Raw genomic sequence first — 72089 nt, 5'->3', positions numbered from 1 at the left:
ACAATACAATTTTGAAAAGAAAAAAAATTCAAAAATAAAATCTTGACAAGATTTTCTACAGAAATAAAATTTTGACAAAATTTTGTATAGAAATAAAAGCTTGACAAAATTTTTTATAGAAATAAAATTTTGAAAAAATTTTTCTTAGGAAATTATAGAAATAAAAATTTGAAAAAAATCTTTATATAAATAAAATTTTTGAAAAAAATTCTCTATAGAAAAAAATGTTTACAAAATTTTCTAAAGAAATATATTTTTTACAAAATTTCTTATAGAAATAAAATTTTTCTATAGATATACAAATTTGACAAAAATTTCTATAGAAATAAAATTTTGACAAAATTTTCTATAGAAATAAAAAAAAAAATTCTATAGAAAAATATGTGTATAGAAATAAAATTTTGACAAAATTTTCTGTAGCATTGAAATCTTGACAACATTTCTTTAAAGAAATAAAATTTTGACAAAATGTTCTATAGAAATACAATTTTGACAAAATGTGTATTGAAATAGATATTTGACAAATTTTTCTGTAGAAATTAAATTTTGACAAAATTCTCTATAGAAATACAATGTTGGCAAATATTTCTTAAGAAATAAAATTTTTACAAAAATTTCTATAGAAATAAAATTTTGACCAAAATTTCTATAGAAATAAAATATTGACAAAATTTTCTAATAAAATAAAATTTTGACAAAATTTTCTATAGAAATAAAATGAGATTTTCTATAGAAAAAAATATGTCTAGAAATAAAATTTTGACAAAATTTTCAGTAGAATTAAAATCTTGACAACATTTCTTTACAGAAATACAATTTTGACAAAATTTTAAATAGAAATAAAATATTGAAAAAATTCTCTATAGATATAACATGTTGACAAAATTTTTTAAAGGAATGAAATTTTGACAAAATTTTCTACAGAAATAAAATTTTGACAAAATTTTCTATAGAAATAAAATTTTGACCAAATTTTCTTAGATATAAAATTTTAACAAAAATTTCTTTAGAAATAAAATTTTGACAAAATTTTCTACAGAAATAAAATTTTTACAAAATTTTCTATAGAAATAAAATTTTGACAAAATTTTCTTAATTATAAAATTTTAACAAAAATTTCTTTGGAAATAAAACTGTGACAAAATTTTCTATAGAAATAAAATTTTGACAAAATTTTCTATAGAAATAAAATGTTGACAAAATTTTCTATAGAAATAAAATGTTGACAAAATTTTCTATAGAAATAAAATTTTCTAGAGAAATAAAATTTTGAAAACACATTCTATAGAAATAAATTTTTAACAAAATTTTCTATAGAAATAAAATTTTAACAAAATTTTCTATAGAAATAAAATTTTGACAAAAATTTCTATAGAAATACAATTTTTTCGTTTTGTTTGTTATTGTTGGCTTCTCTTCAATCGTTATTGTTGTTTTTTTTGTTTTTTGATCTCAGCCAAATAAATTTGACAAGCATACTTTTCCTCTGTTGGTTAAGCTACACTTGTAGTTTAGTCAATGCATGGCTTTAAGCTGAGATCAAAAAAAAAAAAAAAACAACAATAACGATTGAAGAGAAGCCAACAATAACAAACAAAACGAATGAAGATAGAGGAAGCACGCTCAAAAACAAACCCAGCCAAATACATACAAATCGATGATTTGAGTTTGGCAAAGGAAAAGAGATATGCTGGCAAATTTGTTTAGGCAGTAGCCGACTATCAAACCCTTTTTCGGGAGGTTCAAGTGTAGTTCACGTTGGGTTGAGTGAATTACCCGAATTTATTCTGATAATTGGTTGATAGTTTTGCTGCAAGTAGAGGATGCTGATGAGGAATGTGGTAATTCCGAAACAGCTGTACATCCAACCATCTTGCAGTCTATAGGGCTTTTGCCCAAATAAATTTGACAAGCATACTTTTCCTCTGTTGGTTAAGCTACACTTGTAGTTTAGTCAATGCAAATACAATTTTGACAAAATTTTCTATTGAAATAAAATTTTGACAAAATTTTTTATTGAAATAAAATTTTGACAAAATTTTCTATAGAACTAAAATTAAATTTTCTATAGAAAAAAATGTGTATAGAAATAAAATTTTGACAAAATTTTCAGTAGAATTAAAATCTTGACAACATTTCTTTATAGAAATAATATTTTGACAAAATTTTCCATAGAAATAAAATTTTGAAAAAATTCTCCATAGAAATAAAATGTTGACCAATTTTTTTAAAGAAATAAAATTTTGATAAAAAATTTCTACAGAAATAAAATTTTGAAAAAATTTTCTATAGAAATAAAATATTGACAAAATGTTCTATAGAAATAAAATTGTGACAAAATTTTCTATGGAAATAAAATTTTGACAAAATATTCTATAGAAATAAAATGTTGACAAAATTTTCTTAGATATAAAATTTTAACAAAAATTTCTTTAGAAATAAAATTGTGACAAAATTTTCTGTAGAAATAAAATGTTGACAAAATTTTCTATAGAAATAAAATGTTGACAAAATTTTCTATAAAAATAAAATTTTTAGAAAATTTTCTAGAGAAATAAAATTTTGAAAACATATTCTATACAAATACATTTTTCACAAAATTTTCTATATACAAAATTTTCTATAGAAATAAAATTTTGACAAAAATTTCTACAGAAATAAAATTTTAACAACAATTTCTTTAAAAATAAAAATTTGACAAAATTTTCTATTGAAATAAAATTTTGACAAAATTTTCTATAGAAATAAAACGACATTTTCTATAGAAAAAAATGTGTATAGAAATAAAATTTTGACAAAATTTTCAGTAGAATTAAAATCTTGACAACATTTCTTTATAGAAATAATATTTTGACAAAATTTTCCATAGAAATAAAATTTTGAAAAAATTCTCCATAGAAATAAAATGTTGACCAATTTTTTTAAAGAAATAAAATTTTGATAAAAAATTTCTACAGAAATAAAATTTTGAAAAAATTTTCTATAGAAATAAAATATTGACAAAATGTTCTATAGAAATAAAATTGTGACAAAATTTTCTATGGAAATAAAATTTTGACAAAATATTCTATAGAAATAAAATGTTGACAAAATTTTCTTAGATATAAAATTTTAACAAAAATTTCTTTAGAAATAAAATTGTGACAAAATTTTCTGTAGAAATAAAATGTTGACAAAATTTTCTATAGAAATAAAATGTTGACAAAATTTTCTATAGAAATAAAATTTTTAGAAAATTTTCTAGAGAAATAAAATTTTGAAAACATATTCTATACAAATACATTTTTCACAAAATTTTCTATATACAAAATTTTCTATAGAAATAAAATTTTGACAAAAATTTCTACAGAAATAAAATTTTAACAACAATTTCTTTAAAAATAAAAATTTGACAAAATTTTCTATAGAAATAAAATATTGAGAACATTTTCTACACAAATAAAATGTTTATAAAATTTTCTATAGAAATAAAATTTTGACAAACTGTGTATTGAAATAGAAATTTGACAAATTTTTCTGTAGAAATTAAATATTGACAAAATTTTCTATAGAAATAAAATTTTAACAAAATTTTCTATAGAAATAAAATTTTGACAAAAATTTCTACAGCAATAAAATTTTAACAACAATTTCTTTAAAAATAAAATTTTGACAAAATTTTCTATAGAAATAAAATATTGACAACATTTTCTACACAAATAAAATTTTTACAAAATTTTCTATAGAAATAAAATTTGGACAAACTGTGTATTGAAATAGAAATTTGACAAATTTTTCTGTAGAAATTAAATATTGACAAAATTTTCTATAGAAATAAAATTTTAACAAAATTTTCTATAGAAATAAAATTTTGACAAAAATTTTTACAGAAATACAATTTTGACAAAATATTTTACAGAAATAAAATTTTGAAAAAAATCTCTATAGAAATAAAATGTTGACAAAATTTTCTAATGAAATAAAGTTGTGACAAAATTTTTTATAGAAATACAATTGTAACAAAAATTTCTTAAGAAATTAAATTTGGGCAAAATTTTGTATAGAAATAAAATTTTGACAAAATGTTCTATAGATATAACATTTTGACAAAATTTTCTTTAGAAATAAAATTTTTCAAAATTCTGTTTCGCAATAAAATGTTTACAAAATTTCCGTTAGCAATAAAATTTTAATACAAATTTCTTTAAAATTAAAAATTTAACAAAATTTTAAATTTGAAAAAAATTTTATCAAAATTGTGGAATATGGAATTTAAACATTTTCTCTGCGTGTACGCAATGGACAATTCTTTTTGATTTTCCTCTGAATTTCATATGACCCATAGTTAGCAGTTACAATTTGTGTTACACTTTCGCTGCTTATGGCAAGGCAACAACGCCTTTATTGGCTACAAACAATTTCAAAAGCGAATTCCAGACAAGCTAACCGAACAAACAATGCGAAACATAGTGAACGCATAGTTTTAATCCTTTTCTGGTTGTTATGCCTGCTTATAGGAGGTGCATGCATGCGTAATGTATTTGTGAGATTGCAACTGGAAATGCCCGTTGTGGAGCTTTCATAGATCTATGATGGCGGTTGGCGGTTATTCGATGATGTCTAAGAGGATTTTCGATTGTCGTACAAAATTTTTGTTACAATTCTCTTTGGTTGCTGTTAATTAATCGCAGTGCAACCTATGGATAAATACGAAACGCATGATGACAAAGGGAAGAATGGAGGGTGAGATTTGGTGCAACGGAAAAGTGTACCAGAAATGATGCATTATTTGTAATAGCAACCCTAGGTTGGAGATTTCCAGTATAAAAACAACATAACATCCATTGACAGTTATCACATCGCATTGTGACCATCGTACCATCGGAGATTAATCGAGACACCAAAAGACAAAAAGGATATACATTTAATTAATTCCAATTCGCAAAAACAAATCAAATAATTTAAAATGTTTAAATTGGTAAGTCCTTTACATGAGGGATCATCATAAATTAAAAAAAAAAATACAAAGAAAAAATAAAAGTGAGAGATTAAGTGATATATTGGTGCTAGTGAAATTATTATGAATTACAAATTGGAATAAAGATCGTAATTTCCATTGGGATTGCTAAAAAAACACCCTGGCAAAAGAAACATCGTAAATTACTGGGCTGCATGGAAATTATTTGGAAAATATAAAATTCTCATTAAAATTAAGCCAACGGAAACCTTTCACAGACATAACGATAAATGTTCATTAAGACAATGAAAATATTCGTTAATAAGACGAAACATTTCATCAATTAACAGAAAATTCATTCTAAAATTTTCATTATATTAACTAATTTGTTTCATTGGTGAAGTCTTTTTGTACCCTCCACCATAGGACGGGGGTATTTTAACTTTATCATCCCATTTGTAACACATCGAGATATTGGTCTAAGACCCCATAAAGTATATATATACATATAAATATATTCTGGGTCATGGTGAAATTCTGAGTCCGTCAATCTGTTCGGTTGTCCGTCCGTCTGTGGAAATCACGCTAACTTCCGAAAACACCCAGCCATCGACTTGAAACTTGGCACAAGTAGTTATATTTGATGTAGGTCAGATGGTATTGCAAATGGGCTATAACGTACCACGTTTACCTATAGCCCCCAAAATAAACCGACCCCCAGATTTGGTTTGCGAAGGCTCTAGGAGGAGCAAATTTCACCGGATTAGGTTAAAATTTTGTACCTTATATTAGTAAATGGTCTATAACAACTATGAAAAATTGGTCCATATCGGTCTATATATAAGCCCCATATAAATCGATCCCGAGATTTGGCTTTCGGAGCATGTTAAAGGAGCAAATTTCATCTGGTCTCTACCAACCATGCAAAAATTGGTCCACATCGGTCTATAATTATACCCTGCGCCACACTGTGGAACAGGGTATTATAAGTTAGTGCATATGTTTGCAACACCCAGAAGGAGACCAGATAGACACATGGTGTCTTTGGCAAAAATGCTCAGGGTGGGCTCCTGAGTCGATATAGCCATGTCCGTCTGTCCGTGAACACATTTTTGTAATCAAAGTCTAGGTCGCAGTTTTAGTCCAATCGACTTCACATTTGGCACAAGTATGTGTTTTGGCTCAGAATAGATCCCTATTGATTTTGGAAGAAATCGGTTCAGATTTAGATATAGCTCCCATATATATATTTCGCCCGATATGCACTTATATGGACCCAGCAGCCAGAGTTTTACTCTAATTTGCTTAAAATTTTGCACAAGAAAAACAATTAGTACTATAGCCAAGTGTGCCAAATTTCATTGAAATCGGTTCAGATTTGGATATAGCTCCCATATATATCTTTCGCCCGATATACACTAATACGGTCCCAGAAGCCAGAGTTTTACCCCAATTTGGTTGAAATTTTGCACAGGGAGTAGAATTAGTAGTGTAGTCAAGTGTGCCAAATTTTATTGAAATCGGTTCAGATTTAGATATAGCTCCCATATATATCGTTCGCCCGATTTACACTCATATGACCACAGTGGCCAATCTTTTACTCCGATTTTATTGAAATTTTGAACAGGGAGTAGAATTAGCATTGTAGCTATGCGTGCCAAATTTGGTTGAACTCGGTTCAGATTTAGATATAGCTCCCATATATATGTTTTTCTGATTTCGACAAAAATGGTCAAAATACCAACATTTTCCTTGTAAAATCGCCGAAAAGTTGCAAAACTGACTCTAATTTTCCTAAAATTCTAATACATATATATCGAGCGATAAATCATAAATAAACTTTTGCGAAATTTCCTTAAAATTGCTTCAGATTTAAATGTTTCCCACATTTATACCCTGCGCCACACTGTGGAACAGGGTATTATAAGTTAGTGCATATGTTTGTAACACCCAGAAGGAGACGAGATAGACACATGGTGTCTTTGGCAATAATGCTCAGGGTGGGTCCCTGAGTCGATATAAGCATGTCCGTCTGTCTGTGAACACATTTTTGTGATCAAAGTCAAGGTCGCAATTTAAGTCCAATCGCCTTCAAATTTAGCACATGTTCCTTATTTGGTTCAGAATAGAACCCTATTGATTTTGGAAGAAATCGGTTCAGATTTAGATATAGCTCCCATATATATCTTTTGCCCGATATGCACTTATATGGACCCAGCAGCCAGAGTTTTATACCGATTTGCTTGAAATTTTGTACAAACATAACACTTAGTCATATAGTCAAGTGTGCAAAATCTGATTGAAATCGGTTAAGATTTAGATATAGCTCCCATATATATCTTCCGCCCGATATGGACTAATATGGTCCTAGAAGCCAGAGTTTTGGCCCAATTTGGTTGAAATTTTGCACAGGGAGTAGATTTAGCATTGTAGCTATGCGTGCCAAATTTGATTGAAATCGGTTCAGATTTAGATATAGCTCCCATATATAGCTTTCGCCCGATTTACACTCATATGACCACAGAGCCCAATTTTTTGCTCCGATTTAGTTGAAATTTTGCACAGGGAGTAGAAATAGCATTGTAGCTATGCGTTCAAAATTTGGTTTAAATCGGTTCAGATTTAGATATAGCTCCCATATATATGTTTTTCTGATTTCGACAAAAATGGTCAAAATACCAACATTTTCCTTGTAAAATCGCCGAAAAGTTGTAAAACTGACTCTAATTTTCCTAAAATTCTAATACATATATATCGAGCGATAAATCATAAATAAACTTTTGCGAAGTTTCCTTAAACTTGCTTCAGATTTAAACGTTTCCCATATGTATACCCTGCTCCACACTGTGGAACAGGGTATTATAAGTTAGTGCATATGTTTGCAACACCCAGAAGGAGACGAGATAGACACATGGTGTCTTTGGCAAAAATGCTCAGGGTGGGCTCTTGAGTCGATATAGCGATGTCCGTCTGTCCGTCTGTCCGTCCGTCCGTCTGTCCGTGAACACATTTTTGTAATCAAAGTCTAGATCGCAGTTGTAGTCCAATCGACTTCAAATTTAGCACAAGTATGTGTTTTGCTCAGAATAGATCCCTATTGATTTTGGAAGAAATCGGTTCAGATTTAGATATAGCTCCCATATATATATTTCGCCCGATATGGACTTATATGGCCCCAGAAGCCAGAGTTTTAACCAAATTTGCTTTAAATTTTGCACAAGAAGAACAATTGGTACTATAGTCAAGTGTGCCAAATTTTATTGAAATCGGTTCAGATTTAGATATAGCTTCCATATATATCTTTCGCCCGATATGGACTAATACGGTCCCAGAAGCCAGAGTTTTACCCCAATTTGGTTGAAATTTTGCACAGGGAGTAGAATTAGCATTTTAGCTATGCGTGCCAAATTTGGTTGAAATCGGTTCAGATTTAGATATAGCTTTCGCCCGATATGCACTTATATGGACCCAGAAGCCAGAGTTTTATCCCGAGTAGCTTGAAATTTTGCACAAGGAGTACAATTGGTAGTACAGTCATGTGTGCCAAATGTTATTGAAATCGGTTCAGATTTAGATATAGCTCCAATATATAGCTTTCGGCCGATTTACACTCATATGATCACAGAGGCCAATTTTTTGCTCCGATTTAGTTGAAATTTTGCACAGAGAGTAAAATTAGCATTGTAGCTATGCGTGCCAAATTTTATTGAAATCGGTTTAGATTTAGATATAGCTTCCATATATATCTTTCGCCCGATATGGACTAATACGGTCCTAGAAGCCAGAGTTTTACCCCAATTTGGTTGAAATTTTGCACAGGGAGTAGAATTAGCATTGTAGCTATGCGTTCCAAATTTGGTTGAAATCGGTTCAGATTTAGATATAGCTCCCATATATAGCTTTCGCCCGATTTACACTCATATGACCACAGAGGCCAATTTTTTGCTCCGATTTAGTTGAAATTTTGCACAGGGAGTAGAATTAGCATTGTAGCTATGCGTGCTTAATTTGGTTGAAATCAGTTCAGATTTAGATATAGCTCCAGTATATATGTTATTCTGATTTCGAAAAAAATGGTCAAAATACCAACATTTTCCTTGTAAAATCGCCACTGCTTAGTCGAAAAGTTGTAAAAAGGACTCTAATTTTCCTAAACTTCCCATACATATATATCGAGCGATAAATCATAAATAAACTTTTGCGAAGTTTCCTTAAACTTGCTTCAGATTTAAACGTTTCCCATATTTTTTACTAACATTGTGTTCCACCCTAGTGCATTAGCCGACTTAAATTTTGAGTCTATAGATTTTGTAGAAGTCTATCAAATTCTTCCAGATCGAGTGATATTTAAATGTATGTATTTGGGATAAACCTTTATATAGTCCCCAACACATTTGACGGATGTGATATGGTATCGAACATGTGGATTTACAAAGTGGAGCAGGGTATAATATAGTCGGCACCGCCCGACTTTAGACTTTCCTTACTTGTTTTTTACTGAAATTGTGTTCCATCGTAGTGTATTAGCCGACTTAAATTTTGAGTCTATAGATTTTGTAGAAGTCTATCAAATTCTGTCCAGATCGAGTGATATTTAAATGTATGTATTTGGGACAAACCTTTACATATAGCCCCCAACACATTTGACGGATGTGATATGGTATCGAAAATATAGATCTACAAAGTGGTGCAGGGTATAATATAGTTGGCCCCGCCCGATTTAGAATTTTCTCACTTGTTTCGAAGGAATCGGCGAACTTGTGCATTTAAGGGTTAAGTTCATTAACAAAGCATCTCCTTTTTGTACTCGAGTCTGTAAAGAGTTCCTCATTACTTAGTATAGTCTAATTTAAAGAAAGTGGGAAAACATTAAGAAACATCCTAAAGAGATTAACAACCACTGCTGAAAAATATTTTTTTTATTGATCGAAACTGGAAATGATCTCAAACAATCCCACATTGAGTCCGTCCTTGGAAGGTTTTTTTTTCTCGAACTCTTTTTGGTGGCAATAAGTATTTCAACAGATATTAACAAAAACTTAATTTTCTGTTTTCAGTTCGTCCTTGCACTGGCCCTTCTCTGCAGCTGTCAGTCTTCATTGGCGGGCTTTCTAGGCGGCTATGGTGGTTATGGCGGCTACGGCGGTCACGGACTTGGATATGGAGGTTATGGAGGTGGTCATGGTATTAGCTATGCTGTTGCTGCTGCCCCAGCTGTAGTGGCAGCTCCTGTGATCGAGAAGGTTGTGGCAGCTCCAGTTATTAAGACAGTTGCTGCAGCACCCATTATTAAGACTGTGGCAGCCGCCCCTGTAATTAAAGCTGTTGCAGCTCCTGTAATCGTTGGAGGATATGGCGGAGGCTATGGCTTAGGCCATGGCTATGGTGGTCATGGTTTTGGTGGTGGCTATGCCATTTCTTATGGTCATGGTTATGGCTTAGGTCATGGCTATGGAGGTTATGGCCATGGTTGGTAATTTCACTAGAAGGACATCTTTGAAAGTTCTTGAAGAGTTCTTTGTTTTGTGGTTTGATATCATGCATATACATCGTCGTCGTTGTGGTTCGTTGACACTACCAAATAATCACACGCACACACACAGTCATATTCATTTGTATTTGTTAAGTTGAGTAATGGAGCTGTAAGCTCATCTTCCCATTTTTTCACCACACTAATCAAATTGCAACTCTGTAAATACCATCATGCTTTATTATGTTTTGTCTTTTTAACAAAATTGCACCTCAGCCCAACTACCTTTATTGCCTAAAAATCTAAAACAGTGACCTATTAAAGAGTTCATTTTTTAGTCATTATTATTATTATTATTATTAATATTATCGTTATCGTAACTACTATAACCAAGTGCAAATTTTGTAAATTATTAATGATTTTTATTTTGTCAATGTAAATAAAGCGATTTGCACTAGAAAAATGTGCTCCAAAGAAGGTGATGATGTTTTGTTTTTATAAATTAAGGCAACCATCAGCGTTGCTACAATGAGTTTGTATTTTGGAACAACATTTTTTCAAAATTCGTACCAGCGGACCATTTTTCCAAATTAAATTCATATAATTTAAAAGTTAAACTTTTTCCAAAATTTTACTTCAATAGAAAATTTTGTCATATTTTTATTTCTATTCAAAATTTATATTTCTATTTATTTCTATAGAAAATTTTGTCAAAATTTTATAACTACAGAAAATTTTGTCAAAATTTTATAACTACAGAAAATTTTGTCAAAATTTTATAACTACAGAAAATTTTGTCAAAATTTTATAACTACAGAAAATTTTGTCAAAATTTTATTTTTATAAAAAGTTTTGTCAACTTTTTGTTAAAATTTTATTTCCATAGAAAATTTTGTCAAAATTTTATTTCCATAGAAAATTTTGTCAAAATTTTATTTATATCGAAAATTTTGTCAAAATTTTACTTCTATAGAAATGTTTTGTAAAAATTTTATTTCTGTAGAAAATTTTGTCAAAATTTTATTTCTGTAGAAAATTTTGTCAAAATTTTATTTCTATACAAAGATATCGCAAAATTTTATTTCTATATAAAATTTTTACAAAACCTATTGTATCTATACAATTTTTTTTAAAGTTTATTTCTGTACAAAATTTTTTTTCTATAGAAAATATTGTTAATTTTTTATAGAAATACTGTCAACATTTTATTTTTACAGAAAATTTTGTCAAAATTTTATTTTAGAAAATTTTGAAAAAATTGCCGATGTGACGAAAATGGACCAAATTAACCAAATTCCATTTGGTCCAATCATAGGACCAAATTTAAAAATTAATAATGTTTTGGACCAATTTTGGTCCGATCGGACCAAAATGGCAACCCTGACAACCATACAAATGATCTCTGAATGAAATCTATGGGCTATTATGGGAAAAACCAAATTTTAACGGCAAATATTATTTTCAGACGAGATGGCAACACCAACTTTGTTTTTTACAGGATTTTATGAAAAAATAAGTGGCAGAGCTACTCTTGATTTTTCCCGAGTAATGTGAAGTAGTACTTGATGGCAAGCAAGGATCACAAAAATATTTGTACGGTCTCCTATTGAGAAAATAGACGGCCATAAATTCGTATAGCCCCATATAAATAAAGGCAGAATCTTAAATAATCACTCTCATTAATAAAATCTCAACACAAAACAGCTTCCAAAAAGTAGTTTGGAGTTGTGATCCCGAAGTAGTGCAAATTTCGATCATCTCCAATGAATTTTACATGATGGAAGCACTTCGTTTTTGGATCCTTCGACTTTAGAAATTGTCCCTTGGAATAAAGAAATTAAAAAACAAGTATAAACGGCCGTAAGTTCGGCCAGGCCGAATCTTATGTACCCTCCACCATGGATTGCGTAGAAACTTCTACGAAAGACTGTCATCCACAATCGAATTACTTGGGTTGTGGTATCTTAAAACTTCTTAACATCGCTTTCTAAATTGTGAGTTAGTCCATACGTGGTATACATTACACGCTCACAAAAAATCGCTTCTGTAACATATACTCCCAAACATATTTTGCTTCAAGCATATATATTTTTGGGTATTGCCCAAACATTTATATGTTTGATCTCTTAAAATATATAACATGTTTGAAAGCATATTGGTCTAAACAATATATGTTTGGGTAGTCTAAGTTCCAAACATTTTGTATTTTTGCATCCAAATTCAATAATGTTGTCTTCCAAAACACAATATGTTATTATGTGAACATATAATATGTTTGGAAGCATTTTGCACCCAAAAATATTATATGCTTAAAAAAAATTCTCCCAAACAATATTGTGCTCAAAATTATATTTATTTATTTATATATTTACAATCATAATGAATTATGAAAATAAACAGGTAATATAGGTGCTAACAACATAGGTTTTCGACCTGAATGCTCAAAATTTTGTTTCTGCCCAATTGTATATTCCCCGACATCTTTCTCACTTCCACGAGATTTTTTAGTTCTTAGCACCTTTTTCTGTAATACAAACATTGTAGAAGAAATTATTCAATTTTATGATTTTTTTTTATTTTAATTTTACCTTTTGCCGGACGGGGATTCGAACAGCGGACCACACAGTTTGTAAGGATCAAAGAAGTAGCTGATCAATTGCCCAAGGAAAAATAAAATGTTAATTTTGTAATAACAAGCAACAACCACCAACTTAATTCAATATCGCTCCCTGTTAAATAGCGCTCCAAGCTACTAAACACATATATGTTTATAGGCTATTTCTAAATTAATATATGTTTGCATCCAAGCATATTATATTTACAAACATTTTATGTCCCAAACATAATATGTTCTAACATATTAACATATATGTCCCAAACATGTTATGCTAGTTTATGAACATTATATGCTTGCACTCAAAAATATTGTGTTTAAAAATTTGTGTTCCAAACATATAATGTTTATAGCCAAACATATGAAAAACAGTCTTTTTCAACCGTGTAGACAAAAAAAAGTATGTGTAGGTAAGTCTACAAATAATTACGAATTGATATGGACTTTTGCACGGTATATGGGGGCAATATACAATTATTGATATGAACCAATTTTTGTGTGATTGGGGATCGATTTATCTGAGGGCTATATATAACTATAGACCGATAGGCATGGTTGTTAACGGATGAAATTTGCTCCTCCAAGAGGCTCCAAAACCAAATCTCGGGACCGGTTTATATGGGGACTATATATGATTATGGACCACTTTTGGCATGGTTGTTAAATATCATATACTACCACCACGTACAAAATTTCAACCAGATCGGATGAATTTTGATTCTCCAAAAGGCTGCGGACCAATTCCTGCATGGTTGTTGGATACCATATACTAACATCACGTACCAAATTTCAACCGAATCGGATGAATTTTGCTCCTCCAAGGGGCTCCGGAGGTCAAATCTGGTGATCGGTTTATATGGGGGCTATATATAATTATGGACCGATGGACCAATTTTTGCATGGTCATTAGAGACCATATATTAACACCATGTACCAAATTTCAGCCGGATCGGATGAAATTTTCGTTTCTTAGTGGCTCCGCAAGCCAAATCGGGGAATCGGTTTGTATGGGGGCTATATGTAATTATAGACCGATAAAGACCAATTTTTTCATGGTTATTAGAAACTATATACTAACACAATGTTCCAAATTTCAGCCGGATCGGAAGAAATTTGCTTCTCTTAGAGGCCTCGCAAGCCAAATCGGGGGATCGGTTTATATGGGGGCTATATATAATTATGGACCGATGTGGACCAATTTTTGCATGGTTGTTAGAGACCATATACTAACACCATGTACCAAATTTCAGCCGGATCGGATGAAATTTGCTTCTCTTAGAGACCTCGCAAGCCAAATCGGCGGATCGGTTTATATGGGGGCTATATGTAATTATGGACCGATGTGGACCAATTTTTGCATGGTTGTTAGAGACCTTATACTAACACCATGTACCAAATTTCAGCCGTATCGGATGAAATTTGCTTCTCTTAGAGGCCTGGCAAGCCAAATTTGGGGGTCCGTTTATATGGGGGCTATACGTCAAAGTGGACCGATATGGCCCATTTGCAATACCATCCGACCTACATCAATAACAAGTACTTGTGCCAAGTTTCAAGTCGATAGCTTGTTTCGTTCGGAAGTTAGCGTGATTTCAACAGACGGACGGACGGACATGCTCAGATCGACTCAGAATTTCACCACGACCCAGAATATATATACTTTATGGGGTCTTAGAGCAATATTTCGATGTGTTACAAACGGAATGACAAAGTTAATATACCCCCCATCCTATGGTGGAGGGTATAAAAAAAGGAATTTCGTGTTTTGATAAAATACTGTTTTCAGAAGGGATAAATTCGGTGGAAGCAAAAACGTGGCTTGATAATGAGATTCCGGACTCTGCCCCAGGGAAATCAACAATAATTGATTGGTATGCAAAATTCAAGGGTGGTGAAATGAGCATGGGGGACGGTGAACGCAGTAGACGCCCGAAAGAGTTGGTTACCGACGAAAACATGAACAAAATCCACAAAATGCTTTTGAATGACCGTAAAATTAAGTTGATCGAGATAGCAGAGACCTTACAGATATAAAAGGAACGTGTTGGTGATATCATTCATCAATATTTGGATATGCGGAATCTCTGTGCAAAATGGGTACCGCGCGTTCTCACATTTGACCAAAAACAACAACGTGTTGATGATTCTGAGCGGTGTTTTTCCGTCGATATGTAACAATGGATGAATCATGGCTCCATCACTACACTCCTGAGTCCAATCGACAGTCGGCTGAGTGGACAGCAACCGGTGAACCGTCTCCGAAGCGTGGAAAGACTCAAAAGTCCGCTGGCAAAGTAATGGTCTCTGTTTTTTGGGATGCGCATGGAATAATTTTTATCGATTATCTTGAGAAGGGAAAAACCATAAACAGTGACTCTTATATGGCGTTATTGGAGAGTTAGAAGATCGAAATCGCGGCAAAACGGCCCCATATGAAGAAGAAAAAAGTGTTGTTCCACCAAGACAACGCACCGTGCTACAAGTCATTGAGAACGATGGCACCAATTGATGAATTGGGCTTCGAATTGCTTCCCCACCCACCGTATTCCCCAGATCTGGCCCCCAGCGACTTTTTCTTGTTCTCAGACCTCAAAAGGATGCTCGCAGGGAAAAAATTTGGCTGCAATGAAGAGGTGATCGCCGAAACTGAGGCCTATTTTGAGGCAAAACCGAAGGAATACTACCAAAATGGTATCAAACAAGTATATACAGCACTAAGTTCGGCCGGGCCGAATCTTAAATACCCACCACCATGAACCAAATATTAGGGTTTCCTTTGAAATTTCAGGAGGGCTTGAGGACACTTCCCGAAGATAAATTTAAAGATTTCACCTATTAGGACTATATCAGATTCTGGATTTATAAGAACCATTTTTGTTTGAGTTTTAGAGGAATCATTAACATCTCTTGTAAGTGTGTAAGAAAATTATAAAATAACGTCTTGATTTGAAATCTTAAATCTGTAGAAATAAAATCTGGAAATTTTACATTGAGTTTCAAGCAACTTTCATGATCAGTGCGCCTTCTACACCCTCAAAATATGGACCGATACTCACCATTTTCGGCACACCTCTTTAAGGTCCTAAAATTCCTCTAGATTTCCAATTTCAGACAAATTGGATAAAAACTACGGTTTCTATAAGCCCAAGACCCCAAATCGGGAGGTCGTTTTATATGGGGACCATACCAAAACATGGACCGATACTCACAATTTTTGGCACACGTATTTGTGGTCCTACAATAACTCTAGATTTCCAATTTCAAGTAAATTGAAGAAAAACTGCGGTTTCTATAAGCCCAAGAAGTAAAATCGGGAGAGTGGTCTATATGGGGGCTATACCAAAACATGGACCGATACTGAATATTTTTGGCACACCTCTTTATGGTCATAAAATACCTCTGGATTTCAAATTTCAGGCAAATTGGATAAAAACTACGATTTCTATAAGAACAAGACCCGAAATCGGGAGGTCGGTTTATATGGGGACTGTATCAAAACCTGGACCGATATATCCCATCTTCGAACTTGACTTGCCTGCAGACAAAAGACGAGCTTGTGCAAAATTTCAGCACGATTGCTTCATTATTGAACACTGTAGCGTGATTACAACAGACAGACAGACGGACATCGTTATATCGTCTTAGGATTTCTCCCTGATCAAGAATATATATACTTTATAAAGTCGGAAATCGATATTTCGATGTGTTACAAACGGAATGACAAACTTATTATACCCCCGTCACCATTCTATGGTGGTGGGTATAAAAAAGTGTTATTCCACCAAGACAATGCACCGTGCCACAAGTCATTGAGAACGATGGCAAAAATTCATGAATTTGACTTCGAGTTGCTTCCCCACACACCGTATTCTCCAGATCTGACCCCAGCGATTTTTTTCTTGTTCTCAGACCATGCTCGCAGGGAAAAAATTTGGCTGCAATGAAGAGGTGATCGCCGAAAATGAGGCCTATTTTGAGGCAAAACCGAAGGAGTACTACCAAAATGGTATCAAAAAATTGGAAGGTCGTTATAATCGTTGTATCGCTCTCGAAGGGAACTATGTTGAATAATAAAAACGAATTTTGACAAAAAAAATATGTTTTTCTTTGTTAGACCGGGGACTTATCAGCCAACCTGTTACGAGCCAACAATGCGGCATCATTATAAACTAGACATCTACAGATCCCATTTATCGAATTTTCGTTCTCTTTTTGGGGGTTTAAATATTTATAATTAAAACAGATACCTCAAAGTGAGAAAAACATGTAATCCAAAGATGCAAAATAAGACTTACATTGTATTTGAAGTATTTTTATCTTAAGTATAAGGAATCAATATATCAGCTAATTTAAATACGATTTATTTACACCGAACACTTTTTTATTATTTTAAGGAATATTTGGATTAGTTCACAGACATACGACTTTAATGGAGAATCGTAAATTTCCAAGATTCTTGTCCTAAATTTAATGAAAAAGTTTTCGATGCATATATTATATTTTTGTTTTTTTTTTCAAAAATTCATTATTTTTAAGAAATTTGCTCTCAATATAGTGTTAATTGCGTGTGCTAAAATATAGGGTGCATAATCTTTCATATTAGGCCAATATTTATTTCAGTGTATGATTCGATGGAATTTGGAATTAAAGATTTATACCACTAATGTATCGAATCGTCTCATTCTGTAATTTCTGGCAACTTAGAGTTTGCATTGGATTTGAAGCGGCTGACGGTTTTACCATATTCTGTTTTTCATACTTTCTCTCAAAAATTTCTTTCCATCAGTGTCTAAAAAAGATGAAGGAAAGAAATTGCATAATTCCTATAAATAGATATTAATTTATGAAAGCAAATCCAATTAGTTAAATATATATTGATGTAGATGCTTCTATTACAGAATAGGGAATATCAACTTAACAAAAAACTTCAGCTTTTACACACAGTGGAAATCAAATGAAAATCCTTTTCTGGTTTTCAAATGCTGATCACTAATTCTGCATTGCACACGCAAGACTCTCATTTAATTTTAATTACCTACCAAATTAACTTAACTCCAGTTTAGTTTAGTTCACATAATGTCTGTTTGCGGGGAGGGGTATTTCAAGTTAATTTGTTGGCTTTATGTTTTACACCAGATTTCTACTTGAAAATACGAAATTCCAACCACATAGTTGCAACTGTTTAACAATTGAGAAATCTCTTCATTTTCTATGCGATATCATTGAATCATTATGGGCAGCTGTATAAAAAGACAACCATACATCAAAATCCAAATCATATCACATTCTGACATCTTTTACATCGCAGGTGTAGTAAAAGAAAATAAAAAGTGACGTATTATTATATATCCTGTAGCAAACAAAAAACAAATCCTACTATAGGATATAAATTAAGCGGGCCAATTTTGTACTAGAACATATATCACTTATAGAGGAATACCATGATCAAAACGGTAAGAGTCAACATTAAAATTTTAAATATTTAAAAATAAAAAATTAAATATTCCTGTGAATTGACCAAAGTGATTTTAGTGCAAGAGAATTTTCTCTCATTCTCATAAAAGATCAATTTTTCGCACGAACGATAGTAGATAAACAGTGATACTCATCGATTCTCACGAACTGAAATAACGCACACACACACTCACCATTGTAGTTCATCAACAGTTGATTTTTCGTGAGTAAAAGTGTAAGCAATTTTTATACCCTCCATTGTTGGAGCCACCGTGGTGCAATGGTTAGCATGCCCGCCTTGCATACACAAGGTCGTGGGTTCGATTCCTGCTACGACCGAACACCAAAAAGTTTTTCGGCGGTGGATTATCCCACCTCAGTAATGCTGGTGACATTTCTGAGGGTTTCAAAGCTTCTCTAAGTGGTTCCACTGGAATGTGGAACGCCGTTCGGACTCGGCTATAAAAAGGAGGTCCCTTGTCATTGAGCTTAACATGGAATCGGGCAGCACTCAGTGATAAGAGAGAAGTTCACCACAGTGGTATCACAATGGACTGAATAGTCTAAGTGAGCCTGATACATCGGGCTGCCACATAACCTAACCTACCCTCCACCATAGGATGGGGGGTATATTAACTTTGTCATTCCGTTTGTAACACATCGAAATATTGCTCTAAGACCCCATAAAGTATATATATATTCTGGGTCGTGGTGAAATTTTGAGTCGATCTGAGCATGTCCGTCCGTCCGTCTGTTGAAATCACGGTACCTTCCGAACGAAACAAGCTATCGACTTGAAACTTGGCACAAGTAGTTGTTATTGATGTAGGTCGGATGGTATTGCAAATGGGCCATATCGGTCCACTTTTACGTATAGCCCCCATATAAACGGACCCCCAAATTTGGCTTGCGAGGCCTCTAAGTGCAGCAAATTTCATCCGATCCGGCTGAAATTTGGTACATGGTGTTAGTATATGGTCTCTAACAACCACGCAAAAATTGGAACACATAGATCCATAATTATATATAGCCCCCATATAAACCGATCCCCCGATTTGACTTGCGAGGCCTCTAAAAGAAGCAAATTTCACCCGATCCGGTTGAAATTTGATACATGGTGTTAGTATATGGTCTCTAACAACCATGCAAAAATTGGTCCACATCGGTCCATAATTATATATAGCCCCCATATAAACCGACCACCAGATTTGACCTCCGGAGCCTCTTGGAAGACCAAAATTCATCCGATCCGGTTGAAATTTGCCAAAATTGGTCCATATCGGTCTATAGTTGTATAACTAATATAGCCGATCCCCAATCACACAAAAATTGGTCCATATCGGTTCATAATCATGCTTGCCACTCGAGCAAAAATAATCTAGCAAAATTTTATTTCTATAGAAAATTTTGTCAAAATTTTATTTCTATAGAAAATTTTGTCCAAATTTTATTCCTATAGAAAATATTGTCAAATTTTATTCCTATAGAAAATTTAGTAAAAATTTTATTTCTATAGAAAATGTTGTCAAAATTTGGTTCTATAGAGAATATTGTCAAAATTTTAAATCTTTTGAAAATTTTGTAAAAATTTTATTTCTATAGAAAATTTTGTCAATTTTTTTTCTATAGAAAATTTTGTCAAAATTTTATTTCTATAGAAAATTTGGCAAAATTTTATTTCTATAGAAAATTTTGTCAAACTTAATTATATACGTATTTAATCGGCCATTTAATATATACCACGTATGGACTACGTTGTATATATTACGGTATTAGGAAGTTTTAAGATACCTTGTTATCAGCAAAAATTACAGCAACCCAAGTAATTCGATTGTGGATGACAGTCTTCAGTAGAAGTTTCTACGCAATCCATGGTGGGGGGTACATAAGCTTCGGCCTGGCCGAAATGAAATTTGGTACATGGTGTTATTATATGGTCTCTAACAACCATGCACAAATTGGTCGAAATCGGTCCATAATTCTATATAGGCCGCATATAATCCGATCCCCAGATTTGACATCCGGAGCCCCTTAGAAGAGCAAAATTCATTCCAATTCGGTTGAAATTTGGTACGTGATGTTAGTATATGGTATCTAACAACCATGCCAAAAGTGATCCATATCAGTCCATAATCATATATAGCCCCGGTATAGACCGATCCCGAGATTTGGTTTTGGAGCCTCTGGGAGGAGCAAATTTCATCCGAGTCAGTTGAAATTTGGTACATTATGCTAGTATATGACCGTTAACAATCATGCCTAACTAGGTCCATATCGGTCTATAGTTATATATAGCCCTCAGATAAGTCGATCCCCAATCACACAAAAATTGGTCCATATCAAGTCCATAATTGTATATAGCCCCCATATAAGTGACCCCGATATTTCAATTGTGCCTCTCTACGTACCGTGCAAAAGTCCATATCGATTCGTAATTATTTGTAGACTTGCCTATTTTTATACCCTGCGCCACACTGTGGAACAGGGTATTATAAGTTAGTGCATATGTTTGCAACACCCAGAAGGAGACGAGATAGACACATGGTGTCTTTGGCAATAATGCTCAGGGTGGGTCCCTCAGTCGATATAACCATGTCCGTCTGTCCGTCCGTCCGCCCGTCCGTCCGTCTGTCTATGAACACATATTTGTGATCAAAGTCTAGGTCGCAATTTAAGTCCAATCGCCTTCAAATTTGGCACATGTTCCTAATTTGGATCAGAATAGAACCCTATTGATTTTGGAAGAAATCGGTTCAGATTAAGATATAGCTCCCGTATATATCTTTCGCCCGATATGCACTAATATGGAAATCGGTTCAGATTTAGATATAGCTCCCATATATATCGTTCGCCCGATTTACACTCATATGACCACAGTGGCCAATCTTTTACTCCGATTTAATTGAAATTTTGCACAGGGAGTAGAATTAGCATTGTAGCTATGCGTGCCAAATTTGGTTGAAATCGGTTCAGATTTATATATAGCTCCCATATATATGTTTTTCTGATTTCGACGAAAATGGTCAAAATACCAACATTTTCTTTGTAAAATCGCCACTGCTTAGTCGAAAAGTTGTAAAAATGTCTCTAATTTTCCTAAACTTCTAATACATATATATCGAGCGATAAATCATAAATAAACTTTTGCGAAGTTTCCTTAAAATTGCTTCAGATTTAAATGTTTCCCATATTTTTATACGCTCCACCATAGGATGGGGGGTATATTAACTTTGTCATTCCGTTTGTAACACATCGAAATATTGCTGTAAGACCCCATAAAGTATATATAGTCTGGGTCGTGGTGAAATTTTGAGTCGATCTGAGCATGTCCGTCCGTCTGTTAAAATCACGCTAACTTCCGAACGAAACAAGCTATCGACTTGAAACTTGGCACAAGTAGTTGTTATTGATGTAGGTCGGATGGTATTGCAAATATGGACCATTTCGGTCCACTTTTACGTATAGCCTCCATATAAACGGACCCCCAAATTTAGCTTGCGAGGCCTCTAAGAGAAGCAAATTTCATGAAATTTGGTACATGGTGTTATTATATGGTCTCTAACAACCATGCAAAAATTGGTCCACATCGGTCCATAATTATATATAGCCCCCATATAAACCGATCCCCGATTTGGCTTGCGGAGCCTCTAAGAGAAGCAAATTTCATCCGGTTCGGCTGAAATTTGGTATATGGTGTTAGTGTATGGTCTCTAACAACCATGCAAAAATTGGTCCATATCGGTCCATAATTATATGTAGCCCCCATATAAACCGATCCCCAGATTTGACCTCCGGAGCCTCTTGGAAGACCAAAATTTATCTGATTCAGTTCAAAGTTGGTACGTGATGTTAATATATGGTCTCAAACACCCGTGCAAAAATTGGTCGATATCGGTCCATAATTATATATAGGCCCCATATAAACCGATCCCAAGATTTGACCTCCGGAGCACCTTGGAAGAGTAAAATTCTTCCTATTCGGTTGAATTTGGTACGTTCCATGCAGGAATTGGTTCCTATCAGTCCATAATAATATATAGCTCCCATATAAACCGATCCCAAGATTTGACCTCCGGTGCCTTTTGGAGAAGCAAAATTCATCCGATCTGGTTGAAATTTGGTACGTGGTGGTAGTATATGATATTTAACAACCATGTGAGTTGAAATTTGTGGATGACAGTCTTTCGTAGAAGTTTCTACGCAATCCATGGTAGAGGGTACATAAGATTCGGCCTGGCCGAACTTACGGCCGTATATATTTGTTTTTACTAACATTGTGTTCCAACCTAGTGCATTAGCCGACTTAAATTTTAAGTCTATAGATTTTGTAGAAGTCTATCAAATTCTGTCCAGATCGAGTGATATTTACATGTATGTATTTGGGACAAACCTTTATATATAGCCCCCAACACATTTGACGGATGTGATATGGTATCGAAAATTTAGATCCGACTTTAGACTTTCCTTACTTGTTTTATTTTGGGTGCGATTCGGATGCCCAAAATGAAACAGATTTCGAAGAGTTTTTCCGAAACTGGCTCTTGAGGACCTGTCTATGGTGTACTCCTGCTAAATTGTCCCAGGCCGTGTCCTTTGGAATGAGCCCAAGACGTGTCCTAAAGTGTAAATTTACTCCGTCAATGACAAACCCATGTTATCCTAAAGTGTAAATTTACCCCGTCAATGACAAACCCATGTTAAAGTGGCCGGTCTCTTCCATACGTTTTGACCAGAACTGGGACTTGTCCATACACACCAGGGACTAGTTCTAAACCGGACTTGAGGTTGATCCGTTTCCCGTAGGGGAAATACAATTTTAACAAAATTTTCTATAAAAATAAAATTTTGACAAAATTTTCTATAGAAATAAAATTTCGACAAAATTTTATGTAGTAATAAAATTTTGACAAAAACAATTAGTTTTTAAATTTGGTAGATTTTTGGTAAAATCTTCCTAAAATGTTGGTAGATTATTTTTGGCACGAGTGGTAACCGTGTTTCCGGTTCCATTATAAACCGAATCCTCAGATTTAGTTTGCGGAGCCTCGCGGAGGAAAAAAATTTCATCGGGTTGAAATTTTGTTCATGATAGTCATCTGTGGACTTTAACAACCATGCAGAAAATTTGTCCGTATCGGTCCATAATTATATACAGCTCCCAAATAAACTTAATTGGATCAATTGATTTCGTTATTGAATCAGAAAAAAATGTTTGTGTGCAGATTTGACCTCCAGACTCTCTTTAAGAACCAGGCAAAAATTGAATTATAACGGTCCATAATTATTTATATACTCTATATAAAATGACCAAGAATTGAATTAGCTTATATATGTATATAATATGCCTGCTTTTATCTAACATAGACTCCAAAAGGACTAACTTAAGGAGACAACATTAAGAAGTCTTAAGTTTTAGTCCAAAAACGGCCAAAGATATCTGCAAATTTCTCAACAGACAATTTCTCTAAAATCGAATAGAACGATATTGTGCCAAAGAGATTTCAAGCTTTCTTTTTTTTTCTTTTTCAGGGCATTCTACTTTTCGCTCTTTTTTTGAAATGTAACTCATCTTTAGCTGGTTTCCTTAGTGGAGGCTATGGTGGTGGTGGCGAATACGGTGGTGGAGGTCATGGTGGTGGAGGTGATTATGGTGGATATGGTGGCGGCGGTGGAGGTGGTCATGCGATAGTAGCAGCTCCTGTCTATAAAGTTGCTGCAGTTCCCATTGTAAAAGTTGGCCTTGCTGTAGGAGGTGGTGGTTATGGTGGAGGCGGCGGTGGCGGTTACGGTGGCAAAGGAGGCGGCGGTGGTGGTTATGGTGGTTACGAAGGAGGTGGCGGTTATGGTGGAAAAGGAGGTGGTGGAGGCGGATATGGCGGCTATGAAGGTTTTGGTGGAAAAGGTGGTTTCGGTGGAGGCGGTGGAGGTGGTTATGGTGGAAAAGGTGGATTTGGAGGCGGTGGTTATGGAGGCTACGAAGGTGGTGGCGGCGGTGGTTATGGAGGAAAAGGTGGATTTGGTGGTGGAGGTTTTGGTGGAAAAGGAGGATTTGGAGGTGGTGGTGGTTATGGCGGCTATGAAGGAGGTGGTGGATACGGTGGAAAAGGTGGTGGTGGATATCCGTAATTTCGGAGCAAAATTTATTTCTACCAATTGCAATTCTTTGTTATATTTTAAGTATTTCCTGTTTCATGAATGTTTTAAAATTATTGTGAGTTTGTCCCAAATAAATTTCAATAAAATGAAACACTGAAAGAAATTGTGTATAAAGAGAACGATCTAAAAAGTGGGCAAAAAAACATGAGTTATAAAATTTAATTTTAATAAAGCAAATTCGGTCATAAAGGCGATGACAAATATTTGACCACACTGAAAATATTCTATCGCGATGTTGGATATCCAATATGATCTAAACCGATTCGCAGATTTGGTTACGGTTACGATTTTTATACCCTCCACCACCATGGGGGTATATTAACTTTGTCATTCTGTTTGTAACACATCGAAATATTGCTCTAAGACCCCATAAAGAATATATATTCTGGGTCGTGGTGAAATTCTAAGTCGATCTGAGCATGTCCGTCCGCCTGTTGAAATCACGCTAACTTCCGAACGAAACAAGCATTCGACTTGAAACTTGACACAAGTAGTTGCTATTGATGTAGGTCGGATGGTATTACAAATGGGCCATATCGGTCCACTTTAACGTATAGCCCCCAAATAAACGGACCCCTAATTTGGCTTGCGATTGCTCTAAGAGAAGCAAATTTCATCCGATCCGGTTGAAATTTGGTACATGGTGTAAGTATATGGTCTCTAACAACCATGAAAAAATTGGCCCACATCGGTTCATAATTATATATAGCCCCCATATAAACCGATCCCCAGATTTGGCTTGCGGAGGCTTTTGGAGAAGCAAAATTCATCCGATCTGGTTGAAATTTGGAACATGGAGTTAGTATATGGTCTCTAACAACCATGCAAAAATTGGGCGACATCGGTTCATAATTATATATAGCCCCATATAAACCGACCCCCAGATTTGGCTTGCGGAGCCTCTGATAGAAGCAAATTTCATCCGATCCGATTGAAATTTGGAACATGGTGTTAGTATATGGTCTCTAACAACCATGCAAAAATTGGGCGACATCGGTTCATAATTATATATAGCCCCCATATAAACCGATCCCCAGATTTGGCTTGCGGAGGCTTTTGGAGAAGCAAAATTCATCCGATCTGGTTGAAATTTGGAACATGGTGTTAGTATATGGTCTCTAACAACCGTGCCAGAATTGGTCCATATCGGTCCATAATTATTTATAGCCCCCATATAAACCGATCCCCAGATTTGACCTCCGGTGCCTTTTGGAGAAGCAATATTCATCCGATCTGGTTGAAATTTGGTACGTGGTGTTAGTATATGATATTAACCAACCATGCCTGAAGTAGTCCATATCAGTCCATAATCATATTTAGGCCCCATATAAACCGTTCCGAGATTTGGTTTTGGAGCCTCTTGGAGGGGCAAATTTCATCCGAGTCAGTTGAGATTTGGTACATTGTGCTAGTATATGGCCGTTAACAAACATGTCTAAATAGGTCCATATCGGTCTATAGTTATATATAGCCGTCAGATAAATCGATTCCCAATAACACAAAAATTGGTCCATATCAAGTTTATAATTGTATATAGCCCCTATATAAGCACCCCCATATTTCAATTCTGGTTCTCTACGTATCGTGCAAAAGTCCATATCGATTCGTTTTTGTCTAATATATACCACGTATGGACTAACTCACTATTTAGAAAACGATGTTAAAGGGTGATACAGTTAAAATTTGGTCAATATAAACTTGACGTATTTCTTTCAATTTTGCATTTAAAAAACCTGAACACCCCTCATTTTGAAGGTGTGTCTTCTTTAGAATGGAACCTAAAGAAGACCAAAAAACTGCTAAGGACGAGCAGCAGTTCAAGGCAAACTGGCTTTCTGCGGCGAAGAAGGTGGACAAGGCGGCTGTACAAAATCTGATGGCAGGTGTCAAGCGTGAGGCCATAAGCGTAGGAAGGCCTCTGGGGAGGGGGCTTAGACCCCCCAGAAAAATTTTAGCCCCCCCAGAATTTGAAACTCTATGATTTTCCATTTTTCAATAAATGTCAATAGTTTTTTTAATTTTTATAACAATTAAACAAGTATATACAATCGCACAATGTTCCGCTAAAGACTTCCATGAACAATCGAATTACTTGGGTTGTGGTAGCAGTTACCGATGGCAATGTTTGAAGTCAGATATTTATTAAATAAAGCTGTGGTTGACCTTTTGATTGATATATTGCTATTAAAACTATTCTTTCATAAATTAATATCTTAATAATGCTGCGAAAAAGCGTCGCCGAAAAAGTAGTGAAAATGTTCTTTTTGGGTCTAGAAGTGGTGCAAAATTGGCGGAGAAGCAATGAATGTAATATGAGCTTGTCATAGGACAAATGTCCACCGTTTCAAGAACCGTTGCAATGAATTTGCATCACTTCTTAAGGTGAGATCCGAATTCAGTGTTTTGAATGTGAATTTGAAATTTGAAAATTTTGTGATATTTTCCCAAAGAAATAATTTTTTTATTGTTTTTATGATTTTTAATACATTCTGACGCTTGTTTGAAATGTTTTTCCTCGAATAATTTCCAAAATTATCGATTTTTCTATAATGGATTTAGCAGTTTTATGGCAAAATTTTCAAAATTTGTACCAATTTATTTATTCTTCCTCTTTTTTTAAACTATTAGAAAAAAAGAAAACAAAAAATTACACATTAAAATATGAAAAAAATTAAGTAAAAAAACTTCCTGTGTAGTTAAAATAATTGAGGGCATTTTTGGAAGTGCTTTTAAAGTTGTGCCTTTAGAACAACTCACAATTTTTTTGCTGGGAAAAGTGTGGAACTACTTTTAGTTGCTTTATTAAAAATTAATTGTCGAGTTATTTTGATGTCTAATTTTCTATTCAATTTTATGAAATAAAACATTAATTGAACCTATAAGTTCAGTCTATAATTTTTTAGCTAGGGGGGCTATAGCCCCCCCTAGGAAATTTTTCTAGCTACGCTAATGCGTGAGGCCCGGCAATTCGGATTTTGAAAAGCGAAAGCCTAACTGAATATTTTTCCTGACTTTTATACTAATTGAACTTGAAAAAGAAATTTAATTTGATTTTTTAAATAAACGTTTTCACCGATTTACACGCATTTTCCCTTGACCAAATTTTGACCGTATCACCCTTTAAGAAGTTTTAAGATACCACAACCCAAGTAATTCGATTGTGGATGACAGGCTTTCGTAAAAGTTTCTACGCAATCCATGGTGGAGGGTACATAAGATTCGGCCTGGCCGAACTTACGGCCATATATACTTGTTCTATAGAAAATTTTGTCAAATTTTATTTTTAGAGAAAATTTTGTCAAAATTTTATTTCTTTGGCAAATTTTGTCAAGATTTTTTCAAAATTTTATTTGTATAGAAAATTTGTCAAAATTTTATTTCTTTGGCAAATTTTGTCAAAATTTTATTTCTTTAGAAAAATTTTGGAAAGGAATATATACCAATACATCAAAAAATCTACCAGTAAAAAATTTACCATTTTTTTGTAGAATTCTACCAACTATGCCAACCGTGATTCCAAATCCTAATATACGAAAATGGCAAATTACGATAACATTTGTTTCTTAGGTTTTACTATTTAAAAGCCGATCTATATTTTTTTGCCCATGACCTTAGATTTACCTTAAAAATAAAAACCACATTTTTTTTATATATATTTTTTTTATTAACAACAGATGCAAAAATAAAAATCGAGGATCAGTTTTTAATAGAAAACACAGAATACAATTTTCAGAAATGAAATTTTAAACAGCAAGATTTCACGTAGCATCTTTCTCTTACAACTCCATACTTAAGGTCTCATCACATCCGGCTCTTACAAGGCTCTGTCGACTTTCAATTTTACTCAAAGACCTTTTACTAGATGCGCTCAGTAAGATAAGCTTTTACCAACCATGACCATAGCTTAAGCCATGTCCATAACCATGGTCAAAACTTAAGGCTGGAGCTGAATATGAAATTGCTGGAGCTGCAGCAATTTTGGTTACAGCTGGGGCAGCATATGAAATTGCTGGAGCAGCAGCATATTTAGTAATAGCTGGAGCGGCATAAGAAATAGCTGGGGCAGCAGCGTATTTAGTAATGGCAGGGGCAGCATAAGAGTATGTGGGTGCCGATGTATATTTAGTAATGGCTGGGGCAGCATAAGAGATAGCTGGAGCAGCAGCTACTTTTGTAATGGCCGGGGCAGCATAGGAAATCGAAGGGGCAGCATATTTGGTGATAGTTGGAGCAGCATAAGAAATTGCTGGGGCAGCAGCGATTTTAGTAATAGCTGGAGCAGCATATGAATACGATGGGGCATGAGCATAAGCAGGAGCTGAATAAGAGATGGCGGGAGCCGCAGCAATTTTAGTTATGGCTGGAGCTGCATATGAAATAGCAGGAGCAGCAGCAATGGCATGGCCGCCATAGTAGCCATGATCAAGATCACCCAAATAACCAGGAGTAGCTACAGCGCTGGCAACAAGGGCCAAAGAGATGAGGACCTAAATAATATGGAAAATAAAGTCATTCAGATATGGGAATTCTCATAATTTAGATTCTACATCCATAGAAAAAATCAAGAACCCCGAGGAGAGCTTAGCTCACCATCCGAATCTTTTAAGCCCAAAAAGAGTCCAGTGGTCAACATTTTTCAAACTGGCTCATACATTTCTTTTATTGTATTACAACCCAGCAAAAAATTTCGAAGTTCTTCCATAGCCACAACTTTAAAAGCACTTCTAGAAGTTGCACTCCCCATAATGTTCTTTATTTTAACTACCCAGAAAGTTCTTTTAATTCTATTTTTTATAACTTGGTATTTTCATACTTTTAATGGGTAATTTAAACTTTTTTGTTTCAAATATGTTAAAGACAGAGTAAGAATTGATAAAATGGTACAAATCATTTAAATTTTGTCGAAAAAAATGCTAAATCCAATTTGAAAAAATTGTGAATTTTTGAAAATATTTGAGGTCAATCGTTTTTGACAAGCGTTAGAATCCAATAAAAAATTATAAAAAATATTTTTTGACAAATTATTACAGAATTTTTTTAATTTACATCCAAAACATTGAATTCGGATCACATCTGAAGAAGTGATGCAAATTCAGTGCAACGGCTGTTGAAATGGAAGACTTCCGTCCTATGATAAGCCCATGTTAAATTCATCGCTTCTGCGTCAATTTTGCACCACTTCCGGATCCAAAAAGAAAGAAAATTTTTACAATACAACAAAAAGGACAAAAGACAAAAAGGAAATAAAATTTTGACAAAAATTTCTATAGAAATAAACTTTTTACAAAATTTTCTATGGAAATATATTTTTGACAAAATTTTCTATAACAATAAAATTTTGACAAAATTTTCCAAAGAAATAAAATTTTGACAAAATTTTCGAAAGAAATAAAAGTTTGACAAAATTTTCTATAGCAATAAAATTTTGACAAAATTTTCAAAAGAAATAAAATTTTGACAAAATTTTCTATAGCAATAAAATTTTGACAAAATTTTCCAAAGAAATAAAAGTTTGACAAAATTTTCTATAGAAAATAAAATTTTGACAAAATTTTCTATAGAAATAAAATTTTGACCATATTTTCTATAAAAATAAAATTTTGAAAAAATTTTTTATAGAAATAAAATTTTGAGAAAATTTTCTATAGAAATAAAATTTTGACAAAATTTTCTATAGAAAAAAAATTTTGACAAAACGTTGTATAGAAATAAAATTTTGACAAAATTTTCCAAAGAATAAAAAGTTTGAGAAAATTTTCTATAGAAATAAAATTTTGAGAAAATGTTCTACAGAAATAAAATAAACTTTGACCAAATGTTCTATAGAAATAAAATTTTGACAAAATTTTCTATAGAAATAAAATTTTGACAAAATTTTCTATGGAAATAAAATTTTGGCAAAATTTTCTATTGAAATAAAATTTTGACAAATTTTCTATGGAAATAAAATTTTGACAAAATTTTCTATAGAAATAAAATTCTGACGAAATTTTCTATGGAAATAATTTTGACAAAATTTTCTATAGAAATAAAATTTTGACAAATTTTTCCAAAGAAATAAAAGTTTGACAAAATTTTCTAAAGAAATAGATTTTTGACAAATTTTTCCAAAGAAATAAAAGTTTGACAAAATTATATAGAAATAAAATTTTGAAAAAATTTTCTATAGAAATAAAATTTTGACAAAATTTTCCAAAGAAATAAAAGTTTGACAAAATTTTCTATAGAAATAAAATTTTGAGAAAATTTTCTATAGAAATAAAATTTTGAGAAAATTTCCTAAGGAATAAAATTTTGACAAAATTTTCTATAGAAATAAAATTTAGGCAAAATGTTGTATAGAAATAAATTTTTGAGACAATTTTCTATTGAAATAAAATTTTGTACAAAATTTTCTATAGAAATAAAATTTTGACAAAATTTTCCAAAGAAATAAAAGTTTGACAAAATTTTCTAAAGAAATAGATTTTTGACAAATTTTTCCAAAGAAATAAAAGTTTGACAAAATTATATAGAAATAAAATTTTGAAAAGATTTTCTATAGAAATAAAATTTTGACAAAAATTTTCCAAAGAAATAAAAGTTTGACAAAATTTTCTATAGAAATAAAATTTTGAGAAAATTTTCTATAGAAATAAAATTTTGAGAAAATTTCCTAAGGAATAAAATTTTGACAAAATTTTCTATAGAAATAAAATTTAGGCAAAATGTTGTATAGAAATAAAATTTTGAGACAATTTTCTATAGAAATAAATTTTTGAGACAATTTTCTATTGAAATAAAATTTTGTACAAAATTTTCTATGGAAATAAAATTTTGGCAAAATTTTCTATAGAAATAAAATGTTGACAAAATTTTCTATGGAAATAAAATTTTGCAAAATTTTCTATAGAAATAAATTTTTGAGACAATTTTCTATAGAGATAAAATTTTGAAAAAAATTTATACAGAAATAAAATTTTGAGAAAATTTTCTATAGAAATAAAATTTTGACAATTTTTTCTATGGAAATAAAATGTTGGCAAAATTTTCTATTGAAATAAAATTTTGACAAATTTTCTATGGAAATAAATTGTCTATAGAAATACAATTTTGACAAATTTTTCTATGGAAATAAAATTTTGACAAAATTTTCTATAGAAATAAAATCTTGACCGCATTTTCTATAAAAATAAAATTTTGACAAAATTTTCTATAGAAATAAAATTTTGACAAAATTTTCTATAAAAATAAAATTTTTATAGAAAATCTAAAAAAATTAGAGAAGTACGCGTGACTCGAAATTCTCGTGACACGCGTGAATCACTTGAGTCGTGAACAAAATCCAAAGCAACTTTCGTGAATGTGCGTGAATTGAACTAAAATAACTATGTCGTGCGTAAGAAACAAAAACCAGTGTCGTATATGTATATACATACATTTAACTCTGACTCGATCTGGACAAAATTTGTTAAACTTCTAACAAAAACTGTAGACATAAAATATCGGGTAATCCTAATATATATATATATATATATATATATATATATATATATATATATATAATTCAAAACCAAAATCTAGTTCGACAGCTCAATTAATTTAAGGTAACATACGAGTGTATTCGATGAATTAAATCTTTTTGTTTCTTACGCACGACACTGGTTTTTGTTTCTTACGCACGATATAGTTATTTTAGTTCAATTCACGCACATTCACGAAAGTTTCTTTGGATTTTGTTCACGACTCAAGTGATTCACGCGTGTCACGAGAATTTCGAGTCACGCGTACTTCTCTAATTCTGACACAAAACACATATTTGTGGCAAATTTCTAGATCCCAACACATTTGACGGATTTGATATGTTATGGAAAATGTGGATCTAGATTTTTCATACTTGTTTGTTTAAAACTGCGTTATGATCTTTTGAATGCAACAAATTTTATTTCGTAGAATTCGGTCAAAATTGTAAAACGATCATATATCATTGTTAAATAAATAATTATATTAAATATGTATAACAAGTATAAACGGCCGTAAGTTCGGCCAGGCCGAAGCTTATGTACCCTCCACCATGGATTGCGTAGAAACTTCTACTGAAGACTGTCATCCACAATCGAATTACTTGGCTTGCGGTAACACTTGCCGAAGGCAAGGTGTCTTAAAACCTCCTAACACCGTAATATATACCACATAATACATACGTGGTATATATTAAACTAAAAAAGGCCGATTAAATACGTATATAACTTAAGTTTAAAGTTTCTATAGAAATAAAATTTTGACAACATTTTCTATAGAAATAAAATTTGGAAAAAATTTTCTATAGAAATAAAATTTGGAAAAAATTTTCTATAGAAATAAAATTTTGACAAATTTTTCTATAGAAATAAAATTTTGACAACATTTTCTATAGAAATACAATTTGGAAAAAATTTTCTATAGAAATAAAATTTTGACAAAATTTTCTATAGAAATAAAATTTTGACAACATTTTCTATAGAAATAAAATATTGACAAAATTGTCTATAGAGATAACATTTTGACAATGCTTTCTATAAAAATTAAATCTTGGTAGATTATTTTTGGCTCGACTGGCAACCATGATTACGAACCGATATGGACCAATTTTTGTGAAATTGGAGATCGGCTATATATAACTATAGACCGATATGGACCAATTTTGGCATGGTTATTAGCGGCCTTATACTAACACCACGTTGAAAATTTCAACCGGATCGGATGAATTTTGCTCCTCCAAAAGGCTCCGGAGGACAAATCTGGGGATCGATTTATATGGGGGCTATATATAATTATGGACTGATATGGACCAATTCTTGCATGGTTGTTAGAGACCATATATTAACACCACGTACCAAATTTCAACCGGATCGGATGAATTTTGCTCCTCTAAGAGGCTCCGGAGTCAAATCTGGGGATCGGTTTATATGGGGCCTAGATATAATTATGGGCCGATGTTGACCAATTTTTGCATGGTTGTTAGACACAATATACTTACACCACGTACTAAATTTCAATCGGATCGGATGACTTTTGCTCCTCTAAGAGGCTCCGGAGTCACATCTGGGGATCGGTTTATATGGGGCCTATATATAATTATGGGCCGATGTTGACCAATTTTTGCATGGTCATTAGAGAACGTATACCAACACCATGTACCAAATTTCAGCCGGATCGGATGAAATTTGCTTCTCTTAGAGCAATCGCAAGCCAAATTTGGGGGTCCGTTTATATGGGGGCTATACGTAAAAGTGGACCGATATGGCCCATTTGCAATACCATCCGACCTACATCAATAACAACTACTTGTGCCAAGTTTCAAGTCGATAGCTTGTTTCGTTCGGAAATTAGCGTGATTTCAACAGGCGGACGGACGGACGGACGGACATGCTCAGATCGACTCAGAATTTCACCACGACCCAGAATATATATACTTTATGGGGTCTTAGAGCAATATTTCGATGTGTTACAAACGGAATGACAAAGTTAATATACCCCCATCCTATGGTGGAGGGTATAAAAATGAGGCCCCTTGTCATTGAGCTAAACACAGGACCGGAAAGCAGTTCAACACCTCAGGTCCAGTAAAGTACTAGTCCCTTGTGTTCAAAAATATATATCCGTACAATCCACTACGAGGCTTCTTGTATACGGTTCATGGTATTGGGTATTTAAGATTCGGGTCCATCGGCATCAGCACTATACACCACCCTTGGATAAAAGCGATGATAATATAAAAATCCAAACCAGCTGCCTTCAGTCCAAGTTTTTGACTAACATTTAATTTCTCTACAAGATCATAAACGACCGTATAAATCGGTTAATAAATAACTCTATTTATTGGATGTAGAAAGGGCACGTTTCTCAAATAGATGGTCTTGAGCGCGTCATAACAACCATGATCTTCAGTTATTGTAATCCGATTCTTAGATCCGTTCATTTGTATTTTAATTTTTTTTTTTTGGTATCGAAAATTTTCAAATAAAATTTCCATATCCTGTTGAAGTTTCACTTTTAGCCTTTTTTTCAATTAGAGTTTCAATCAAATTTTGATTTGTTATTTCTTTACTATTTCGAAAGCACTAAAAATTGTCCTTAAAAGTCCTTATCACATTGAATTTTTGCACAAAATAAATGTATCCTTTGTATTCTACATCCTTCCGATGTTACTTACAAACTTGAACATTTTTGAATTTTTGTTTAAGGATTTCAAACGAAATTTTCGACTAACGTTTGGCAAACACGGATAGTTCTTTTGACTAAGAAAGCTAAATTGAATTTAAGTTACTAGTTCCCAATACCAATAGTATTTATAGCCGAAAAATTATGCCTACCATATGGGGACCATTTTTTGTTTGTTTTGTTTTTTATTCAATGCAAAATGAAAATTAACTCAGTACAAAATACAAAGGCAACACAGAAAAATTGAAATCTTATGAAAAATCTATAAAATCTAGCCAAAAAGCAGTAATAACAAAAACAACAACAACGGTCACATTCGCATCTCTCAAAAGGCCTACTTCTAAAAGGTGTGCTGAAATGTGGCCGAAATGTTTGCAACAAATACAACAGCACCAACAACACCAGCAACTACAAGGTGATGTTGCCAAGGCATCAAGTGTCATATGAGCAATATTTTAGGCCTGTTGTCAGCTGCCTTAGCCGCATGGGTCTATAACTATGCGCCTGCGCACATACTAATAACCCCAAACAACTAACCCCAAAAATCAGCTGTTGCACATGCGCATTGCTTTGCAAACAACAACAGCACCAACAACAAAAGCAGTTTAACACATGACATGAAATAAAAACACTTTTACTTTTGTCTTTCGTTCGACATTTTTTTTCTCGATCTCCCAACAATGTATCGCCACATCGTCAAGCACCTCCGGCTAGCGATCTGTGGCCATTGGACACCATTGTGCACGCATTAGTCTGCCTTTTTGCAAATGGTAACAAACTTTCAGACAAATCGCTATGAAGATCAATGCAAGTTTGGGAGTTTTTTTATTGCCATAGATTTTCCGAGATCACTCTTGAAAATATTACAATAAACCATGGATATGAGACGAATCTAGGGTACCCTATAAGCGAAAAACGTACGTCCTTACACTAATAGAAAAAAATACGTTTCCAAATCGTGAACGGATGGTAACAAATGAAACGCAAACGATCCACGGTTGCCACAGCTGGTAGAATTCTACCAAGCATGGTAGATTTTTTACTGTTTGCTAGTAGAATTCTTCATGTTTTGGTAGAATTTGCACAAAAGTTCTTTACAAACTTTTTAAAGGTATACAATTTTGACAAAATGTTTCTATAGGAATAAAATTTTGACAAAATTTCCTATAGAAATAATATTTTCAAAAATTTTTACACAATTTTCTATAGAAATAAAGTTTTGACACAATATTCTCTAGAAAAAAATGTTGGTAAAATTTTCTAAAAATTTTTACACAATTTTCAATTAAAACAAAATTTTTATAGAAATAAAATTTTGACAAAATTTTCCATAGAAATAATATGTTGGCAAAATTTTCTATAGAAATAAAATTTTGGCAAAATTTTCTATAGACATAAAGTTTTGACAAAATTTTCTATAGAAATAAAGTTTTGACAGACTTTTCTATAGAAATAAAATTTTTTTAATTATTGAAATTATAGAAATTATTAAATTATAGAAATAAAGTTTTCACAAAATTTTCTATAGAAATAAAATTTTTACAAAATTTTCTATAGAAAATAAATTTTGTCAAATTTCTATAGGAATAAAATTTAGACAAAATTTTCTATAGGAATACAATTTTGACAAAATTTTCTATAGAAATAAAGTTTTGACACAATTTTCTACAGAAATAAAATTTTGATAAAATTTTATAAAAATTTTTACACAATTTTCTATTAAAACAAAATTTTTTATAGATATACAATTTTGACAAAATTTTCTATAAGAATAAAATTTTGAGAAAATTTTGTATAAAAATTCTATAGACAATTATAGAGATAAAGTTTTGACAAAATTTTCTATAGAAAATAAATTTCGACAAATTTCTATAGGAATAAAATTTGGACAACATTTTTTATAGGATTAATTTTGACAAAATTTTCTATAGCAATACAATTTTTACACAATTTTCTATAGAAATAAATTTTTACACAATTTTATATTAAAACAAAATTTTTTATAGAAATAAAATTGTGAAAAATTTTCTATAGAAATAAAATTTTGGCAAAATTTTCTATAGAAATAAAGTTTTGACAAAATTTTCTTTAGAAATAAAGTTTTGACAAACTTTTCTATAGAAATAAAGTTTTGACAAACTTTTCTCTAGAAATAAAATTTTTAAAGAAATAAAATTTTCACAAAATTTTCTATAGAAATTTTAAAGACAATTATAGAAATAAAGTTTTGACAAAATTTTCTTTAGAAATAAAATTTTCACAAAATTTTCTATAGAAATTCTATAGACAATTATAGAAATAAAGTTTTGACAAAATTTTCTATAGAAAATAAATTTTGACAAATGTCTATAGGAATAAAATTTTGACAATATATTCTATAGAAATAAAATTTTGACAAAATTTTCTATAGAGATAAAATTTGGACAAAATTTTCTATAGAGATAAAATTTGGACAAAATTTTCTGTAGAGATAAAATTTGGACAAAATTTTCTATAGACAAAAATTTCTACAGAAATCAAATTGACAAAATTTTCTATAGAAATAAACTTTTGACAAAATTTTCTTAAAAAAATAAAATTTTCACAAAATTTTCTGTATAAATAAAATTTTGACAAAATTTTCTATAGAAATAAAGTTTTGGCAAAATTTTCTATAGGTATACAATTTTAACAAAATTTTGTATAGAAATAAAATTTTAACAAATTAGTTTATGAAATAAAATATTATTTTGTAGATTGGTCGCATTTTTGATGTTCATACATAGCAAAAAAATTCACAAAATTTTCTATACAAATAAAATTTTATTTCTATAGAAAATTTTCTCAAAATTTTATTTTTATTGAAAATTTTTTCAAAGTTTTATTTTATATAGAAAATTTTGTTAAAATTTTATACTATAGAAAATTTTGTCCAAATTTTATCTTTATAGAAAATTTTGTCCAAATTTTATAAAATTTTCTATAGAAAATAAATGTTGACAAAATTTTCAAATTTCCAAATTTTATCTCTATAGAAAATTTTGTCCAAATTTTATAAAATTTTCTATAGAAAATAAATGTTGACAAAATTTTCTATAGAAATAAAATTTTGACAAAATTTTCTATAGAAATAAAATTTTGACAAAATTTTCTATAGAAATAAAATTTTGACAAAATTTTCTGTAGAAATAAAATTTTTTTAAAGAAATTTTCTATAGAGATAAAATTTGGACAAAATTTTCTATAGAGATAAAATTTGGACAAAACTTTTTATAGAAATAAAATTTTGACAAAATTTTCTATAGACAAAAATTTCTATAGAAATAAAATTGACAAAATTTTCTGTAGAAATGAAAATTTTCTGTATAAATAAAATTTTGACAAAATTTTCTATAGAAATAAAGTTTTGGCAAAATTTTCTATAGGTATACAATTTTAACAAAATTTTGTATAGAAATAAAATTTTAACAAATTAGTTTATGAAATAAAATATTATTTTGTAGATTGGTCGCATTTTTGATGTTCATACATAGCAAAAAAATTCACAAAATTTTCTATACAAATAAAATTTTATTTCTATAGAAAATTTTCTCAAAATTTTATTTTTATTGAAAATTTTTTCAAAGTTTTATTTTATTTGGACAAAATTTTCTATAGAGATAAAATTTGGACAAAATTTTCTTTAGAGATAAAATTTGGACAAAACTTTTTATAGAAATAAAATTTTGACAAAATTTTCTATAGACAAAAATTTCTATAGAAATGAAATTGACAAAATTTTCTGTAGAAATGAAAGTTTGACAAAATTTTCTATAAAATAAAAATTTTGACAAAATTTTCTAAAAAATAAAATTTTCACAAAATTTTCTGTAGAAATATAATTTTCACAAAATTTTCTTTTTTTTTCACAATTGTCTATTAAAATAAAAAATTTTATAGAAATAAAGTTTTGACAAAATTTTCTACAGAAATAAAATTTTGAAAAAATTTTCTATAGAAATAAAATTTTGACAAAATTTTCTATAGAAATAAAATTTTCACAAAATTTTCTATAGACAAAATTTTTTATAGAAAATAAATTTTGACAAATTTCTAAAAGAAATAGAAAAAGGACAAAATTTTCTATAGGTATACAATTTTGACAAAATTTTCTATAGAAATAAAATTTTGACAAAATTTTCTATAGAGATAAAATTTGGACAAAATTTTCTATAGAAATAAAATTTTGACAAAATTTTCTATAGACAAAAATTTCTATAGAAATAAAATTGACAAAATTTTCTATAGAAATGAAAGTTTGACAAAATTTTCTATAAAATAAAAATTTTGACAAAATTTTCTAAAAAAAATAAAATTTTCACAAAATTTTTTGTAGAAATATAATTTTCACAAAATTGTCTATAGAAATTAAGCTTTGACAAAATTTTTTATAGAAAATAAATTTTGACAAATTTCTAAAAGAATAAAATTTGGACAACATTTTCTATAGGTATACAATTTTGACAAAATTTTCTATAGAAATAAAATTTTGACAAAATTTTGTATAGAAATAAAATTTAGACAAAATTTTCTATAGGAATAAAATTTTGACAAAATTTTCTTTTTTTTTCACAATTGTCTATTAAAATAAAAATTTTTATAGAAATAAAATTTTGACAAAATTTTCTACAGAAATAAAATTTTGAAAAAACTTTCTATAGAAATAAAATTTTGACAAAATTTTCTATAGAATAAAATTTTCACAAAATTTTCTATAGAAATTCTATAGACAATTATAGAAATAAAATTTTGACAAAATTTTCTATAGAAACTAAATTTTGGCAAAATACTATGGAAATAAAATTTTGACAAAATTTTTTATAGAAATAAAATTTTGACAAAATCTTCTATAGAAATAAAATGTTTACACAATTTTCTATAGAAATAAAATTTTGGCAAAATTTTCTATGGAAATAAAGTTTTGGCAAAATTTTCTATAGAAATAAAGTTTTCACAAAATTTTCTATAGAAATAAAATTTTGATAAAATTTTCTATAGAAGTTAAATATTGACAAAAGATTCTACAGAAATAAAATTTTATTTTTGGTTTTAGTCCAGCTCAAGGTCATTAATGAAAAAACTCCAGATGTTTTTTATTCGAGTTTTACTTTATTGAAGCCAATATTTCGATTTGACATCGTCAATCTTCATCAGGACCAGGTACTAAACATATATATATATAACAAAAATATCACATTTTTATTTTCACATTACAACCATTTAAGTGTGTAATAATTACATTAAATAAAACAAGAGTGAAATTGCACTTTACTGTTTTATGACACCTTACTGACTAACTTTCGTTGTCGATCTCTGCTTTTTATAACGATTTCCCTGTATATGTGTGAGCATCCATCTATATCCGTTTTGTAATTAAGTCTCTTCTCCGATGGAACGTCAATAATATGTAGCATTTCTAAAGTGAATCTCTTATTATGGTGTCTCTCTTCAGCTAAAATGTCAACTTGGGTCAAATTTGGTTTATGTCCAGGCAATGCACAGTGGGCAGCGAGTGCAGTTTTTTGTTCCAAAGGACGATCAATAGCCTTTACGTCAGATTTGTGACCTGATAGTCTAGTTTTAAGTTTCGTTTTTGTTGTGCCAACATATATTTTATTACATGTGTTCAACTCGTCGCCGTTGCATTTAATCTTATAAACCACATCCGACTTTTCTTCCGTTTTTAACTTAGATTTCGTCCTACTATAAAGTTCATTGACTGTGCGATGTGTCTTCTCGGCTAACTGGAATTTTTCTTTGTCAAATATATTTGAATTCTTCAGCCTTTCCGTGAAGCCTGGTATGTATGTGACTGAAATATACTTTTTCGGGTCCTCCAATCGAGTTACTTTGTCCTCCTTTACATATTTAACTAATTGTTGTATAGTGCGAGTTGGAAACTCATTTTTATGTAAAATGTCTCCTATGCGTTTGATGTTTTTCTCGTAGAAATCCTCATCACTTATAGAAATAAAATTTTGACAAAATTTTCTATAGACAAAAATTTCTATAGAAATCAAATTGACAAAATTTTCTATAGAAATAAACTTTTGACAAAATTTTCTTAAAAAAATAAAATTTTCACAAAATTTTCTGTATAAATAAAATAAAGTTTTGACAAAATTTTCTATAGGTATACAATTTTGACAAAATTTTGTATAGAAATAAAATTTTTACTCAATTTTCTATTAAAACAAAATTTTTACAACATTTTCTATAGAAATAAAATTTTAACAATTTTTTTTATGAAATAAAATATTAGTTTGTAGATTGGTCGAATTTTTGATGTTCATACATAGAAAAAAATTCACAAAATTTTCTATGCAAATAAAATTTTATTTCTATAGAAAATTTTCTCAAAATTTTATTTTTATTGAAAATTTTTTCAAAATTTTATTTTATATAGAAAATTTTGTTAAAATTTTATACTATAGAAAATTTTGTCCAAAATAAAATTTATAAAATAAATTTTGACAAATTTCTATAGAAATAAGATTTTGACAAAATTTTCAATAGAAATAAAATTTTGACAAAATTTTCTATAGAGATAAAATTTGGACAAAATTTTCTATAGAGATAAAATTTAGACAAAACTTTTTATAGAAATAAAATTTTAATTTTCTATAGACAAAAATTTCTATAGAAATAAAATTGACAAAATTTTCTATAGAAATGAAAGTTTGACAAAAGTTTCTATAGAAATAAAATTTTGACAAAATTTTCTTAAAAAAAATAAAATTTTCACAAAATTTTCTGTAGAAATATAATTTTCACAAAATTGTCTATAGAAATTAAGCTTTTGCCAAAATTTTTATAGAAAATAAATTTTGACAAATTTCTAAAAGAAAAAAATTTGGACAAAATTTTCTATAGGTATACAATTTTGACAAAATTTTCTATAGAAATAAAATTTTGACAAAATTTTCTATAGAAATAAAATTTTACACAATTTTCTATTAAAACAAAATTTTTACAACATTTTCTATAGAAATAAATTTTAACACATTTTTTTTATGAAATAAAATATTATTTTGTAGATTGGTTGATGTTCATAAATAGAAAAAAATTCACAAAATTTTCTATGCAAATAAAATTTTATTTCTATAGAAAATTTTCTCAAAATTGTATTTCTGGAGACTTTTTTTCAAATTTTATTTCTATAGAAAATTTTGACAAAATTTTTTTCTATAGAAAATTTTGACAAAATTTTATTTCTATAGACAATTTTGACAAAATTTGATTTCTATAGACAATTTTGTTAAAATGTTATTTCTATAGAACTTTTTGTATTTATTTTATTACTATAGAAAATTTTGCCAATACATTATTTCTTTAGAAAATTTGGTTTAAAATTTTTTTGTCAAAATTTTATTTCTACAGAAAATTTTGTCAACATTTTATTTCTATAGAAAATATTGTCAAAATTTTATTTCTATTGACACTTTTGTCAAAATTTTATTTCTATAGAAAATTTTGTCAACATTTTATTTTTATTGAACATTTTTTCAAAGGTTTATTATATATAGAAAATTTTGTTCAAATTTTTTCAAAATTTTATTTCTATAGAAAATTTTGTCAAGAGCGTATTTCTATGAAAATTTTGTCAACATTTTATTTCTATGAAAATTTTGTCAAAATATTATTTCTATGAATATTTTGTCAAAATTTTATTACGACCTATCTAGCTACTTCTGGTGGTCAAAGATATTTATCTTCTATGGTTTAAGCTATTTATATTAAGTACGTTGCAAATAGAGTTATGTAAATGGCCTTAGCTCATACTGTGATGTAGGGTATTTAAATCAGGTGGAGTATTTTTATTTTTTTGCCTTCTCTTAATGGAGTCTTTAATTTATTCGTTTTTTGTTTTCGTTTTTTTTTTTTTTTGCGGTGAATCAGAATAATGTCATTTATTCCATTTTTTTTTTATATTTTCGTAGTTTTTCTAAATTAGTTAGAGAGTGATTTAAATTATTTTAATTATGGTCTCGTTAAAAAATGTCCCCATACCATATTGAGATAAAAAATATTTTGAAAAATTTTATAATAAAGTTAATCGTATTGAAGTGTTGGTTTTCGTGTAGTTCTGCTCTCTATTTTATACCATATACGAAACATCAATGCCTATTTGTAAAGGATTTATTAATAAAATGGTGAATTATTATCACAATTTCAAAGACACTACACTGAAAAAACAGTGAACCCTTTTTCATTGCAAAATGAACTAAACTGTAGTAATATTGACCATGATATAGTCCTTAAGAATTTTTCTGCTTGTCTAGTTTAAAAAATACGATATATATACCCCTACCAAATTAAAAGGCCTGTATTAATTTGGTTAACTTGACTATTTTTTGGGACACCCGATAATAAATTTCGTTAACATTCTCTTTAAAATGTCGATAAATAAATTATGATACCTTCACCACTACCTTGGTACAGGGTATAATAAGTTTGTGCATTTGTATGTAACGCCAAGAAGGAAAAGTCTGAGACCCATCGTTTCGTATACCGATCGTCTTAGAATTAAATTCTGAGTCGATTTAGCGATGCCCGTCTATCTGTATATCTGTCCGTCCGTCTGTGTGTCTGTCCATATATTTTTGTGCGCAAAGTACAGGTCGCAGTTTAAGTCCGATCGTCCTCAAATTTGGCATAGGGTTGTTTTTTTTGGCAACAAAGACAATCGCTATTGATTTGAAAAAAATCGGTTCAGATTTAGATATAGCTGTCATATATATTTATCCCCGATCTGGTTTCGTGTTTATCAACCGATGTTCTTCAAATTCCGTATATCCGAATATTTTATGAGTCTCGAAAAACCAAATCGGTTCAGATTTAGATATAGCTCCCATATATCCTTCGTCCGATTTAGACTCATATGGCAACAGAGGCCAAAGTTTAGTAGCGATTTTCGTGAAATTTTGCACAGAGAGTAGAATTGACATTCTACCAATGCTTGCTAAATTTGATTGAAATCGGTTCAGATTTAGATATACCTCCCATATATATATATATATATATATATATATATATATATATATATATATATACATATATATATATATATATATATATATATATATATATATATATATATATATATATATATATATATATATATATATATATATATATATATATATATATATATATATATATATATATATATATATATATATATATATATATATATATATATATATATATATTATATATATATATATATATATATATATATATATCTATATATATATATATATATATATATATATATATATATATATATATATATATATATATATATATATATATATATATATATATATATATATATATATATATATATATATATATATATATATATATATTATATATATATATATATATATATATAATATATATATATATATATATATATATATATATATATATATATATATATATATATATATATATATATATATCTTTCGTCCGATTTCCACTTATATGGCCTCAACAGCCCGAGTTTTGCCCTGAATTGTTTCAAATTATGCACAAGGAGTACGTTTAACAGTATCAGTAAGTGTGCCAAATTTGGTTGAAATCGGTTAAGATTTAGATATAGTTCCCATATATATCATTCGCCTGATTTACACTCAAATGACCACGGGGGCCAAAGTTAAACTCCCAATTACGTGAAATTTTGCAGAAATAGCAGAATTATTATTCTAACTATACATGTCAAATTTAGTCGAAATCGGTTCAGATTATATGTAACTCCTATATATACGTTCACCAGAGTTGGGGAAATATGGTAGACTATTTCATATTTTAGACCCATTTTCAATGGAATTTTCCTTCAATTGACTGGATAGTTTCCACAGAGAATTTATTTAATATGATATTTAAGTGTGCCAAGTTTGATCTAATTTGGTTTAGATTTAGATAAAGCCTCCATATATTCATCAGGGCCTCTGGTTAGTTGTTCTGAGCTTTATTTCAAAGAGAACGAGCAGGAGGAGGCTCTGGGACAAAGCGGACCGCATGGGAAGGAAGAAGTTGGAAAGATCAGATCGAGGAATCAATTTCAATTAATTCGATTGTGGATGACAGTCTTTCGTAGAAGTTTCTACGCAATCAATGGTGGAGGGTACATAAGATTCGACCTGGCCGAACTTACGGACGTATATACTTGTTACACGCTATTTTGGTTCAAATTCAATAATAAGCAATCATTCCATATTTATTTCGTGCCCATCAAATGTACAAACGAAGACATCATGTAACTGCAAATAAAAATAAATGATACCCTATAGCAAAATGCAGAACAAAAACCAGGTAAATTTTTATACCCTCCACCATAGGATGGGGGTATATTAACTTTGTCATTCCGTTTGTAACACATCGATCCTCTAAGAGAAGCAAATTTCAACCGATCCGGCTGAAATTTTGTACATGGTGTTAGTATATGGCCTCTAACAACTATGCAAATATTGGTCCCCATCGGTCCATAATTATATATAGCCCCCATATAAACCGATCCCCGGAGTTGGCTTGCCGAGCCTCTAAGAAAAGAAAATTTCATCCGATCCGGCTGAAATTTGGTATGTGGTGTTAATTTCTACGCAATCTATGGTGGAGGGTACATAAGATTCGGCCTGGCCTAACTTACGGACGTATATACTTGTTACACGCTATTTTGGTTCTAATTCAATAATAAGTAATCATTCCATATTTATTTCGTGCCCATCAAATGTACAAACGAAGACATCATGTAACTTCAAATAAAAACAAGTATATACATCCGTAAGTTCGGCCAGGCCGAAGCTTATGTACCCTCCACCATGGATTGCGTAGAAACTTCTACTGAAGACTGTCATCCACAATCGAATTACTTGGGTTGCGGTAACACTTGCCGAGGGCAAGGTGTCTTAGAACCTCCTAACACCGTAATATGTACCACATAATCCATACGTGGTATATATTAAACTAAACAAGTATATACGGCCGTAAGTTCGGCCAGGCCGAATCTTATGTACCCTCCACCATGGATTGCGTAGGAACTTCTACTAAAGGCTGTCATCCACAATCGAATTACTTGGGTTGCGATAACACTTCCCGATGGCAAGTTATCGTAAAACTTTTTAACACTGTCTTCTAAATTGTAAGTTAGCCCATACGGGGTATATATTAAACAAAAAAAGGCCGATTAAATACGTATATAATATAGTTTGACAAAATTTTCTATAGAAATAAAAACTTGACAAAATTTTCTATAGAAATAAACGTTTGACAAAACTTTCTATAGAAATGAAATTTTGACACAACTTTCTATAGTAATAAAATTTGACAAAATTTTCTATGGAAATAAAGTTTTGGTAGATTATATTTGGCGATATGGACCAATTTTTGTGTAATAAGTCATCGGCTATATATAACTAAAGACCGATATTGACCAATTTTTACATGGCTGTTAGAGGCCATATATTGACAAAATGTACCAAATTTCAACCGCATCGGATGACTTTTGCTATATATAATTATGGACCGATATGGACCAATTTTTGCATGGTTGTTAGATACCATATACCAAACACCATGTACCAAATTTCAACTGGATCGGATGAATTTCGCTCCTCCAAGAGGCTCCTGAGGTCAAATCTGGGGATCGGTTTATATGGGAGCTATATATAATTATGAACCGATATGGACCAATTTTTCCATGGTTGTTAGAGACTATATACTAACACCACGTACTAAATTTCAATTGGATCGGATGAATTTTGCTCCTCCAAGAGGCTCCGGAGTTCAAATCTGGGGATCGGTTTATATGGGAGCTATATATAATTATGAACCGATATGGACCAATTTTTGCATGGTTGTTAGAGGCCGTATACTAACATCAGGTACCAAATTTCAACAGGATCGGATGAATTTTGCCCCTCAATGAAGCTCCGGAGGTCAAATCTGGGGATCGGTTTATATGGGGGCTATATATAATTATGGACCGATATGGACCAATTTTTGCATGGTTGTTAGAGACCGTATACTAACATCAGGTACCACATTTCAACCGGATCGGATGAATTTTTCCCCTCCAAGAGGCTCCGGAGGTCAAATTTGGGGATCGGTTTATATGGGGGCTATATATAGTTATGGACCGACATGGACAAATTTTTGCATGGGTGTTAGAGACCGTATACTAAGACCACGTACTAAATTTCAACCGGATCGGATGAATTTTACTCCTCCAAGAGGCTCCGGAGATCAATTCTGGGGAACGGTTTATATGGGGGCTATATATAATTATGGACCGATATGGACCAATTCTTGCGTGTTTGTTAGAGACGACATTCTAACACCATGTTCCAAATTTCAACCGGATCGGATGAATTTTGCTCCTCCAAGAGGCTCCGGAGGACAAATCTGGGAATAGATTTAAATGGAGGCCATATATAATTATGGACCGATATGGACCAATTTTTGCATGGTCATTAGAGACCATATACTTACACCATGTACCAAATTTCAGCCGGATCGGATGAAATTTTCGTTTCTTAGTGGCTCCGCAAGCCAAATCGGGGGATTGGTTTATATGGGGGCTATATATAATTATGAACCGATATGGACCAATTTTTGCACTGTTGTTAGAGACCATTTACTAACACCATGTACCAAATTTCAGCCCGATATGATGAAATTTGCTTCTCTTAGAGAGATCGCAAGCCAAATTTGGGGGTCCGTTTATATGGGGGCTATACGTAAAAGTGGACCGATATGGACCAATTTTTGCATGGTGGTTAGAGACCATATACTAACGCCATGTATCAAATTTTAAACGGATCAGATGAAATTTGCTTCTCTTAGAGCAATCGCAAGCCAAATTTGGGGGTCCGTTTATATGGTCCTACATCAATAACAACTACTTGTGCCAAGTTTCAAGTCGATAGCTTGTTTCGTTCGGAAGCTAGCGTGATTTTAACAGACGGACGGACGGACGGACATGCTCAGATCGACTCAGAATTTCACCACGACCCAGAATATATATACTTTATGGTGTCTTAGAGCAATATTTCGATGTGTTACAAACGGAAAGACAAAGTTATTATACCCCCATCCTATGATGGTGGTATGATATTTAACAACCATGCCAAAAGTGGTCCATATCAGTCCATAATCATCATCCGACTCAGTTGAAATTTGGTACATTGTGCTAGTATATGGCCATTAAGAACCATGCCTAACTAGGTTCATATCGGTCTATAGTTAGTTATAGCCCTCAGATAAATCGATCCCCAATCAAACAAAAATTGGTCCATATCAAGTTCATAATTGTATATAGCCCCCATATGAGTGACCCCCATATTTTAATTCTGGCTCCCTACGTACCGTGCAAAAGTCCATATCGATTCGTAATTATTTGTAGACTTACCTACACATAAGTTTTTTGTCTAATATATACCACGAATGGGCTAACTCACAATTTAGAAAACGATGTTAAGAAGTTTTAAGATCCCAAAACCGAAGTAATTCGATTGTGGATGACAGTCTTTCGTAGAAGTTTCTACGCAATCCATGGTGGAGGGTACATAAGATTCGGCCTGGCCGAACTTACGGCCATATATCAATTACACTTCCCTTTTTTGTGTTCCCATAAAACCGCGTGCCACTTCTGAATAAATAAATTAACACAATAATTCCGTATTCTCCGTCAATTCCAAGCAACAATCAAAACACGACTGATGCGCAAAATGAAAATCGTGTGTACCTGATCAATGTTTTTATAAAATTCGTTTCGCTGCCAAAAAGTTAAAAATTAAATGGTCACGAAAAAAATGTACATGGTTTTTATGACCATGTAATGATTCTAGACATATGCAAAAAGTCAAAAAATTGAATTGTCAGGTACATGATTTTCACGACCATGTAATGGTCTCAAATTCTATCATTTAAATGATAGAACATGTTTGCGGCATTTGAGAACCATTTAAGTGCTTATTGCCACCATACATTTTTCACGGCTAGAAAATTATTTTAACAAAGATAAAATACATGGTTTTTGCGACAATTGCATGATCTATATAAGAATTAAACCGATGCGGCAAACCATGTCCAAACATGTTTTTTCTGTGCGTGTATATTCTTACATCAAGTATTGTGGCTAAGTACTTAACGAATCTCCTATGTACACCCAGAGAAGGAATATGATCACCTCAAACATGTTTCAAGAGCAAAATATTATTTTTGTGTGGTGACCATGTAACATTTTTATCGCAACCATTTTATTTTCTCGAAAATTATGTATCTGTTTTTGGAAAGCATTTTATGTTTGGCGAGAACACAACATTTTTGCGAAAACCATGTTACATGGTCACCACCCAAAAATAATATTTTGCTCTTAAAACATGTTTCAGGTGATCATATTCCTTCTCTGGGTGTGCGTGTACTTGTAGTGTTGCTACATTTCCCCTTAAGAATGTATTCTATAGCACATGTTTGTCCTTCTCCAACATTAGAGAAATTTTGTAAAAGGACCCAAGACCAATAAAAAGTAACAATTTAGTTTATTTTCTAATTTTTATTTTCAACAGTATTCAAGATAATAATCGACAACAAATCTTTAATAACAAAAAAAAAATATCTTTACAGTCCACATACGTTCAAATCCAATCTCTTCTCTCTTTCTCTCAATCTCCCTTTAATTTGTGTTTTTCTCCAAAAATACTGTTTACTAAACAACGAGCAGGTTTGTCCTCGTTCATATTAACAGGACTTACCAGCCATGGCCGTATCCCAAACCATGACCACCTAAGGCCAAACCATGACCACCTAAAGCCAAGCCATGGCCACCTAAAGCATAACCATGACCACCTAAAGCCAAGCCATGGCCACCGCCATAGCCTAATCCATGACCCAAGCTTAAGGCAGGAGCAGCATAGCTAATTTTGGCAATTGGTGCAGCATAAGAGATGGCAGGAGCAGCTGCAATTTTTGTAATGGCAGGAGCTGCATAGGAATGGGAAATAGCCGGAGCATGAGCTATGGAGATTGCAGGAGCTGCAGCAATGGCATGGCCACCGCCAAGATAACCATGGCCAAGACCACCACCACCACCCAAATAGCCAGGAGCGGCAGCAGCGCTAGCAACTAAAGCAAGAGTGACGAGAACCTACAAAATTAAATAGAAAAAATAATATTTCACATCAATAAAATATATACATATGTACATAAATAAAATTGATTTATTTTCGTTTAATTTGGTGTTTAAAAATAATGACAAAAAAAATACCCAAAATAGGTGTTGCCAATTTCATTCCATTATCAATGAAATTTTCATAACAACAATCAGGGTTATAATGGTGAAGGACATACTAGATAGGGTCACGAAAAAAAGTTGATGCGGTCACCCCCCAGTTTTGTAGCATATTCGAAGACAATTTCAGAACACCAAAACTTTTTTTTTTCGAGCACACTACGACCCCCCGAAATACAATTTATTGTGCTGTGTTGTCATTTGAAGTAGAGGTGTGCACGTGAGTAATATTTTGCTCACGATCACGCACAGTCACGACGGAAAAATCTTATTCACGCACACTCACGAACGATATTTTTTGGTAGGACTCACGCTCGCGCACGCTCACGAAAAGAAAATGTGTACTCACGCACACACACGCACGAAAATTTTTTAAATGTCGTGACTCACGAAAAATATCGTGACTCACGAAAAATGTCGTGACTCGCTAAAAACCGTGTGACCCACGAAAAATTTTATGAGTAATTTACCTACAGAACCTGACTGGAAACATGAGTATGATTAAAATTGAGAGCGTTACAAAACTTTTAACACTTAGGATATCACAAAAATTATAAACGAACTCAACTCCTAAGCATTTTATGTTGGTAAGCGGGATTATTTTCGCGAGCGTGTTTTTCCGTAATTCGTTACTCACGCTCGCTCACGAAGATATTATTTTCGTGAATCACGCACGACATTAGGTTGGTTAATCACGCTCACGCACACTCGCTTCGTATATCCCTATGATGCCCATTTCTGATAACCATTATAAAGATCTTAACAAAATATGAAACTTTTGCTTTTGAAGTATTTACTTTCATAAACAAAAAAGTTACAGAGATTTTAAAAAGTCAATAGGTCACATACATACATATTGTATATTAGGATCTCATTTGTCGCTTTTCTTTTGATATAGATATAGATAAATAAAGCTATTCAAATGCCAGTTTAAAAATCCAAGTTATATTTATACTTCAAAGTAAACAAAAAAAATCTAAATTAAACAAGTATATACGGCCGTAAGTTCGGCCAGGCCGAAGCTTATGTACCCTCTATCATGGATTGCGTAGAAACTTCATCTAAACACTACCATCCACAATCGAATTACTTAAGTTGCGGTAACGCTTGCCGATGGCAAGGTATCTTAAAACCTCCTAACACCATCTTCTAAATTGTATGTCCATACGTGGTATATATTAAATCAAAAAAGATCGATACAATACGTATATAATTCAGTTTGACAAAGTAGACATAAAATTTTGACAAAATTTTCTACAGAAAGAAAATATTAAAAAATTTTCGATGGAAATAAACTTTTCACAAAATTTTCTATAGAAATAAAAATTTTGACAAAATTTTCTATAGAAAGAAAATTTTGACAAAAATTTCTACAGAAATTAAATTTTAACAAAATTTTCTATAGAAATAAACTTTTGAGTCAAAAAAATTTGTTAAAATTTAGAAAATTTTGTTAAAATTTAATTTCTGTAGAAATTTTTGTCAAAATTTTCTTTCTATAGAAAGTTTTGACAAAATTTTCTATAGAAATAAAATCTTGGTCGATTATTTTTGGCTCGAGTGGCAACTATGATTATGAACCGAATAAAATTTGAACAAAATTTTCTATAGCAATAAAATTTTGACAAAATTTTGTATAGAAATATAATTTTGACAATGATGAAAATATTATTATGAACCGAATAAAATTTTAACAAAGTTTTCTCTAGAAATAAAATTTTGACAACATTTTGTATAGAAATAAAATTTTGGTAGATTATTTTTGGCTCTAGTGGCAACCATGATTATGAACCGATATGGACCAATTTTTGTGTGATTGGACCAATTTTGGTATGGTTGTTAGCGACCATATACTAACACCACGTTCCTACTTTGAACAGGATCGGATGAATTTTGCTCCTCCAAGAGGCTCCGGAGGTCAAATCTGAAGAACGCTTTATATGGGGGCTATATATAATTATGGACCGATATGGACCATGTTCCAAATTACAACCGGATTGGATGAAATTTGCTTCCCTTTGAGGCTCCGCAAGCCAAAATCTGGGGATCGGTTTATATGGGGGCTATATATAATTATGGACCGATGTGGACCAATTTGTGCACGGTTGTTAGATACCATATACCAACATCATGTACCAAATTTCAGCCGGATCGGATGAAATTTGCTTCTCTTTGAGGCTCCGCAAGCCAAAATCTGGGGATCGGTTTATATGGGGGCTATATATAATTATGGACCGATGTGGACCAATTTTTGCACGGTTGTTAGAGACCATATACCAACATCATGTACCAAATTTCAGCCGGATCGGATGAAATTTGCTTCTCTTTGAGGCTCCGCAAGCCAAAATCTGGGGATCGGTTTATATGGGGGCTATATATAATTATGGACCGATGTGGACCAATTTTTGCACGGTTGTTAGAGACCATATACCAACACCATATACCAAATTTCAGACGGATCGGATGAAATATGCTTCTTTTAGAGGCTCCACAAGCCAAATCTGAGGGTCCTTTTATATGAAGGCTATACGTAAAAGTGGACCGATATGGCCCATTTTCAATACCATCCGACCTACATCGATAACAACTACTTGTGCGAAGTTTCAAGTCGATAGCTTGTTCAGTTCGGAAGTTAGCGTGATTTCAACAGACGGACGGACGGACGGACATGCTTAGATCGACTCAGAATTTCACCACGACCCAGAATATATATACTTTATGGGGTCTTAGAGCAATATTTCGATGTGTTACAAACGGAATGACAAAGTTAATATACCCCCATCCTATGATGGAGGGTATAAAAAATAAACAAGTAAGGAAAGTCCAAAGTCGGGCGGGGCCGACTATATTATACCCTGCACCACTTTGTAGATCTAAATTTTCGATACCATATCACATCCGTCAAATGTGTTGGGGGCTATATATAAAGGTTTGTCCCAAATACATACATTTAAATATCACTCGATCTGGACAGAATTTGATAGACTTCTACAAAATCTATAGACTCAAAATTTAAGTCGGCTAACGTTCTTGGGCGGAACACAATGTTAGTAAAATAATGCGCCACGGTGTGGCGTAGGGTATAAATATGGGAAACATTTAAATCTGAAGCAATTTTAAGGAAACTTCGCAAAAGTTTTTTTATGATTATCGCTCGATATATATGTATTTGATGATAAGGAAAATTACAGTCCTTTTTACAAGTTTTCGACTAAGCAGAGGCGAATTTAAAAGGGAAAATATTGGTATTTTGACCATTTTTGTCGAAATCAGAAAAAAATGTATATGGGAGCTATATCTAAATCTGAACCGATTTCAACAAATTGGGCGCGCATAGCTACAATGCTAATTCTACTCCCTGTGCAAAAATTTCAACTAAATCGGAGTAAAAAATTTGCCTCTGTGGTCATATGAATGTAAATCGGGCGAAAGCTATATATGGGAGCTATATGTAAATCTGTCCGATTTCAATCAAATTTGGCACGCATAGCTACAATGCTAAATCTACTCCTTGTGCAAAATTTCAACCAAATTGGACCAAAAAATCTGGCTATTAGAACCATATTAGTCCATATCGGGCGAAAGATATATATGGGAGCTATATCTAAATCTGAACCGATTTCAATCAAATTTTGCACACTTAATTGCACTACTAATTGTACTCCTAGTGCAAAATTTCAAACAAATTGGGCCAAAACTCTGGCTTCTAGGACCATATTAGTCCAAAAAACTCTGGCTTCTAGGACCATATTAGTCCATATCGGGCGAAAGATATATATGGAAGCTATATCTAAATCTGAATAGATTTCAGCCAAATTTGGCACGCACAGCTACAATGCTAAATCTACTCCCTGTGGAAAATTTCAACCAAATTGGACCAAAAATCTGGCTATTAGAACCATATTAGTCCATATCGGGCGAAAGATATATATGGAAGCTATATCTAAGTCTGAACCGATTTCAATCAAATTTTGCACGCTTAACTGCACTACTAATTGTACTCCTAGTGCAAAATTTCAAACAAATTGGGCCAAAACTCTGGCTTCTAGGACCATATTAGTCCATATCGGGCGAAAGATATATATGGGAGCTATATCTAAATCTGAATCGATTTCAATCAAATTTGGCACGCATAGCTACAATGCTAAATCTACTCCCTGTGCAAAATTTCAACCAAATTGGACCAAAAATTTGGCTATTAGAACCATATTAGTCCATATCGGGCGAAAGATATATATTGGAGCTATATATAAATCTGAACCGATTTCAATCAAATTTTGTACACTTAACTATATTACTAATTGTACTCCTAGTGCAAAATTTCAACCAAATTCGACCAAAAATTTGGCTTCTGGGGCCATATAAGTCCATATCGGGCGAAAGATATATATGGGAGCTATATCTAAATCTGAACCGATTTCAATCGAATTTTGCACACTTAACTATACGACTAAGTGTTATGTATGTAGAAAATTTCAAGCAAATCGCTATAAAACTCTGGCTGCTGGTTCCATATTAGTGCATATCGGGCGAAAGATATATATGGGAGCTATATCTAAATCTGAACCGATTTCTTCCAATAGGGTTCTATTCTGATCCAAATTAGAAACATCTGCCAAATTTGAAGGCGATTGGACTTAAATTGCGACCCAGACTATGATCACAAAAATGTGTTCACACACAGACGGACGGACGGACAGACGGACATGGTTATATCGACCTGAGCATTATTGCCAAAGACACCATGTGTCTATCTCGTCTCCTTCTGGGTGTTACAAACATATGCACTAAATTATAATACCCTGTTCCACAGTGTGGCGCAGGGTATAATAACTTTGAACCCTCATTATCAAAACGTTATCCAGCAATACTATAAAAATTCCAAAGAAGTAAGTATTATCCGGAAATAGTACACAATTTGGACATCTCTAATGAATTTTATATGGACTTATTATCCCAGCAAAAAAGGAATAGCAAAAAAAATGGATCCGGAAGTAATGCAAAATTGGCGTAGAAGCAATGAATTTAACATGGACTTGCCTTTATTTCAACAACACAGGATGGTTTATTAATTCAAATTTTTTAACTCCCATTTTCAGCCACAGTGTGGCGCAGGGTATAAAATAGAATAGAACCCTATTGATTTTGGAAGAAATCGGTTCAGATTTAGATATAGCTCCCATATATATATTTCGCCCGATATGGACTTATATGGCCCCAGAAGCCAGAGTTTATTTTATTAATTCTAGTATATACGGCCGTAAGTTCGGCCAGGCCGAATCTTATGTACCCTCCACCATGGATTGCGTAGAAACTTCTACGAAAGATTGTCATCCACAATCGAATTACTTGGGTTGTGGTACCTTAAAACTTTTTAATATCGTTTTCTAAATTGTGAGTTAGTCCATACGTGGTAAAGAACTAGAATTGAAATATGGGGGTCGCTTTTATGGGGGCTATATACAATTATGACCTTGATATTACCAATTTTTTTGTGATTGGGGATTTATTTATCTGAGGGCTATATATAACTATAGACCGATATGGACCTAGTTAGGCATGGTTCTTAATGGCCATATACTAGCACAATATACCAAATTTCAACTGACTCGGATGAAATTTGGTCCTCCAAGAGGCTCGAAAACCATATCTCGAGATCGATTTATATGGGGGCTAGATATGATTATGGACTGATATAGACCACTTTTGCCATGACTGTTAAATGTCATATACTACCACCACGTACCAAATTTGAACCAGATCGAATGAATTTTGCTTCTCCAAAAGGCACCGGAGGTCAAATCTGAGGAACGGTTTATATGGGAGCTATATATACTTATGGGCTGATATGAACCAATTCCTGCATGGTCGTTGGATACCATATACTTACATCACGTACCAAATTTCAACCGAATCGGATGAATTCTGCTCTTCCAAGGGGCTCCGGAGGTCAAATTTGGGAATCGGTTTATATGGGGGCTATATATAATTATGGACCGATTTCGACCAATATTTGCATGGGTTTTTGAGGCCATATATTAACACCACGTACCAAATATCAACTGAATCAGATGAATTTTGATCTTCCAAGATGCTCCGGAGGTCAAATCTTGTGATCGGTTTATATGGGGGCTATATATAATTATGCACCAATGTGGACCAATTTTTACGTGATCATTAGAGACCATATACCAATACCACGTACCAAATTTCAGCTGGATCGGATGAAATTTGCTTCTCTTAGAGGCTCCGCAAGCCAAATCTGGGGATCGGTTTATATGGGGGCCATATATAATTATGGACCGATGTGGACCAGTTTTTGCATGGTCATTAGAGACCATATACTTACACCATGTACCAAATTTCAGCCGGATCGGATGAAATTTGCTTCTCTTTGAGGCTCCGCAAGCCAAATCGGGGGATCGGTTTATATGGGGGCTATATATAATTATGGACCGATGGGGACCATTTTTTGCATGATCATTAGAGACCATATACTTACACCATGTACCAAATTTCAGCCGGATCGGATGAAATTTGCTTCTCTTAGAGGCTCCGCAAGCCAAATCGGGGGATTGGTTTATATGGAGGCTAGATATAATTATGGACCGATGGGGACCATTTTTTGCATGGTTGTTAGAGATCATATGCTGGTACCATGTACGCAATTTCAGCCGGATCGGATGAAATTTGCTTCTCTTAGAGTCCCCGCAAACCAAATTTCAGGGTCCGTTTATATGGGCGCTATACGTAAAAGTGGACCGATATGGCCTTTTTACAATACCATTCGACCTACGTAATTAATAACTACTTGTGCCAAATTTCAAGTCGATAGCTTGTTTCGTTCGGAAGTTAGCGTGATTTCAACAGACGGACGGACGGACATACTCAGATCGATTCAGAATTTCAACACGACCCAGAATATATATACTTTATGGGGTCTTAGAGCAATATTTCGATGTGTTACAAACGGAATGACAAAGTTAGTGGTGGAGGGTATAAAAAGTTAAAATTTCCTTTCAATAATATGAAAAAAACGAGTTACAAAAAATTGTATTAAAAGAACTTCCTGAGTAGTTAAAATAAGTAACATCTTTGGGAGAACATTTTTGGAAGTGCTTTTAAAGTTTTGCCTTTAGAAGCACTTCCAATTTTTTTTTTTTTTTTGCTGGGAAGTTAATGATTTTTTTTTCGGTATGGTTAGCTCTATTCGGCTGTAGATTTTTTCCACTGTTGGCCAGTAAACTTCGTATTTAATTTTTGGTTTTGGTTTAAGGATTCCTTTGGTTTCACATTTTCCAATTTTTTTTAATGTTTTTAATATATTATTATTTTTTTTTTTTTTTTTTTTGATTATAATAATATTATTATTTTTTATTTATTTAATCCTTTTTTTTTTGGTTTTCTTCGATTAACTTACAAATTTGAACATTTTTATTGCAAGGATTTTGTTTTTTGTATACACAAAACAAGGACTACTGATGAAGTTCTGTATGCAGACAGTGTTAACTTGGTTTTGAATAACTTGTTCCAATGGCCAATAGTATTTATAGTGGAAAAAATTATGTTTACCTTTTTAATTCGACAAATTAAAATGTGAAGTGAAAATGTTATGAGAAATCTATAAAGTGCCCCAGAAGCGACAGCAGAGCAAGCCCTCCCGCCTCACCGCAAAACACCCATTAGAGTAAAGCTATTTTCTGGTATGATCGACTTCTAGACTTTGAAAAATAAAACGAGAAGCCCAATAAACCGGCGGTTTTAGCCTGATAGACATTGCTGTTGCGGTAGTAGATGATAGTTGGTTGCGGCAACAGCAGCAGCAGCAGCAGCATATGCAACTGCCACAGATCAGAGAGCGGGAATAAAGACTCCAGAAGTTAAGTGGCTAACTATGATGCTAATATTAAATACCCCGGTCGATTGTCGTTAGTGTTAATCAAAGCAAAAAAACAACAAAAGCCATCCAGTAGGTTTTTAAAAATCCAGAAAAACAGCTGTAGTCTTAGTCTAAAACAAAATTGGGCTGGGACGGAATATCACAAGAAACACTTTTACTTTCAGTTAGTTTCCTTGGCATGAAATTGAATATGTTGCGGGATTTTAAGCCTTCTCGTTTGTAGTGTGGAGGATGTTTGTGGCATTTTTTTTTTTTTTTTTTTTTTTGAATTGGTAACAACTTTTGGACACAATTACTACAAGCACCAGACTACTACCAGGCGATTATAAATGCAAGTATTTCATTTTTTTTTGCAATTTTTGCTTTATCCTCTCAGATTTTCCATTATGACTATCTCACATATTCAGGTGGTGGCTATTACTTATGTGGTGGGATTGTAATGGATGTATGTCTCTCAGGCTAGTTATAGATAATAAAGGGTGATTCTTTTGAGGTTAGGATTTTCATGCATTAGTATTTGACAGATCACGTGGGATTTCAGACATGGTGTCAAAGAGAAAGATGCTCAGTATGCTTTGACATTTCATCATGAATAGCCGAACGATCTGCCACAACGTCGAATTTTCAGTGAATGGGCCCTAGAAAAGTTGGCAGAAAATCCGCTTTTTTATCGACAAATTTTGTTCAGCGATGAGGCTCATTTCTGGTTGAATGGCTACGTAAATAAGCAAAATTGCCGCATTTGGAGTGAAGAGCAACCAGAAGCCGTTCAAGAACTGCCCATGCATCCCGAAAAATGCACTGTTTGGTGTGGTTTGTACGCTGGTGGAATCATTGGACCGTATTTTTTCAAAGATGCTGTTGGACGCAACGTTACGGTGAATGGCGATCGCTATCGTTCGATGCTAACAAACTTTTTGTTGCCAAAAATGGAAGAACTGAACTTGGTTGACATGTGGTTTCAACAAGATGGCGCTACATGCCACACAGCTCGCGATTCTATGGCCATTTTGAGGGAAAACTTCGGAGAACAATTCATCTCAAGAAATGGACCGGTAAGTTGGCCACCAAGATCATGCGATTTGACGCCTTTAGACTATTTTTTGTGGGGCTACGTCAAGTCTAAAGTCTACAGAAATAAGCCAGCAACTATTCCAGCTTTGGAAGACAACATTTCCGAAGAAATTCGGGCTATTCCGGCCGAAATGCTCGAAAAAGTAGCCCAAAATTGGACTTTCCGAATGGACCACCTAAGACGCAGCCGCGGCCAACATTTAAATGAAATTATCTTCAAAAAGTAAATGTCATGGACCAATCTAACGTTTCAAATAAAGAACCGATGAGATTTTGCAAATTTTATGCTTTTTTTTTTTTTAAAAAGTTATCAAGCTCTTAACAAATCACCCTTTAATAAAACAAAAATGTAACTACTTCGATTTATTTTTTTCTTTTTTTTATAGGAAATTATTTCATTAAAATAATTGGCCCATAAAACTACATTGTATGAACCTTTTTTGTATAGAGTGCCATAGCCTAAAATAGAATATGAATCACCTTTCTTAGGGGTTTAGTGAATGCAGATTTGGTAATTTTAATTATGGTTTGTTTAATCCAAATGATTTTGTAATTATAATTTGTTTGTAAGAAAAAAAAACAAAACAACTAAAAACAATTGACTTAATTTTCCTAAACATTTTTAATTACTCAATACAAGTGTTTTTGCGTTTTTAATTGCTAAGGTAAATGCAAGAATTTTTAGCTATAGAATAAATTATGCCATAGGCAATATACCATAAATTATATATAATTTTTAAATGGAAAACTTTAATTTCTAAAACAAAAACTTATTTCCATTCCATTCAACAACAAAAAATTATAATAACTTTGAATCCCCATTATCTAAACGTTATCCAGCAATACTATAAAAATTCCAAAGAAGTAAGTATTATCCGGAAGTAGTACACAATTTGGACATCTCTAATGAATTTGATATGGACTTATTATCCCAGCAAAAAAGGCATAGCCAAAACAGGTATGTACGGCCGTAAGTTCGGCCACACACAAAAAATTTTTTCTCTGATTCAATCACCAAATTAATTGATCCAATTAATTTTTTAATTGAAATGTCTTCAATCAGGAAAATGATAGTATCAATCACAGTTTTAATTGGGCATAGAAAAAATTCTTGATTAAAAAATTAATTAATTTTTTCAGCAAAATTCAATTAATTGTTTAATTGATTCAATTAAAAATTTAATTGATGTTGATTGCAAAACGCAATTAATTTATTAATTAAAAAGGGTAACTATTTTTAATTACTTAGTTAGATTGGTTTAGAGTTTTTATTTGGATTAACAACTGATTGTTTGAAATACATTTTTAATTAAAAAAGTAAAAAAAAAAATCAGCACTTTTTTTAAGTTAATTGTATCAATTAATTTTTTAATTAAACATTTTAAAAATTTCAATCATTGACTTAATTAACTTAATGTTTCTATCATGATTAAAAAGTTAATTGTATCAATTAATTTATTAATTGAACAAATTTTCAACTTCAATTAACTTTTTAATTGGAAATATTTTGGTGATATTTTTTTCTGTGCAGGCCGAATCTTATGTACCCTCCACCATGGGTTACGAAAGACTGTCATCCACAATCGAATTACTTGGGTTGTGGTATCTTAAAACTTCTTAACATCGTTTTCTAAATTGTGAGTTAGTCCATACGTGGTATATATTAGACAAAACAAGTACATACGGCCGCAAGTTCGGCCAGGCCGAATCTTATGTTCCCACCACCATGGATTGCGTAGAAACTTCTACGAAAGACTGTGATTTAGTCCATACATGGTATATATTAGACAAAAAAGTTATGTATAGTTAAGTCTACAAATAATTACGAATCGATATAGACTTTTTGTACGTAGAGAGCCAGAATTGAAATATGGGGGTCGCTTATATGGGGGCTATATACAATTATGAACTTGATATGGACCAATTTTTGTGTGATTGGGGATCGATTTATCTGAGGGCCATATATAACTATAGACCGATATGGACCTCGTTAGGCATGGTTGTTAACGGCCATATAGTAGCACAATGTCCCAAATTTCAACTGTCTCGGATGAAATTTGCTCCTCCATGAGGCTCCAAAGCCAAATCTCGGGATCGGTTTATATGGGGGCTATATATGATTATGGGCTAATATGGACCACTTTTGGCATGGTTGTTAAATATCATATACTACCACCACGTACAAATTTCAACCATATCGGATGAATTTTGCTTCATCAAAAGGCACCGGAGTCCAAATCTGGGGATCGGTTTATATGGGGGTTATATATAATTATGGACTGATATGAACCAATTCCTGCATGGTTGTTGGATACCATATACTAACATCACGTACCAATTTTCAACCAAATCGGATGAATTTTGCTCTTCCAAGGGGCTTCGGAGGTCAAATCTGGGTATCGGTTTATATGGGGGCTATATAAAATTATTGACCGATTTCGACCAATTTTTGCAATGGTGTTTGAGGCCCTATATTAACAGTACGTACCAAATATCAACTGAATCAGATGAATTTAGGTCTTCCAAAAGGCTCCGGAGGTCAAATCTGGTGATCGGTTTATATGGGGGGTATATATATTTATGGTCCGATTTCGACCAATTTTTTTATGGTCATTAGAGATACTATCACCATGTAACAAATTTCTGCCGGATTGGATGAAATTTGTCTCTCTTAGAAGCTCCGCAAGCCAAATCTGGGGATCGGTTAATATGGGGCCTATATATAATTATTGACCGATGTGGACCAAATTTTAGCATAGTTGTTAGAGAAAATATACTTACACCATGTACCAAATTTCAACCGGATCGGATGGAATTTGCTTCTTTTAGTGGCTCCACAAGCCAAATGGGGGATCGGTTTATATGGGGGCTATACATAATTATGGACCAATGTGGACCAATTTTTGCATAGTTGTTAGAGATCATATGCTGTCACCATGTACCAAATTTCAGCAGGATCGGATAAAATTTGTCCCTCTTAGAAGCTCCGCAATCCAAATCTGGTGATCGCTTAATATGGGGGCTATATATAATTATTGACCGATGTGGACCAAATTTTAGCATAGTTGTTAGAGACAATATACTTACACCATGTACCAAATTTCAACCGGATCGGATGAAATTGACCGATGTGGATAGCTTGTTTCGTTCGGAAGTTAGCGTGATTTCAACAGACGGACTTTCACCACGACCCAGAATATATATATATTTATGGGGTCTTAGAGCAATAATTCGATGTGTTACAAACGGAATGACAAAGTTAATATACCCCCATCCTATGGTGGAGGGTATAAAAAGTTCAATGACCGTACATATAAGTTCAATATGAACGAAAGCAATAGAGCATTTTCATACAATACATGGTCATTAGAGACCATACACTAACACCATGTAACAAATTTCTGCCGGATCGGATGAAATTTTCTTCTCTTAGAGGCTCCGCAAGCCAAATCTAGGGATCGGTTTATATGGGGGCTATATATAATTATTGACCGATGTGGACCAATTTTTGCATGGTTGTTAGAGATCATATGCTGTCACTATGTACCAAATTTCAGCCGGATCGGATGAAATTTGTCTCTCTTAGAAGCTCCGCAAGCCAAATCTGGGGATCGGTTAAATTGGGGGCTTTATATAATTATTGACCGATGTGGACGAAATTTTAGCATAGTTGTTAGAGACAATATACTTACACCATGTACCAACTTTCAACCGGATCGGATGAAATTTGCTTCTCTTAGTGGCTCCACAAGCCAAATCGGGGATCGGTTTATATGGGGGCTATATATAATTATGGACCGATGTGGACAAATTTTTGCATGGTTGTTAGAGGCCACTAGCGTAACCCGGCCCGCTTCCGAAGCGTATTTGGAGGAGCATTTTGCGTTAACTTAGTCAACTATATCCTTCGTGCTGAAAACAAATTCGAAAAGATTTGAATTCTTTTAAACAAATCGGACTACTTGATTTCGTTTATAGGTACAAATACGGAGAGGGTGTACCCTTTCCTCCAATTTTTTAATAATGTTCTGTATTCAAGTAGTTGGACAATCTTCTATATTTCTTGTGAATTTTAAGTGTGGTTTGTCAAGGAAAGGTATCCTTCTCCTCAACATATCTGAAAATTAAGCACTATATTATCCAATAAATCGGAAAAAGCAAAAGTAGTAAAAAATTTTACCACATTAACATTTGCTAAAATGTTGGAAAATTATGCATCCTCTACGTTGGCTACCAATTTCATGTAAATTTAAGATCTTTACTTAAAAAAAGTCTGGCAGAAGCCTGTGCAAAAATCATAAAATTATGTACGGAGTTCTATTTACGGACAACCCTCTACTTTCAATGTAAGAAAAAAAAAACGGACAAAAGGGAACCCGCTCCCCACCTTCGCATCACTCCGACCTGATATCGGACTATCACGTACCCTGTATTAATTTCGCAACTACTCAATGGTCCCTATAAATTCTATCGAAGTAAATCGACAAAGTTTATTTCAATTTTCCCCTTCCCCAACCAGATATTGAAAAATCATATACTAATTTAAAAATCATGTATAAATTTAATCACCTCCTCCCACGTTCGCTGTAAATTTCAAGTAGATCGGCGATGTTTAAATTTTGCTCTATTGTTTTAAAGGGGCGTCACTTTCCCCGATACAATATCGATAAACACCGTAGGGAATAGCACCCCTAACCTTCCCTGAAAATTCTTAAAACTTTCCTTCAAGTATGGGGCAAGGAAGGTTGCCTCTTCGTTCATAACCTTCCCCCACTGCTTTTGTAAATTTCAAGAAAACTTAAAAATTTTTTTTTGCAGTTTTAGAGGAGGACCTCCTCCCCGACCAAATATCGAAAAGTGATGTAGCGTATCTTTTGTAAACGTCCCAGAAAATGTCAAGCAAATTTTAAGCCTAAAGGGGCGGCCTCTCTTCCGTCCAAATATCACAAAATCAGGTATCAACTATTAATATCGTAACCTCTCCCCAGTCCTCAAGTAACTCGGTAAAGTTTAATTGTTTCTCTGTATGTACTTAAGAGAACCGGATGTCTCCCTATGCCATTTTATTTTTATTAAAAAATCAAGAACCTGATATAAATTTCATAACCCATTTTTTCCGTAAAATTTCAGTCGGGGGAGTTTAGTTTTGTTTCTACTTTCACAAAAAAAAAAAAAAAATCGGCAAAGGGGAGGTCCCCCTCCCCGACCAAATACCGAAAAATAATGTAGCGGATTTTTGTCTAGATGCCAACCCCAACATTCAATGAAAATTTCAAGCATGTCGCATAATTTTTTTTCCAAGTTTCAAAAAGTAGGGCAAGAGGGAGGTCCCCCTCCCCATCCACATATGAAATCATCAGGTACCCCATATTAATTCCATAACCTCACCACATGTTCTCTGTAAATCTCAGATAATTTAGAGAAATTTAGTTTTTTCACTGTACTTTAAAAAAGTCGAACAGAGGCCCCCTCCGCCGACAAATATCGAAATAAAAAGTAGCGAATCTTTGTCTAGATGCCAACCCCAATCTTCAATGAAAATTTCAAGCAAATCGGTCAACTTTGGTCCAATTTTCAAAAAGTCCGACAAAGGGGAGGTCCCCTCCGCGACCAGGTGTCAAAAAATGAGGTACCCTTTTTTCACCACATGAACGCCCCCTACGATCTCTGAAAGTTTCAAGTAAATCGGTTCAGCCGTTTCGGAGCCAACTCGGAACATACAAACAAACAAACAAATAAACAAACATAGATTGAATTTTATATATATAGATATACTTACACCATGTACCAAATTTCAGCCGGATCGGATGAAATTTGCTTCTCTTAGGGTCTTCAAGCCAAATTTGGGGGTCCATTTATATGGGGGCTATACGTAAAAGTGGACCGATATGACCCATTTGCAATACCATCCGACCTACATCGATAACAGCTACTTGTGCCAAGTTTCAAATTGATAGCTTGTTTCGTTCGGAAGTTAGCGTGATTTCAACAGACGGACGGACTCAGATCGACTCAGAATTTCACCACGACCCAGAATATATATACTTTATGGGGTCTTAGAGCAATATTTCAATGTGTTACAAACGGAATGACATAGTTAATATATCCCCATCCTATGGTGGAGGGTATAAAAAGTTCAATGACCGTACATATAAGTTCAATATGAACGAAAGCAATGGAGCATTTTCATACAATTCCCAAGAGTAGTCAAATTATCATTTTTTAGCGCCAATGACTTTTTTCTTTACTTTTAGTTAAATATTTCTTCTATTAGAGTGTGTAATTTCATGAGTTGTAGTTAAAATGTACACCAGGTCATTAAATTTTCCTTGTTTTGAACAACACTTTGCCATTCTATTGCAAGGAAGCCACTCTGTTGCAAGGAAATCTTCCTTTCTGAACAGGGATACTACCCAAGGAGGTCTTCGTAATATCTTCAACATAGACCTATGAACTTCTATCCAGACGACTTTAGCCCCATTGCAGCCTGGTTCTCAAGGCTATTGCATCATATTTCTAAATTGTCTTATTCCGCTATTGTTATGTCACAAGCGGATTTCCACTTATATCCAATGACTAATCCTCTCACATTTATCATGGTTTTTTAAGCCCATTCGGCAATTTTCCATAGGCTTGGTTTTAACCAGATTTTTTTTTTTTTTGGCTCATACTTTTTATACAGACGGCTGGTCTTTTATTCTGATCGTCGGCAAAAAATTTGAAATTGCCTTTGAATCAGCAATCATATGTTACAGGCAGCATCATAATAATATGGTAGATGGTTTATTGACCATTGCCACCAACAAAGCCAGAAACAAAGCTTTGAATAGGCCAATTTTACACTGTCAGCTTCAGCATCGGTCGCATTATCGATTCGATCGCTTGTTGCGTTCACAATGTAGTAAGTGGCAGTGTTTCCTAGATGGCAATTATACTTAGTGGCACGGATTAAGAGCTCTAAATGTATCTGAATTTAGAGCCAAACAAACCATCATATAGCCACACCTTGTTCAGTGAGTTTGTCCGAATGTCAGAGTATGTCAAAAGTGTTGGCAAATAGGAATAGGTCACTCCATTGGCAGTCCAAAAAGAGAATGACAATGCCCAATGGTGGCTGGAAAGAGATAGGAAAGTCTCTGGTAACTCTACAAAAACTTTTTCAGATTTGCTTGAAATTTGTAGGAAATAAGGACAATTACTTTTGAACACAGATACCAGGACGGTGCAATGATTAACATGTCCGTCTTGAATACCAAGGGTCATGGGATCAATCCCAATCTCAACCGAACATCAAAAAGGTTTTCAGCCGTATATTATTCCCTCTCAGTAATGCTGTTGACATTTCCGAGTGTTTCAAAGTTTCTCTAAGACATTTCACTGACCGTTAGGACTCGGCTATAAAAATTAGGTCCCTTCTTATGGAGCTGAACATGGAAACAGGTGATAATCAAAATGAGTGATAAGAGAGAAGTTCCCAGCTATGGTATCACAATAGACTGAATGGACTAAGTGAACCTAAAATAACGGGCTGACACTAATCTAATCTTGGTGACACGTTTTTTCTGAAAATTAGAAGGGTGGACCCTCTGCTAATATTATGTGCGATAAGCGAAAGAATCTACGGTCATGTCAAACAAGTCTGCATTTTTATTTAGTTTTCAATCTGTTAGTGCGAAAGTAACCAACGTCATAATTATCTTGTGGTGACATAATTATCCCTTGGTTTTCGGCTCTACAGGGTGGCTGATATGTAATGTAACGAAATAAAGCGCTATATTTTATTTTAATTTTTTTAATGCCAACCACCATAGAATGATGACGGGGGTATAATAATTTTGGCATTCAGTTTGTAGATTATCAGGCTTACTTAGACTATTCAGTCCATTGTGATGCCACATTGGTGAACTTCTCTCTTATCATTGAGTGCTGCCCGATTCCATGTTAAAATTTTGTCAAACTTTTATTATTACAGAATCTCGTGGTGACATAATTATCCCTTGGTTTTCGGCTATACAGGGTGGCTGATATGTAATGTAACGAAATAAAGCGCTATATTTTATTTTAATTTTTTTAATGCCAACCACCATAGATTGATGACGGGGGTATAATAAGCTTCTCATGTAGTTTGTAGGTTAGGTTAGGTGGCAGTCCGATGTATCAGGCTTACTTAAACTCTTCATTGGTGAACTTCTCTCTTATCATTGAGTGCTGCCCGATTCCATGTTAAAATTTTGTCAAAATTTTATTATTACAGAAAATTTTCTAAAAATTTTATTTCCATAGAAAATTTTGTCTAAATTTTACTTCTATAGAAAATTTTGTCAAAATTTTATTTCTATAGAAAATTTTGTCCAAATTTTATTTCTATAGAAAATTTTGTCAAAATATTATTTCTATAGAAAATTTTGTCAAAATTTTATTTCTATAGAAAATGTTGTCAAAATATTATTTCTATAGAAAATGTTGTCAAAATTTTATTTCTATAGAAGGTTAGGTTAGGTTAGGTGGCAGCCCGATGTATCAGGCTTTCTTAGACTATTCAGTCCATTGTGATGCCACATTGGTGAACTTCTCTCTTATCATTGAGTGCTGCCCGATTCCACGTTAAAATTTTGTCAAAATTTTATTATTACAGACAATGTTCTAAAAATTTTTTCAAAGTTTTATTTCCATAGAAAATTTTGTCTAAATTTTATTTCTATAGAAAATTTTGTCAAAATTTTATTTCTATACAAAATTTTGTCAACATTTTATTTCTATAGAAAATTTTGTCAAAATCTTATTTCTATAGAAAATTTTGTCTAAATTTTATTTCTATAGAAAATTTTGTCCAAATTTTATTTCTATAGAAAATTTTGTCAAAATATTATTTCTATAGAAAATTTTGCCAAATTTTATTTATATAGAAAATTTTGTCAAAATATTATTTCTGTAGAAAATTTTGTCAAAATTTTATTTCTATAGAAGGTTAGGTTGGGTTAGGTTAGGTGGCAGCCCGATGTTTCAGGCTCACTTAGACTATTCAGTCCATTGTGATACCACATTGTTTCTATAGAAAATATTGCCAAAAAATTTAGTCTATAGAAAATGTTGTCATATAGAAAATAGTGTCAAAATTTTATTTCTATAGCAAATATTGTCAAAAAATTTAGTCTATAGAAAATTTTGTCAAAATTTTATTACTACAGAAAATTTTCTCAAAATTTTGTCAATTTTTTTTTCTATTGAAAATTTTGTCAAAATTTTATTTCTATAGAAAATTTTGTTAAAATTTTATTTCTATAGAAAATTTTGTTAAAATTTTATTTCTATAGAAAATTTTGTCCAGATTTTATTTCTATAGAAAATTTTGTCAAAATATTATTTCTATAGAAAATTTTGTTAAAATTTTATTTCTATAGAAAATTTTGTTAAAATTTTATTTCTATAGAAAATTTTGTCCAGATTTTATTTCTATAGAAAATTTTGTCAAAATATTATTTCTATAGAAAATTTTGCCAAATTTTATTTATATAGAAAATTTTGTCAAAATATTATTTCTATAGAAAATTTTGTCAAAATTTCGTTTCTATAGAATATTTTGTCAAAATTTTATTTCTATAGAAAATTTTGTAAAAATTTTATTTCTATAGAAAATTTTGTCAAAATTTTATTTCTATAGAAAATTTTGTCAAAATTTTATTTCTATGGAAATTTTTGTCAAAATTTTATTTCTATAGAAAATTTTTTCAAAATTGTATTTCCATAGAAAATTTTGTCAAAATTCTATTTATATAGAAAATTTTCTCAAAATTCTATTTCTATAGAAAATTTTGTCAAAATTTTATTACCACAGCATTTTTTCTCAAAATTCTATTTCTATAGAAAATCTTTAGCATTAAGATATCAAATAGTTTACAGTTACCCACTACGATGAAGAATTTTGAAAGGAAACTTTTATATTTCATTCATAGGTTAAAGTGGCAGCCCGATTAAGATTCAGGCTCACTTAGACTATTCAGTCCATTGTGATAATATTTCATTCATGGTGGTGGGTATTTAAAATTCCGGCCGGCCTACCTTGAAGTATATATTTATTATTTTTTTCTCATGAGTTTCATTCGTTCTTGTGTTGTGTTTAGCTCACAAGTAAGTTTTCTAACACTTTTCGACCTCTAACGAAGGCACGTTTGAAATCCATCACGAATAACTTCATTTCGGAATGTAATAGATCAAAATATTTTAGTAAACGTATAAACAATAAAATGAACAATGAATGGAATAAATCTGTCAGCTTTTAGATGAGCCGTTTAGAAATGATAGCAACCTCAAATTTGTTGCAAATACATATCAACTACACTATATTATTAATACTCGTAATATATCGTTGCCATGGACTCGCCCATATTGAGAGAATATTTTTATTTGTTCTTTTTTTATAGCAAAAATTATTTTCCATTATGTTTTGTTATTTAAACAATTATAGCAATGTTTTAATTGTCGACAAAGCAACGCAAACGATACATTGCTACAAATTGACATTAAGTCGGGCATTTGAAGTTTCGAAAGTTATCTTTGGACTGCTGCAAGTGGCCCCTTGGGGATGGTTTTTTTTTTTTTTTTTGTAATTCATAGTCAGTCAATCATATGATCACAGTTAATCTGTAATTAGAAAAATTCTAATGGTAAGGCCGAAGTTTATGAGGCCGATCGCGAGGTTATCAAACATAAATTGCTAAATTCCATATATCTAAGGCTATAATCGATGCATACCAAGTGCCCTAGGACTTGTTAAATACAATATCGCAATTTATTTAAAAAATATTTATATATTTTTCCCTACTTTAATACAATACAAATAGGTCAGATTATTGCTAATTAATCATCCTTCGAAATGGGTGCAAATGGGTCTAGGGGCAAAATTATGGGAAGTATAACTCCCTTCTGTGAATGCCTAAAAAGACAATATAATATAGACTAGAAATTGGTGTATATTGAGGAAAGGTATATGAGTAATTGTCTTGTACTCTTGCCAAAATCTATGGGGAAAGATTTGCGAATAAAAAATGCAGTAGCTATAAAGGGGAGTTTATAACTAGAGGTGTGCACGTGAGTAATACTTTGCTCACGCACACTCACGACGGAGAAATCTTGCACGATATTTTTTGGTAGGACTCACGCTCACGCACGCTCACGAAAAGAAATTTGTACTCACGCACACTCACGCACGAAAATCTTTTAAATGTCGTAACTCACGAAAAATATCGTGGCTCACGAAAAATGTCGTGTCTCACGAAAAACCTCGTTACTCACGAATAATTTTATGAGTAATTTACCTATAGAACCTGATTGAAAACATGATTAAAATCGAGAGCGTTATAATACTCTTTACGCCTAGGGTGTCACTAAAATTATAAATGAATTCAACTCGTAAGCATTATATGTTCGTACGCGGAATTATTTTCGTGAGTGTGTTTATCCGAAATTCGTTACTCACGCACACTCACGAAGATATTATTTTCGTGACTCTCGCTCTCGCACGACATTTGTTTGGTTAATCACGCTCACGCACACTCACGCCGTTGCCGTCACCGTGAATCACGACTCACGCGTGAGTCACGAAAATTTTCGTGAGTCACGACAATTTCGTGTCATGTGCACACCTCTATTTATAACCATAGATGTGGTATAACTGTCAATTAATTCTGTCAATTAATCATTTAATTATATTTATATTGCAAAAAGAAAACATTTGATTTTTATACACTCCACCATAGGATGGGGGTATATTAACTTTGTCATTTCGTTTGTAACACATCGAAATATTGCTCTAAGACCCCATAAAGTATATATATTCTGGGTCGTGGTGAAATTCTGAGTAGATCTGAGCATGTCCGTCCGTCCGTCCGTATTTCTGTTGAAAGCACGCTAACTTCCGAACGAAACAAGCTATCGGCTTGAAACTTAGCACAAGTAGTTGCTATTGATGTAGGTCGGATGGTATTGCAAATGGGCCATATCGGCCCACTTTTACGTATAGCCCCCATATAAACGGACCCCCAAATTTGGCTTGCGATTGCTCTAAGAGAAGCAAATTTCATCCGATCCAGCTGAAATTTGCTACATGGTGTTAGTATATGGTCTCTAACAACCATGCACAAAATGGTCCATATCGGTCCACTTTTTCGTATAGCCCCAATATAAACGGACCCCCAAATTAGGCTTGCGATCGCTCTAAGAGAAGCAAATTTCGTCCGATCCGGCTGAAATTTGGTACAGGGTGTAAGTATATGGTCTCTAATAACCATGTAAAAATTGGTCCATATCGGCCCATATAGCCCCCATATAAACCGATCCCCCGATTTGGCTTGTGGAGCCTCTAAGAGAAGCAAATTTCATCCGATCCGGCTGAAATTTGGTACATGGTATTGGTATATGGTCTCTAACAACAATGTAAAAATTGGTCCATATCGGTCCATAATTATATATAGCCCCCATAGAAACCGATCCCCCGATTTGGCTTGTGGAGCCACTAAGAGAAGCAAATTTTATCCGATACGGCTGAAATTTTGTACATGGTGTTAGTATATGGTCTCTAACAACCATGCAAAAATTGGTCCATATCAGTCCATAATTATATATAGCCCCCATTTAAACCGATCCCCCGATTTGGCTTGCGGAGCCTATAAGAAACGAAAATTTCATCCGATCCGGCTAAAATTTGAAACATGGTGTTAGAATGTGTTCTCTAATGACCATGCAAAAATTGGTCCACATCGATCCATAATGATATATAGCCCCCATATAAACCGATCCCCCGATTTGGCTTGCGGAGCCTCTAAGAAACGAAAATTTCATCCGATCCGGCTAAAATTTGGAACATGGTGTTAGAATGTGGTCTCTAACAAACACGCAAGAATTGGTCCATATCGGTCCATAATTATATATAGCCCCCATATAAACCGTTCCCCAGATTTGATCTCCGGAGCCTCTTGGAGGAGCAAAATTCAT

At 32.5% G+C, this 72089-nt stretch overlaps 5 protein-coding genes across 6 annotated transcripts; 2 read left to right on the top strand and 3 right to left on the bottom strand.

The window, feature by feature from the left end:
- The first annotated feature begins 4821 nt into the window (after window positions 1–4821).
- LOC142234125 (uncharacterized) lies at window positions 4822–10883 on the top strand. The gene is made up of 2 exons (XM_075305201.1): window positions 4822–4957; window positions 9994–10883. The coding sequence occupies exons 1-2, from the start codon at window positions 4946–4948 to the stop codon at window positions 10411–10413; spliced, it is 432 nt and encodes a 143-aa protein (XP_075161316.1). The 5' UTR covers window positions 4822–4945; the 3' UTR covers window positions 10414–10883.
- Window positions 10884–18307: 7424 nt separating this feature from the next.
- On the top strand, window positions 18308–24733 carry LOC142236132 (uncharacterized). Of its 2 annotated transcripts, XM_075307392.1 has the most exons (3): window positions 18308–18473; window positions 24004–24493; window positions 24530–24733. In XM_075307392.1, the coding sequence occupies exons 1-3, from the start codon at window positions 18462–18464 to the stop codon at window positions 24598–24600; spliced, it is 573 nt and encodes a 190-aa protein (XP_075163507.1). In that variant the 5' UTR covers window positions 18308–18461; the 3' UTR covers window positions 24601–24733. The 2 variants fall into 2 exon arrangements, with proteins under 2 accessions (XP_075163507.1, XP_075163506.1); XM_075307391.1 differs by having other exon boundaries at window positions 24004–24733.
- A 3537-nt stretch (window positions 24734–28270) lies between these two features.
- LOC142233841 (uncharacterized) lies at window positions 28271–34910 on the bottom strand. Its single transcript, XM_075304903.1, has 2 exons — window positions 34805–34910; window positions 28271–29117 (listed from the first exon to the last, which is right to left on the bottom strand). The coding sequence occupies exons 1-2, from the start codon at window positions 34814–34816 to the stop codon at window positions 28515–28517; spliced, it is 615 nt and encodes a 204-aa protein (XP_075161018.1). The 5' UTR covers window positions 34817–34910; the 3' UTR covers window positions 28271–28514.
- A 5196-nt stretch (window positions 34911–40106) lies between these two features.
- Window positions 40107–49574, bottom strand: LOC142235916 (uncharacterized). The gene is made up of 2 exons (XM_075307165.1): window positions 49538–49574; window positions 40107–40702 (listed from the first exon to the last, which is right to left on the bottom strand). Exons 1-2 carry the CDS (start codon window positions 49572–49574, stop codon window positions 40107–40109), a joined length of 633 nt encoding a protein of 210 aa, XP_075163280.1.
- On the bottom strand, window positions 49371–57658 carry LOC142236363 (uncharacterized). Its single transcript, XM_075307607.1, has 2 exons — window positions 57546–57658; window positions 49371–49981 (listed from the first exon to the last, which is right to left on the bottom strand). Exons 1-2 carry the CDS (start codon window positions 57555–57557, stop codon window positions 49586–49588), a joined length of 408 nt encoding a protein of 135 aa, XP_075163722.1. The 5' UTR covers window positions 57558–57658; the 3' UTR covers window positions 49371–49585.
- Between the last annotated feature and the right edge of the window lie 14431 nt (window positions 57659–72089).

The sequence above is a fragment of the Haematobia irritans genome, chromosome 4 (genome assembly GCF_050003625.1).
Source record: "Haematobia irritans isolate KBUSLIRL chromosome 4, ASM5000362v1, whole genome shotgun sequence".
NCBI lineage: Eukaryota > Metazoa > Arthropoda > Insecta > Diptera > Muscidae > Haematobia > Haematobia irritans.
The sequence above is the reverse complement of the archived record's forward strand: the minus strand, read 5'-3'. Positions and strand labels throughout refer to the sequence as shown.

Coding starts and splice junctions, on each gene's coding strand:
- LOC142235916 (XM_075307165.1), bottom strand. CDS start 49,574: ATGAACGAGGACAAACCTGCTCGTTGTTTAGTAAACA. Junction 40,703..49,537: donor TGCTCGTTGTTTAGTAAACA/GTATTTTTGGAG, acceptor TACAACAATTAG/TTAAATATGTAAAGGAGGAC.